At 40.6% G+C, this 60,948-nt stretch overlaps 5 protein-coding genes across 13 annotated transcripts in view; 2 read left to right on the plus strand and 3 right to left on the minus strand.

The window, feature by feature from the left end:
* The window catches only part of LOC131084033 (glycerol-3-phosphate acyltransferase 3), a 22,139-nt gene extending 16,568 nt beyond the window's left edge, over positions 1-5,571 (minus strand). Inside the window, exon 1 of the mRNA XM_058025120.1 lies at positions 5,397-5,571. Coding sequence (XP_057881103.1) covers positions 5,397-5,537 — 141 coding nt within the window. The 5' untranslated portion in view covers positions 5,538-5,571. The remainder of the gene's footprint in view (positions 1-5,396) is intronic.
* A 9,421-nt stretch (positions 5,572-14,992) lies between these two features.
* Positions 14,993-37,126, minus strand: LOC131084047 (glycerol-3-phosphate acyltransferase 3-like). 4 transcript variants are annotated; one of them, XM_058025139.1, is made up of 12 exons: positions 36,957-37,126; positions 23,676-23,748; positions 21,898-22,168; positions 21,441-21,494; positions 21,047-21,136; positions 20,631-20,724; positions 20,229-20,344; positions 19,431-19,486; positions 19,001-19,086; positions 18,222-18,350; positions 17,741-17,820; positions 14,993-17,298 (listed from the first exon to the last, which is right to left on the minus strand). In XM_058025139.1, the coding sequence occupies exons 2-12, from the start codon at positions 23,701-23,703 to the stop codon at positions 17,184-17,186; spliced, it is 1,119 nt and encodes a 372-aa protein (XP_057881122.1). In that variant the 5' UTR covers positions 23,704-23,748; positions 36,957-37,126; the 3' UTR covers positions 14,993-17,183. The 4 variants fall into 4 exon arrangements, with proteins under 4 accessions (XP_057881122.1, XP_057881120.1, XP_057881124.1 ...); XM_058025137.1 differs by having other exon boundaries at positions 21,441-21,515; XM_058025141.1 differs by lacking the exon at positions 36,957-37,126 and adding an exon at positions 30,603-30,758 and having other exon boundaries at positions 21,441-21,515.
* A 507-nt stretch (positions 37,127-37,633) lies between these two features.
* On the plus strand, positions 37,634-43,926 carry ABRAXAS1 (abraxas 1, BRCA1 A complex subunit). Of its 3 annotated transcripts, none has more exons than XM_058024907.1 (9): positions 37,634-37,737; positions 38,779-38,869; positions 39,751-39,787; positions 40,228-40,294; positions 40,944-41,137; positions 41,725-41,844; positions 42,157-42,241; positions 42,711-42,819; positions 42,965-43,926. In XM_058024907.1, exons 1-9 carry the CDS (start codon positions 37,651-37,653, stop codon positions 43,390-43,392), a joined length of 1,218 nt encoding a protein of 405 aa, XP_057880890.1. In that variant the 5' UTR covers positions 37,634-37,650; the 3' UTR covers positions 43,393-43,926. The 3 variants fall into 3 exon arrangements, with proteins under 3 accessions (XP_057880890.1, XP_057880892.1, XP_057880891.1); XM_058024909.1 differs by having other exon boundaries at positions 37,714-37,737; positions 38,783-38,869; XM_058024908.1 differs by lacking the exon at positions 37,634-37,737 and adding an exon at positions 38,050-38,524.
* A 99-nt stretch (positions 43,927-44,025) lies between these two features.
* On the minus strand, positions 44,026-45,678 carry MRPS18C (mitochondrial ribosomal protein S18C). Its single transcript, XM_058024910.1, has 6 exons — positions 45,614-45,678; positions 45,448-45,509; positions 45,107-45,190; positions 44,619-44,676; positions 44,246-44,305; positions 44,026-44,163 (listed from the first exon to the last, which is right to left on the minus strand). Exons 1-6 carry the CDS (start codon positions 45,663-45,665, stop codon positions 44,087-44,089), a joined length of 393 nt encoding a protein of 130 aa, XP_057880893.1. The 5' UTR covers positions 45,666-45,678; the 3' UTR covers positions 44,026-44,086.
* Positions 45,679-45,879: 201 nt separating this feature from the next.
* Positions 45,880-60,344, plus strand: HELQ (helicase, POLQ like). 4 transcript variants are annotated; one of them, XM_058025069.1, is made up of 18 exons: positions 45,880-46,072; positions 46,431-47,169; positions 47,514-47,692; positions 48,237-48,437; positions 49,478-49,550; positions 50,043-50,140; positions 50,695-50,793; positions 51,463-51,608; positions 52,289-52,528; positions 53,195-53,336; positions 53,638-53,742; positions 54,251-54,470; positions 55,196-55,353; positions 55,724-55,822; positions 56,164-56,337; positions 56,865-56,978; positions 58,625-58,759; positions 60,149-60,344. In XM_058025069.1, the coding sequence occupies exons 1-18, from the start codon at positions 45,920-45,922 to the stop codon at positions 60,233-60,235; spliced, it is 3,162 nt and encodes a 1,053-aa protein (XP_057881052.1). In that variant the 5' UTR covers positions 45,880-45,919; the 3' UTR covers positions 60,236-60,344. The 4 variants fall into 4 exon arrangements, with proteins under 4 accessions (XP_057881052.1, XP_057881053.1, XP_057881055.1 ...); XM_058025070.1 differs by having other exon boundaries at positions 45,966-46,072; positions 46,436-47,169; XM_058025072.1 differs by lacking the exon at positions 45,880-46,072 and having other exon boundaries at positions 46,822-46,924.
* The last annotated feature ends 604 nt before the right edge of the window (positions 60,345-60,948 follow it).

Here is a 60,948-nt window from a genome sequence, read left to right on the forward strand (position 1 = left end):
AAGATTGCAGAGCACATCCCACACATTGCCACCTTGTTTAACACAGCAAGGTCTGCATGCCAGTTGTTGAACTGTTCTGTGTGAGGAAAGAACACCAACACCACCAAGAGGAGCAGTCATTTCCGAGTCAGGGCAAAACGTCCTGTCTCACCTCCCATGCACTTCTTATTCTGATGGGACACCCCTGGCACTGCCTCCAAGGAGCTTCCCAAATTCCTCCACACACAGGAGTTGCATAGCAAGTCCTTCCTGGTGGACAGGTATCCAATGAGCAATTACGAGTCCAGCTTTATAGGATAACACCAATGGCATCAGCAAAAGGAATGCCAAGCAGCTTCTTTTACAGCAGCCTCACAAACTCCTACTTCAAGGCAAGCTGCTGTTATTTTTTCAACAGCATTTGATTATTAACAGTGTTCACATGCTGTAAAACAGAGAGCAGTTTCAGACAAGAGCTGTTGATCTGGAATATGGCACATTAATTACTGATGCTATTACGGCAAAGGGCAACCACCAGCTCTGCCAATCTTACTGATGTACAAGGACTCTTGAGTTTTAAATCTGTGGTAAACATATATATATATAGGCCTTCAAAGGACTGGGTCTACATTAATATAGGCCAGGGATTTACTTCAAGATTCTGCACAAAATTCGCTAAAATATTATTCCAAAAGTCAGCATGAGCCCTGTAACAAGGATGCATCGTTCACACCAGGCATGTCTCCAAGACACGCTTCTCATTACCATCTGAGCTGGCAGCTTTCAGAGCTCTCTCGGATTCTCCTCTGCCCAGCAGTCCTTGAAGGATACCAATTACACAGACAGAGGCCTTCACTGACTGTGCGATGACATTAGTCAGCAAAGTTTGCTGCTGAGGCCAGTGAGTTACACAAGCAGCAGTCAAAGCCCACAATGATTCATCTGTTTGTCAGCTTACATCCTCCTCTCCATTCCCTACCCTCATGCCCTGCACCACACAATCCTGATGGTGCCTTATGGGAAGAAGCTGCAGCCTGGCATACCTAGGACAAGAGTATCAGTCCATCCCACCGGCCCTGCACAGCTGCAATCTCCAGTTTGACCAGAGACACTGAGAGGTCCTTTCTCCCTCATACCTAGGTCCATTCATATTGCCAAGGTCATCTGCAACACAAGGAACTTGGGCTTAACCTCCAGCTACAGAATAATACACTCTTGTGCAGCAAAAATACATTCCCTACAGGCAGCACAATACAGTATCAGGAATTGCTTCTGTTACAAGGGGCTGCTCTTAAACCCCATGGGTCAGTTACAGGACTGGAACAACACCTACAAGTGCAGCATCTGCTGTGCATTACAGCCAGCAAAAGCAGCCACACAAGAAGCACTCTCTGCTCACCACAAGCCCCCACAAAAAGCCTCCAGAGACTGGGAAGGGGAGTGCACTAAAAGTGCTTGCAGCCATCAACAAACCATTAGTCCAGAAACAGACAATAATGTGATGTTAGTTAATAGCCAGGTTGTTTGTTTCCTGACTCAAATGTGACCTGAACACCTCACTTCCCTCAGGCTTTCTTGTTTCCTCATGTTTCACAAGCATTATGCACCACACAGTTTTAAAAACACATGAATTTTTCCCATTAGAAAGGGCAAGAAGGGCAGTCTTTACAAAGTGCTGCTGACAACTCTACTGTCTCAGGCAGCAAGGCACACCCAAAAAAAACCCCATCAGACTGGAAAAAAATCCTCAAGTATTTAACAAGCTGAGCTGCAATCCATCCAAGCAGAGATCATCACTGGGAGGGTGCATTGCTACTGCCAAATATATAGACACACTGCCCAAACTAGTCCTACAGACTTTCTACAATCTGATGGAAATAGAGAAACTTATCCTATGGGACAGCGACTGCTCTATGGGCCTCAATGAAAGACCAAGGACTTGCTGAAAGGTTGGATTCTCCAGTGCTTAGCGAGACACCTCCAATGGCATGTTTGCAGGGGCCTCGACAGCCCCAAATCATATTAAGAGTTCACAAGAAGCAATGGATTAAGAAAGAGCATAAATGAGACCAAGAGGTAAAAATGCACTAAATTTAAAATTGGAAGGAATCTGTTGATGTTGAAAAACAAACGGGAGCAATGCAGCAGGCTGTGATGACTGCAAGAGACAGTCCCCAGCATTTCAGCAGTAGAGAATATTTCTGTGGCAAAAGACTTGACAAGCATCAGGACAGCAGCTGCCTAGTCCAGACTAGCTCCTCATAGGGTCAAACAGCTGCTAGAGATGTGTCTGCAGCAGTACTCCCACATTTTAAAAAACTATACTAACATGGTGCCAGAAATCCTTCTATTAACACTGGAAGGAAAGCCACAGACAAAAATGAGCAAACTCCTAAAAGTTTGCTGTGTTTGGTAAGGCAATTCAGGAGCAAGTTCATGCACTTTCAGGAATACCCACATGATGGGGGAAGGAGGCTTCCAAATAGCAAGTGCTGCCTGCTGAGCTTCTGCAGCACAACTTTCTACACATTTTACCTTATCACGTGGAAAAAAATACAATCACATAGGAAAAAATATATCCATACAAGGCTGGTAATCCCTAGTGCAGTACTTAAGGGTCAAATGCAACCTAACAGCAGCACATCCTCATCTGTACACGCTGTGTTTTCTTAGCAGCATGTGTTTGCTGAGGCAGCTCAGCAGAGAGAAAAATCCATTGTGCACCAACTGATGTCCCTTGTCAGAAATGTCAGATGGTCGAAGTACAAAAACACTTTGTTCCTAAAAGGAGCTTCCCACTCCCTTTTCTCAGATCATGCTTGCAGCACCAAGAATAAGCTTCTGCCCTCATGAAACAAGCAGAAAAAGGTGTTTTTTTTAATTGGCAGGAAAAAACTCAAGCACAAGCCCCCATCATCTTAACTTGCTCCATCCCACAGCCTACACAACAATGAACACCACAGACTCATTCTTGGATGTTTTGTTTTGTCTGATACGACCTGAAGAGGTATCACAGCAAACTCTAGAACTGTCCCTGAACTGTGGACAGACTTGGGCCCTCAAAACAGATTGATTTGAATAAAGCAGACTTTGTAACCTGACAACACAGGCCATGTAGGAAACAAACCACAGTCACTGTGCCCTTCCACTACACCAAGACACGGGATACAAACAGGCAAAGCCAGGGTATCACCGGGGATGCACAAACAGCCACCACTTCTCAGACAGCTCCTGTAATCTGGCCTATTAAAGAGGCAACAAAAGCAGCAGCACCTTGACTGAACACTGCGCAGGTGCCTCCTCCTGGAAAAGAGGGGAAAAGGCCTGAGGAGATCCAGGGAGTGGAAAAGGAAGCTTAAGGAAGCTAATAAGTTAACACTGCTGAAAAAGGCCTCAGCCAGCAGAGACTTCAGCATTCTGTGACTTCACAGAGCCAGAAAGCTCTTATCAGGAGAAAATGTGCACACTCTATTTAACATCCCAGGGAGCTGCAGACACTCAGCTAGCAGCACATTTCACTGTTAACACAATAGTATTAATAACTATCCCTTATAAAAGAAATACACCTTCCCAAATTATTTAAATAACCTATGTCTTAAAAGTTTGTCATGGAAGGATACAGTACTTTTCCCAATATTACTCTGATTAATATCCACAGTTTAGATATTACACATCAGGCCCTCCTGCAGGTGCTGCTGGGACCTGGCTGCAGACAGTCGTCCTCTGCCAGGCTTCTAACCAAGACAGACCTGTGAGCAAATGAAGAGGAAACATCCCACAACAAACCACTTCCTTCCAGGGATTATCCCCATGCAAGTATTCTGAGGACTAAGTATTCATAGGCAAAGCAAGGCCAGGTTGAGATAAGCTGAATACCTGGGTGCACTGAGCTTCTTCACTCTCCCATAGCAAGTCAAATTCAGCTGACTCTTCTCAGAATACTTTCCAATTTTTCATTGCCTTTTCTTTATAGATACATTATTTTATATCATATATATGTCCAATATAATTATGCATTAATAACATTTTTAATATATTGAGCAGCATGCAACTCCAGAAAGTATTTAATGCAAAAGTAATGGTAACTCGAGAGGTAAGTCATTACTTCCTCCCTCAGGCAATAGGAGAGCTCTCACAATTAACCACCATCAATATGCTGCCAGATACTTCTCCACAATTTTGCCCAAAACATTTTGAGTCACTTCTTGTTGCAACCTTTGATGACACTAAAAAATAATGATTAATGATCTACGAATAAAGAATGTAAATTGTGGTTATTCAAAGGTGAAGGCAAGTCATCCAAACAAGACTATCTCACTAGGCCATCTGAATTGCTCCCTGAGGCCAGGGTGATTTTTACCTCCTCAGCTCCTGCTATTCAAATCCTTTTTTCCACTAACAATTGCATCTTCTCTCCTCAACATTTATCCTGATACCATTCACAGTCCCAGATATTACTTACAGCAGACTCATTCTCACCCAAAAGCCTAAAAACATTTTGCCTTAAGATGCATTTAACAAATGCTGATTTAATAGGTGGAATTTTTTTAGCCAGGCACTGAAGTACAGGAACAAGGCTTGCCTAAAAACCTCGAAGAACAAGACGAAATTAGACAAAATCTACTTTCCATAGTCATGTAGTGATGCATGTTGCACAGCCACTGAGTGTGCTGTGAGTCATTTAACTTTTCCTCCTTACAGCTGTTTCTGTGGTTTGGGTACCCCTCCTCCTTGGAAAAGGCGTAGTAAAGATTCAAATCTGATCACGTCCAGCAACAATTTCAAAACACCCTTGCTCACCACTACCATAAGCTTCAGAAGGAGGGTTTTCACACACATATTAAATATGCCCCATGCAGAAAGCAGTTCCTCTGCGAGAAACTGTCTATCCCTGAGAATTGAGAGGCAGATGGCAGCTAAGGTAGTGGACATCTGGGGATGGGAGTCCGCGTTTCTGAGCATCAGCACTTCTGGCAGCAGACCTTTACACCCTCCGAGAGCATGACCCGGCATCATTCTCCCCAGGTGGAGCACAGCTGCCACAGCGACAGCCTCGCCCAGGCCATGGTACAGCCTTAGGTAACGAGGTTTGTTCCGCTCTCCTGCGGCTCCGGGGACAGCGCTCCAGAGCCTACACAGCCAGAAATTTAACACAGATCTCCACTTTTACCTGAGGGCTTTAAGCCCGAAGCTACAGCCGGGCAGAGCTGATGCCAGGCAGGACGTGACCCACCCGCTCTCCCCTACAGAAGGACGCGGTAGGACCGGAGCGCACAGACGCCCCTCCGGGATATCCAGCCCCGGCCTGAGGGAGCCGTGCCCGGCCCGCCTGGGCCCGGGGGCAGCGAGCGAGGCGCAGCTCCGCGGGGAACGCAGCGCCAGGGACACCCCCCTTCCCCTTCAGAGCCCCCGCCTACCTCCAGCGTCTTCACCAGCACCCACATATAGGCTTCAGAGATGCCCAGCGAGATGCCCAGAGCCGAGGGCAGTACGATGAGCCCGAGCACCACCGCCATCCACACGGCGCCCACCTGCCCCAAGGCCCACACGACCTCCATGGCGCGCAGGGCCGCGCAGCGCCAGCACCGCCTCCCGCCGGCCCTAAAGGCCCGCGGCCGCCCCGGCCCGGCCCGGCCCGCCTCGCTCCGCCCCGGCCCGCCCCGCCCCGCGGGGCACCGTGCGCCCGGCGGCCGCTCGGGAGCGGCTGGGGTGGTGCAGACAGCTGCCCCTTTTCGGTGGTGCAGATTTGGAAGCCGTGTGCCTCGGGAGAGGGCGCCCGCGGGGCGGGAAGCAGCGGAACCCGGGGCTAGCGGACGGCACGGAAGGCTCCTGCTGTGGGAAAACGGCTCCAACGGGGGCGGGCGGGAGCGCGGCGGCCCTGCCGTGGCCAGCCGGGTGCCTCGAGCAGCGGGGGCTGGAAAGCCCTAGGAAGCCCGAAACGAGTAGGTCGGAGGGCAGAAATGGAAAGGAAAACCGGGGATAGCTCGTGGGTGTGTGAATATCAAAGAGGAGAAGTAAAGAAAGGAAAAGGGGCAAGATCTGCACTCGACCACCTGTGTTTTCCTCCTGATTTGAGCGGGGAAGAGGGATTCGCTGAGGGTCCAGCTCCCACCCCGGCGTTAGGCCCTCTCCAAGAGAAAGGAAACTGTGAAAAACGCCAATCACTTGTTTTTAAAATTTTTAAAAGTTTAATAGTAATAAAATGGTTAAAAAAATAGTAACACAATTAGAGTAATAACAATTTGGACAAATTGAATTAAGACAATATGAGACAATAAAAACAAAGAGTTACGGATGTCCGGGTGCCTTTTTGTGGGCATCACGAGCCCGAAAAAGACCCCTGCTAACAAAGGATTGACCCTTAAAAACAATAGCCCGTTGCATATTCTTACACTTCATACATGATGCATAAAGTCCATTCAAACACAGGATTTTGTCTGGTCATTTTCAACTTCTTCCTTCTAATCCTAACAGCGCCTTCAAGGCGGGAAGAAGTTAGTTTCTTCTGATAAGAAGGCAATAAATTCTTTTCCCTGAAAGATTTAGGTGTCCTGTGGCTGCTATCTGGTGGAGTGCCTCATTCCTTTCTTTAAAAAAACCCCACTAACATAGTTCTTATTTTAAAAATTTTTATAACCTAAAACTATATTTAACACAGTACTTAAGAGAATTAATACAGCATTTCTTTCTAACACAACACATATAACATTCATTTTAATATTTGCAAAAATCCAATCAAAAAATACATGGATTTTTCACAGAAACTTGGTGGCACCTGGCTGGAGGAGGGTTTGCCTGCCCCGGCCTGTGCACAGCCCGTCCTACAGCGCTTGGCATGACACAATCCAGGAAAGCGGTGTTAGCAGAAAAAGGCTGAAGAGGGATGTCAGCCCAAAGCATCCCAGGGAAAGGGAATAACATAGTCCTCCCAGAAAAAGGCAGTCAGCATATTTTTGTGTGCATCTTTCATAACTGTTTCAATAGAAATGGGATGTTTGGTGTGCCTCTCCACATTTGAGTGATCAGAAATATATCTGAGAGCCAAGTGCTTAGGATTCAATGAAAAATTGAATCTGAACTAGAGTCCAAGAAGAGTTCCAAGAGAGTCATGTGGACAAGGGCATTGCTTTCTGGCTCCTGTTTTTGGCTCTGGTGTCTCTCCTCCTACTCTTTGCCTCATCTGGTTAAATAATTTCTCTGAGGCAGAAGCAGGATGATCCCTGGTGAAGCCTCTAGACACAACAGCCACAATTGTCCAGCTAGATCTGACATTGCTAAACAGCACTTCAATGTCTTCATTCTTCTGAGTGTTTAGTTATGATCATGCCCAAAAGGCCCAGTAAGGATCAAGGCAACAACCTGTCAGTGCCATACATAGGATAATAAAGAGTTCTTACTATCTGCACTACAAGTGCTTTTTAAATATTACAAAGATGTGTGGATTCAAGTCAATTAAAAGTGCCCAAAGCCCACAACAGAAACCAATCAAAAGAATATTACTTTCCAGACTGGCTGATATTTATAACACACACATATTTTAATTTTGTATTTTGTCTGTTGCTTCCCAAGCAGAAAGTGATATAGGTTTTTTAGTACTTGCTTGTGAATTTTCATCTTGGGTGCGAATGACAGTGGACAAAGGCTTGGTTAGTTTGCTTTCATCTCATGTTAAGGTACAAAATGCTTCATCCAAATGACAGATGCAGCCCAAGCAGCAACAGTAGATGATGTCTAGATCCTGAGGAAAACAACACAATTCACAGTAATAGATCATACAGTTTTCTATCTCCCTGACATTTCAGTACCTTATTTAGACAGCAACTAATGGCATCTAATATTGCCATCTGAAGCAGGAATTGCAATACAGATAATCCTGTGCAAGGCGAAGTGTTGCCTTGTGGGTTTGTTGAGAAAACAAACCTTCAAAACTGAAAATAGTTTGGCTTAGTCTATGTGCTTGTTAACCTCTGCTTTAGTGAAATGGCACACCTTATGTCAAATTCCTGAGTCTCAGAAGGCTGGAATCCATCAGTGTATCTGGAGAAACAAAATAAGATTCTGGAGACCTCTCCTTGTAATATTCATCACATGGAATTAAGGCATTGCTTTTTTTGGCTGCAATGCCTGGCTATTGGACCTGCTGGCACTGTTCTCAGGCTCCATAAACAAAGAGTGGGAAGGGAGCAGTCTCTACCAACATTTGTGTTTTATGAGCAGGGGAAGGTGGCTGGGTTGACCCCTGCTCTCACTATGTAACAGTGGGGTAAAACACTGTGAAAACGTATCATGACAGCAGGCAGTTTTAGGCACAGGCAGCCATCCTGTGTGAGCTAAACAGACCAAGACAGGTGACACTTACACATAAACACATACTCTTATTTATTGCATTCAGGCTTCCCCTCCATGCTTGCATGAATAATTCACAAAATCATTAATGTTAAATGAGAAGAAAAAAAAATCAATTCTGTTATTGAGTTGCTTGAAAAATGACCTTCTCTGCCTGGGACAACAGGAAGGAAACCTGCCTGCTCATCCAATCGCCTCCTGATGACGGTGCTGCTACCAAAGTCCTGTCATAACCATGCTGAAGTTTGGCCTTTGCACAAATCTTGCACTCCCATTGAAGAACAGTTGGCTGCTAACTGCAAACACTGTTGACTTTTTTAAAATAAGAAACAAACCTACTTGCTGTCTTTACTAAGTGTCCTTTGCCTTTTAAAGATAAAGCTGCTAAAAACTGCTGATCACCTATCTACTGACAATTTCGTTTCAAATTGATTACATCATTACATTTTATTTGTTTGCACTGTAATCTGTGAGGGCATAAAATTTCTCTGCCTCACTTTTACAGTGACCCTGTTTTCCTAAGCAAGAAGGGATTTTTTTTGTTCTAGCACTATGACCATACTTTCAGTATGGGTGAAACAGTATGATATACATTGAAGACACAGAAAAAGTGCCAGTTTTAAAAACTTTCCATGCTTTAATTTTTTTCAAGGCCTATTTCACGTAGAAAGGCTATATTTAGCCATGTTTCTAATGGAGTATTTTTCAAAAAGAAACATCCCATGAGAATATACCAGTGTTGCTATACTTGGAAGAAAATATTTTCATATATCCTTATTTTTCAATTTATTTCACCAAGTACAGTGCATACCAAAAAAGTTGTGGTTGAAGCAATATGCTTCAAGTTTACCTAAATCAGGTGCTCCAAATGGATGCAAAAATTTTTGTTGGTTTTTTTCCTTTAATTTTGTGAGAAGTTTCTGAGATTCTTAATTTTTGTCCTTTTAATACTAGCAATAGTGTATTTTTATGTCTGTAGCAAAAGTATGTTCATTGTCCAAATAAACATCACCCTCTGATGTAACACATGCTTTTAATGGGGATTGGATTGAATCAAAGACAGAGGAAAAGGATCAGACTTACCGCAATGCTTTCCTGAATTTTTTTGTATTTTTTTGTTTTTGTTGTTGTTGTTTGTTTGTTTGGCCACACTTATTTTATCCCCGCTAATTATGAGCACCTCTCAAGTTTTGGTGGTATGGAACATGGCTACAAACTTGGTTTCCAAGGTGGGGGAAATCTTGTTAACCAAGCTGGGAAGAGAGCCTGTACCTCATGAGACAGTCTCAGGCTCCCTTTGCTAAGTTATTGCATGTGTTACTGGCTTCTGGTGGGTCAGATCTAATAAAAAGTAGCATTTCATTTGTCTCTTGTCACTGGAGCTGGGCAGCTTCAGAATATCAAACAGTTTCATCTCATGTAAATATCAGTGTTTTATTGCAAGTAAATAGGGTCAGGGTGGTTATCCCAGGGCTTGTTTTTATCTTGTGCTGTTGAGGAATGGCAGGTAGCCAGCAAACCACTCGGGGGAATTCTGCACTTTCTCGTCTGCCTTCTGGCTGCAGGCAAGGCATGCTTTCTCTCTACCTCCGTATTTGCTATAACTCACTGTAAAAATTGATAACTTTTATAAAAGGAGTCAGATCTTTTCAGCTTCACTTTGTATCCTAAGTGGAATTTTACTTGCTGCTGTCATGGACTACCAATTCTTATTACACTGAAAATAAATAGAAGTAGTTTGGCTTCTACACAGCCCTTGAGCCTGGCAATGTGCACTGATGGAGCTGCAGCCTTGTGTGTTGTCTCCAGCAACAGCAAGGGCTTATAAGCACTGTGTGCTTCATGAACACAGTACCCAGGTGTGCCCCATAGTTTAGAAATTTAGATTTATAGGAATTAATCAATCCAACCCAATTAAAACCAACTGACCCAGCAGGCATGATAGAATTCGTGACACCAATACAAGGAGCAGGCCGCAAGGATAGCACCTCGGGTGGCTGTTGAGCATGACCTAGCAGCCTGGATTTCCACTGCACTGGGAGAGAGGAAACAGTGAATGAAAAAACATGGAAGTATTAGTCCAGAACTCCATGATCTCCTTAAGGACCAAAACTTCCAGGGCAATAAAATTAACCACTTAAAAATAATTTTTTTCCATTCACAGCAGGATTTTAAGGAAGGACAAAACATGCTGATAGCCAGTAAATTATCTTTACATCTTGGTTTGTTTGCTTTCCTGTTTGTTTTGTTTTTTTTTTTTTTTCCCTGAGTAATATTGAAGCTTGCACTTCCCAAAGGAGCATTAATAAGGCTGTAGTCCTCATGGCAGCTCAGACACACACACAGGGGTGCCACTTCCTAGGGCTGCTGCACAGTGTAATCCTTGAGCTCGATGCAACCACCAGATCCTTGTGTCACATGGACACTGCAACATGCAAAGAATAACTTAAAAGCCCAAATGTCTTAAGACAGCATCTGGATAAAAATCAGCCTCAGCTCAAATCTAATCCTTCTGTTAATCCTTCCAATCCCTTGTAGGTGGATTTCAGAAAATTATATTATTAAAACACTGGACAGAGTGCTTATTTGAAGTGTAACAAACTTCAATTATTATTTCATTGAATGGATGTATATACATCTTATTAAAAGTCATAAATTATATGAGAAAAAGAGACTGTCCATAGCCACATACAATGAGCATTTTAGAAAAAAAAATCAATTATCTAATTGATAAATGCAGTATTTAATGTATGAACTAATGAATGCTTACAAAAAAGGCTGTTTAACAGATGTCTGTATAAACTTAAAAGATAGTTATTAGTAGCTATCCCTTATAAAAAGAAATATGTCTTTTCAATTTATTTAATAACCTACTTTTTAAAAGCTTGATATGCAAGGATATAGTACTTTTCCCAATTATACTCTAATTAATAGCCACAGTTTAGATATTGCACGTCTTTCATCACACGCATCTTTCATAATGTCAAATAGCAATACTAGGGGACATCAACTGATATCAATAATCCACAACTGCACACAGATCATGGCTACTGATTAGTAAAGCAATTATCATATTAAAAGAGTTCAACAGGGCTCAACATACTGTAAAATTAGAAATCAGTCAATACCACAGCCATTATATAGAATAGCATTGATTGGATGTACTAAACGTGAGCCTTGATGACAATTGATCACAATGAACTCTGCTCACTGAGGAGTCTGGTATACTAATTGAGGAGCCATCCTTAAATAGAATAATAAATAGAAGAGGAGGGGAGAGGAGAAATGGCTACAAAGCTAAGGGGCTGCCTGTCTGTGCAATGAAACAATAAAAACCAAAGAACCAGGAGGGCCTCTGGATGTCCTCTAACTTCCATGCCCCCTTTTCAAACACCAAATGAACCTGTGAACTCTCACAGGTCATCTCCACAATATGTGGAGCAGGTGGGAAACCTGCTCAAAAGGGTCTGAACAACACCTCAGAAGGAACATTTCCAAAAGCAAATTCCACAAAGATGCCATAAACCCCAGAAGTCTCATCTGTGACCAGCCTCCATTGATCAGCTTGAAATCAGGCCTCAGACTGCATGTGTAACCAGAATTTGTTCTTTAGAGTGAGGAGCTGCCCAGGCTGCTTTTCTTGGTTTTTTTTCATGGCAAGCTGCACATGGAAGAGTTTGAAACACTGTGTTATTAAATTTGGCACTAACAGTTTGTAGTTCTCACTACAACACAAGGAAATACATGCTGGTAGAAAACAAGTTCTGAACATCTTCATTATCCTGAATACTTATTCTGAAAGTATCCCCAGCCCCAGATCAAGATCAAACAGCATCAAGGTGCTGAAGAAACTCATCTCAGCAAATGCAAATGTTGTACTGCCTCAGGAACATCCCAGGTTTGTTACCTCTACAGAGTGCTAAAATACAAAAAAAAAAAAAAAAGCTCAGGGGTTAGACCCCTACCTGATTTTGAATGAACTAAAGGACAGAAGCAGTTCTGATTTTGGTTTGTGACACGGAAGAGATGGCCTGGAGAAACCCCACACAGCAACGGCTGCTGAAACCTCAAGCAAGCACAAGTTTTGCGGGTAGTAAACACTATCAATGTTTGAAAATGCAGTGTTCGGAGTATTTCGTGCTTTCCTGGAAATGGGAGAGCCGGCTGTGCGAGGCAGTTTGCTGCCAGTGACTGGACGCCACCAGAGGGCCCCCGTTGCATATCTCTGCTAACGCTCAGCCACGCACCTTGAGCGGCCAGCCGACGGGAAAAGTCAGAGATGAGCATTTAAACAATGCTCCCAGATGTAAGACAGCGGTAGAAAAAGACATTTGGAGCCAAGGGAATAAAGGATTTGAGCTACACCAATCAGTTTTGCAGGTATAGTACAGGGAAAGATCATTATAAAAATGAGCACACTGCCCAAGTTTCAGCAAAGGAGAACTTTTTAAAATAGATCTGGTTTTCTATCCACCCAGCTGTTAAAGCAGTGATATTTTCAAGAATTAGAAGCAGCAGCTATTTTTGTTCTCTACCCCACCCACATAGCAGGAGAGAGTTATTTTATTCACTCATTCCAACCTACATTTATTTCCAAGTCATGGCTCATTTCCTTAGGCAGCTCAAGTTTGGGATGAATGCACCCTGGACCACTGTGGTTTGTTTCAGTTTCCTGATGTATTAGTGCCATAGCAACAGTTAGCATCCCTCACATGCTTCATACAGAGGTACCAGCTAGCAACACCAAATTAAAAAGCAAGGCTACCTAGAATGTAGGTCTTCCCTGCACTTATTAGCTGTATCATATTTAATTTGGGGATTAGGTCATCCAGTCAATTAAAAGAACAAGGCTCCTTGGTTAAGGTCAAATATATTAAGTGGTAAACAGCAGAGGAAATTTGTGCTCTGGAGGAAGACAGTATTCACAGGCTTGTCCAAGATGATGATACATCTCATCTATTGTTTGCCCATCTATCAGATAATAAACACATAAACAATATAACAAGCAAAAACATTAATTACACTGACAGGGTTTGTCCTAGGTTGACTATATGATGCTTTTATCCCCAATTGTCTTGTTCTGTTTATGCTGGATAATAAATTTTGCACTTTTAAGAGTGTTCCTGAGAGTGAAGGGGGGAGAGAAGAAGCAGCAGTTTGTTTTCAGACACTGCACTCACTCCTCCACATTCCTGCTCCTGGACTGTGTCGCCTGCAGATGGACAGACAGCGGGATGGAGGTCTCCTTTGCTTTTAGTTAGTTTAACTAGCTGAGGCAAAGAAGTTCCCTGGACTGTAGGGGTTTTTTTTCCTTTTTCCTTTTTCTTTGGACCTGTTCAAACCTGCTCTGGACTGAACACCAGCAGAGCACCGGCAGCTGCACCTGTGGCCCACCGGGGCAGGCCTGGGCCACGACATTTCCAGCATCGGAGGGACTGATCAGAGACTGAGCGAGCTGAGCTGTAACCTGGGGAGGGGACTTTCTCAATTGGTCATCTCTTTTGGAGCAGCCAGGAGTTTTATTGATTAATATTGTTTAGGTTTTATTGTTTAATAAACAGTTTTTTTCCACTTTTCTCCAAGGAGGTATTTTCTCCCAGACCAGTTGGGGAGAGGGGCTGATTGAATCTGCTTTCCTAGAGGAGCCCATTTGGGGGTTCTCTCCAAAATTTGCCCTGAACCAGCACAGGGGTTTTTTGATTTTTTTTTCTTTGATTGGTTTTGTTTTGGGCATTAATTGCCTGGTCCACCCAAATACCCACTTGCTTCCATTTTAGCCTATCATTTCTCACAAATGAGCACAAGACACAAGGGTACATGGTAAAAAAGAGGAGCTCTAATGATATAATATTTCCTCTAGCCAGGTCTTATGAGCTCTCAGAGAAACATCACACCCGAGATAGCCCAGCTGCCTCAGATGGCATAAAAGCAGCAGAATGGCTTCTGAGGTAGTGTTGGAAACAGAATAAAAGGCAAAATAACAAAGCTCTTTACAGAGAAAAACTGAGCCAAGTCCAAGAGGCTCTTGCTCCTGGTATAAACACCCCACAAAAGCAATGACTTCCTTTGCTCTCCTCTTTTTCTGGTGAATTGCTTAAATGGGACCTTTTGGCTTCTGTCCAATTGGGCATCCTTAGGTTTGAGGTGAAGTCCTCAAGGTTCTATGAGGTGTCTTTTACCAAATGGAGGAGAGAAACTTCTGGGCTTTTTTCCTTTTTAAGGAGACAAAGGATCGTTTGTTCACACTGTCAACAGGGGGCACATTCCTACACTCTAATAGTTGAGAAACCTGGTTCCTGCAAGACCAGTGAAAGATAAGAGGAGGAGTAACACAAGTGCAAGATCCTTGATTGTGAAAAATAAGCTGTTTATCAGCTTCCCACTCATGTTGTGATCATAAGAACATGTTCTTTTCTACTGTCACCATGCCCTCCTAGTAGAGGGGGAAAACATACTTATCTGTGGAGACCTTTTGGATAATAATCAATTCCTCCATAACCTTGGCAGTCTAAGGGCAATATACAATTTCAGGTAAAAGCAATTGCCAAAGCCTGTGCTGATATATTCTGTATTTCGTTTGCATTTCAAGAGAAAAGAAAGGAGGAGGTGGAATGTAAGTAGAGAAAATAACACCAAAAATCAGAAACACTTACTTAAAGAAGGGCAAGACAAAGTAGTCTCTATTTCAAGTCAGACTGGCATTTTTACCAATGGGTAATAAAGTACACTACACTTGTAACTGGCAAGTTCTTGGGTTCATCATTTGGTTTTATTTCCCCATTCTATATGTAAGTACCCACTTCACAGAGTTTTCAGCTTGCTTTGTTAAGACAGCCAAAAAATGACTGAGAAAATACTGACAATCCCACCATCCTCTCACAAATGATACATAATACTCATACATTCAGAGGTCTGAGCTTTACTTTTACACAACTTAGACTCATAACCATAATGAGGATCACACATTCCAAGGCTCTGCTTGATGAGGTGGAGAAGGGTTGCAGGACAGGAAAAAAAGGCATATCAATCTCCTAATTTCTGATAGAAGCAGAAAATTTCTCTTCCAGCAGTTGTTCTTTATCTCCCCATATTTTCCTGTGTCTGGCACCTCTTTTTGCCTATTCAGTCTCCCATTTTACCTCTGAGAACAAAGAAAGTACAGAGTAGTGCAGGAAGAATGCTCTCAACATTTCTCTTACTGCAGTCTCTGTTAACAACTCTCAGAAATCAGTCACACAGAAACACAATCTCCCAGTTTAAAACTCTGGCACACTGAAAACATTTGAGAGTTATCAGGATTTTCAATCACATTTCTTCACATTTTTATACCTAGAAAATAAATCAACAGCTTAAACAGCACGGAAGCACATCTTACTATAGTTGGGAGTAAGTAGACCTGTTCCAAATCAGGAGAGCCTGAGGCAATTTTCCTCACTGCCTGGTGGTTTTCCTTTTAGCCTGCATGGCTAAAAGCTGTGCAAAAGGGCAGATTCTCCTACTGCTTACCCGTGACACCAGCACTTAGACTGACTGATTCACCAAAGAAATTCACACAGCTGTAGCAATGCCAGGCCTGGCCAGAGAGGAGGAGAGCTCAGTTCTGTGCTACTGTTAGCCCCTCCATGGGATATTGTTTTTCTAGACTCTCTAGGGCTGGGTAGAGTTGTATCTGTGCATCTGTCCCTCTGTATTTGTGCAAATACAAATGCATGTATATAGCATGTATTTGTGCTCACCAAGATTGATCCTCTGTCTTTTCTGAGACTTCAGCCAATGGGCTGCTGTCATGTAAACATTATTAACTGTTCTTACCAAGGTCTGGCTTTGGCACCTTGGCCAAAACAGCAGCTATTTTGTGTTTCATTAGGGACATTCAGATGGTTAAAGAAGACTGATCCTTTGATATGAGAGCTACTTACCAGGAGAGCAAATATTTTATAGCAATAAATGCTATAGGAGACTATAGAATATTCCCACTGCCTACTCCTTAAGAGCACTTGCTCTGTTCCTGGAGGGTGGGCTTGTCAGAGGCCAAATCCCAGCCTTCACACCCAGTGGTAACACAGGCAAGTAGCTATCTAGAAATAACAGCAGCAGAGGACAGTGGATGTCACATCATAGGCTTTCTTTAATTTGTGTAATGCACACAAACAGACTCAAAAAGGGATCTAACAAAACCACAAGATATGATTTAAAAACACAGGATATTTTCTGTTACACTGTCCTTGGCTGTGTTTAATTTACCTCAGCTTCACACCCCCAGACATCAGGACATGATGCCCTGGACACTGTTCTGCTCTTTGTCATAGCAGAAAATATTCTACAATGCCATCCCTGGTCTTGTGACATGGAGGAGAAAGTCAGCCTCTGCTTTTTCCCTCTGACATAAAACACTTCCTCTCCAACATGCAATTCAGAAAACATATTTTGGTGAAATGCTTCATGTCTTTTGACATCAGGAGATCTATCTCTAGAGCATCATGGTTACTGTGGCTCACAGGAGGGCTAGGCTAAGTCGCTGAGAGAGTCTAGCAGTACAGGGGTGATTTATTATAAGTAACCATTTAAGTCCTCAAGGTATTGCAAATATTTTAAAGTCATACTTTAATGAACATAATTAATTTTACTGTAGATTCTTCTCAGAATCAGGGAGAACTTTATTAGCATATTTTATGTTTTCCTATTTATAAAATTAGAGTACTTTGCTTTAAATAAGGATATTTCTTTATTGTTTCCCTGCTGTGTCACATGCAAAATATCTTATGGGAACAGAAGGAAAACACGTTGGGCTTAATATAAAGCCAGTCTATTTTCTGGTAGAGATAAGTCATGGAAAAATGAGATAAAATAAATAGCATTTAACAAACATTTCCGTTTCCCACAGATCCATTTTCTATTACTATCTGGCAATATTTTTTCTGTTGCTCTTCCTTGAAAGACTCTTTGACCTTTTTCCTTTTCAGTCCTCCATCCCTGAAAGATACAGAAAAGAAACAGCCTTAAACTCACTTCAGGGACAAGGCAGAAAAACATTACTATATTTAGACTATGTAGTCAAAGCAGTTTCCACTCTTAATGTTGACATCTGTAAGACAATGTTAAGTGATTTATACTGCCAAGATTTACAACACCACAATGCCCTTCTTTTAACCCAGCATTTAACAGGCAAGTAATTAATTTTCACCTAATACTGCCTGCTGTCTAAACCCACCTGTCAGCTCTGTTTCTCTCTATCTACTATATTATTCTAATTATTCTAATGTAATTGTTCAAGTAATAAAGTAACATTTTCTGAATCAGAGTCAGTAAGGGTGGTGGACTACAGTGTAAACAAAGCAGGTTTTAAAGGATTCCATGCTAATATTTCAGAATACAGAGCACCTTTAAAAACAATTCCAGAGGTGTTGCTTCTTACCAAGGAAGCACAGACATTCCTGCCCGAGCAGCAATGACAGCCTTGACTCTGTCAGCAAAGTGAACAGCATCTTCTTCTTCCTGAAAAAAAAAAAATATATGCATTAATTGCTTTACAACAGACATTTTCTCTGTGCCTCATTTAAATAGTAGGTTTTGTCAGACAGCAGGCAGTAGGATTTATGAGCCAAATGTAAGCAGTTCCAGCTGATCCTGGTTTGCCAGTCTCATGCCAAAAAGAACTACATGGGAGGCTCTCTGGTTTCTGGGACAGCCTCAAACAACACACAGCCTGAAGTCCCAGGTCTGGCCAGAGCAAGGGATGCATCCTAGATAAATCCAGCACTTGGATTGTAGTGTTGCTTCCTAGCCTCTGTCCATTAAGTTATCAATAAGGATTCAGAGCACCTTGTGTAGTAATGCAGACCTCCTTCCAGACAGCATTTCACAAGCACTTTCAAAACATACAAAAGTGTAAGAACCTCTTTGACCATCGGTGGCAGGTACCACACATTGCAGACAATAGCCCAGCTGGTTAACACATTAAAACCATAGGTCATAATGGAATGCTTTGTGCTGTTCCAGAAGGCATCTCCAAAGCGGGGGTCATACTGAAAGACAAGAAGAATAAGCTGCCTTGGTTTAAATCACATAAATGGCTCCTTTTTTTTTTTTTGGCCACAAAGTCACAATTCAACTTATTAAATAACGGGCAAATCTAATCACACCTCCTGAAAGCACCAGTAAATTCAGAGTAAAGTTCCAACACTTATTACAAGTTTCTAACAGTTAGCATTTACAAGCAATGCATGATGTCAAACTGTAACAGACCTGCAACACAACTGTAGCAAAAGATTTATTCAAAATGTAAAATCTTGTCATCTGCATATATGCTGACTACAAAGGTTTCCTTGACAATGCTCACACCAGTTTTAAGAACTTCCATAAGATCAGGTAACATTATAGTGCCAGAAAAAGTAACTAATATTTCCAGATCTAGAGTGACCTGGCTAAAGCTACTCAGAATGACTTGAAAGTACCAAGAAAACTGCCCTTATCCTCAGAGCACATAAGAGCCAGGATAGAAATTACACGTTTCCCACATTGCTTAAAACCCCAAGTTTCTGTCTCTCAGGGCTTATTCAGTACTTAATGCACACCAAACTTATCCCTTTTCAAGGCTTACACACGAACAGCTTCCCTGATGAGAGAAGCATTTGCAACCAATCCTTCCATGTTCAGAAAAGTGCAGTTACAGTACCTTGATTGCTACTGGATGGATGGTCCCTCCTACCTCAAAGCTCCCCTTCTTAAACATCATTACAGATGTGTTGTTAATGCAGGTGCCTGGTCAGAATTAAAACAGATCAAGGGCTTAATCCACTCTGACAAAAGTATCAGGAAATTAATCCTAAACTGTCTTGAGGAGACTTAGTTCTTAAAGAAGAAAGTAAGCTTTAGTTCTGGAACATAATCCCAGAGCCCTGTATGTCTTCATTCTCTTATATGCTAAAGCAAATAAACTGTCATAAAACTGTTGTAAAATACTAGAACCTGACCTTTAATATCTCGTAAGGACTAATTAATTCTACAGACTAAAAACAACCACAGTTCTAAAGACTGGATATAATAAACTGTACTCAATGGCAAGAAGTGAGATGAGCAAAAAAATCAATACAGTTGATTCTTACCTTCTGGGAAAATTAAAATGGGTAACTTGGCCTTATCTGCAATGTGTTCTCTAAGTCTGTGGGGAGAAAACAAAATTTCAATGTATACTTCATATTTGTTTTGTTCAAGAGTCTAAACATTCATTACCTCTCACATAGGACAAGAAAAGCCCTTGCCCAATTGCCTTTCACTCTGTCAGTTGCCTCATCTGGAATATGTTCTGGTTTCAGGCCTTTATCTCAGTATCTCTTGAATTAAAAAAAGTAGATTTTCTACAAAGCTCTATGAAGTTCCATTTTAACCAGAGAATGGTGGTTCTTGAAGCATGTGAAAATAACTTCCCAGATTCCATCTATGAATGCAGTCAAACTTTTTTTTAGACTGAAAGATGTTCCAAATTTCTAGTTTTCATGCTTTCTAGGTTCCCAACATCAGTTTTACATGTATTTAAGGATTCCCCACGTTTATTTGACAGGTCACTATCTTACTACATTTGCTGCATCACTTAAAACCACAAATATCACCACTAAGCAGATTACTGACACTAGAGATCGGTCATTTTCCAAGACAACTGTCTTTCCTACAACTCAAAAGCATGGAGCTCCTCTTTGGCCTGTATTAAAGGACAAAATAAAACCACCATACATTAAAAAAAAAAACCAACCAAAAAAACCAAAAAAACCAAAACCAAAACAAAGCAAAACAAAACCAAACCAACCCAACCCAACAACAAAAAAAGACGATGACAAAAAATGTCAACACTGATGACAAATTACCACACCTGACCAGACAATGAAGCAAACACCTCACTACCTTACTTTTTCCTCACCAGGTGACGGTCTTTCATTTCCGAGCGTTCAAACAAGACATGCTGAGAGGTTCTCATGCAAGATTTTTGAATAAGTCCCATAAGCCCTCCGTGTACCTGGCCAACCTGCAAGTCCAAAAGAAACTTGTTACAAAGCAAACACACACACACACTTAAATGATTAAATTCTAAACACAAATGCAACCATTTCTAAGCTTATTGACAAATTATACCAATCCCCTTGGTCATGCATGTGCACACACCTGCTTGCATCTAGTTTTTTTCAGTTCAGAATGTGAGTTTGAATGCTGTCAAATCCCAAATATTCTATAAGGAAGTTCACCCTCTTACCCAATGCTCCATCTATGGACATCTCAACATTACTGATATTTACCAACTGTCTTGCTCATACCAAGGAATAGCATCCATCACTGGCCAGGATTAGGACATCCAATGGAGATGTGTGGTTGGCTACACAGATGCCTCCTTTCTGTGGTTTGTTTTCCCTGCAATGACAACCATAAAAGTAATTAATGTTTATTTTCCAGACTACAATCCCAGTCAGGTGGCAAGCACTGAAAAATATCTAAGTGTCTGAAGAGTACTACATCATCTACACACACCCTGCCAATACACAGCAGGAAACACAGGAGGGCATGTGAACATCCTGAGAGAGTCTGGATGATCCAAACAGCTTTTTGGATCAAGTTGTACCATCATCAAGTATCCAGGCAGTAATGGAATAAGAATCCTGCTCCAAAACTTGAGATGTTAAATTCTGCAAGAAACAAACTCCAGACTAATAAAGGGCAAGGTGGCAGCACTCACCTGTTATGGAAATGAACAAGGCCACTCAGACATCGGACACCTAAGGTGGCACATATCATCTGGACCTGGTTGCTCAGCCAGCCTTTAACTCTAAAAGAAATGAAGCCATAGATACATTTCTAGTTCTATGGAGCCACACATGCAATGTAAACTCTCTGAGTTATCCCAAATTGCTGTTACTACAAAGACCATACTAAGGTTCACACTGCATGTCTGCTTCCAGATGCCATTGCCATAACTTTCTCTCACAACACTCTATAATTTTACAAGAGAGAAAAAGTCACCCCGTGATAGTCCACATCAATCCTCTGGACTTCAGCAGACTGTTCCAACTACTAGTTCAAATCCTTAAAGAAATACAGAAGAACTGAAAGAGCCCTCAGCAAATACCTACCTGCCATTCGGAAACTGTCCCACTACAGTAGTGGCCAACACCAGCAACAGGATGCTGAAAACAGACAAGCAGATGCTACAAAGTAAAACAATCTTAATTAAACACCAAGAAGCAAAACTGGAGGAGTAAGCAAGAAGGTTTTCTTACTTGGCTCTTTAATCCATTTCACAATGCTTCCTTCCAGCATTTAATAGCATCTAACTAGCAACAAACTACTTGCTAACCCGCACAAACCCCTTAATCCAGCTTTGCTGGATTTTAAATGCAAATTAATTACTAATAAAACATATGTAACATGAGAAATTTACTTTTTTTTTAAAGGGATATTTGAGTTTAGTTGGCTTCTTGGAAAGGTTATGCCAGATTCTCCTTCCTCCACTAGCCAAGAGTATATTATTTCACACCTTCTGTAAAAAGTACCGTGAAATAGGATCCCAGCAAATCCTGTGTGGCTCACCGGAAAGGCAGCAGGAGGCAATACCGAATTAGGATGCCAGTGACCCACACAGCAGCCAGTTTCCAGCTGACATGATGCAGGTTGGCATTGGTTCTGCTGAGGAGATTCCAGGACAGCAGCTCCTCAGAGGAGAACCGTCGAGTGACTTCATCCTCTGCAACTGCCTCACAGCCCTTCTTGGAGAAGTACATGACATCAGCAAGGCTGAAACATCCTCGGCATCGGCCCACAACCTCCTTCTCCATGGGAGTCTCATCTCTCTGGATGATCCCTGCATGAGGAAATGAGCCCTTCTTCCACAAGGTGAAATGAAAAACATGGATTCCAAAGAGAATATCAAGAAATACATATGCTTTTTAGAAACAGCTCTCCTACTCAAGCACAATAATGCATTGCTATGCCTCAATTATGTACTGACAGTTCATTCCACAAGTTACTTCTCTAATTCTATGCCATATATCGCCCCTAAGTTGCTGAGGAAGAAGAAAAGGATTCTGATCAAGCTGCGAATAAAACCTTGAGCACAGCACCTACTTCATTATTGTTTACCAAATAGCATAGGCACTCGCACATATAAATGTCACAAATACACTGCCAAGACAGCAGATGCCTCCTGGTGCCTTGACTCAAATTCAGGCAGAGTTTACATGATTGTTCTTGCTGATGTTGATTAGCTTTATTGTTTCCCAGCTGTAAAAAACACCTTCCTCTGCATTTTTTTTCTTGGAACCTTCTATCTCCCCCCATCCCTTCTCTGCTTAGAGTCACTTCCCTACCAAAAAACTTGAAAGTGCCTGGGTTTCTCCCCTCCCAGATATATAAAGCATTACACAGACACATTGTGCAGGAAGAATAACAACACATTCTTGCTCTGCTATTTGTAAAATCACACCCCACAGGACAGCAATGCAGCAAGTCTGCTGAGGTCACTCTGAGACCAGATTCTTATCTGGCTGGTTACAGTGACTAAAATTCTGTTGGTTCATACCAGCTAACACTTGGCTTTTTTGTTTGCCTCCCCCACCTCTTTTTTTTTTTTTTTCTTTTTGATGGTGTACATTGGATGACATTAAATATGCATGATAAAAATACATTAATTTATCTTGATCAACCTACCTCCCCCTGAACAGAATCACAAAGTTTTCCTCCATCTGCACTTCAGTAAAACCTTCAACTCCCAGGAAATCATCAGAACAGAAAATTATTAGCTGACAAACCAAGCAGCCTACATGACTAATCACTAAAAATGGCACTACAAGTAAAAAGATAACTATGAGAACTTAGCTCTTTGATCAAAGAAGGAAGGGAAAGTAGTTGGGGAAAAATTATTTGGATTTTATCCTCATGTCTAGAAAAGAGTACAAATTCTATCTGTGATCCATGGGATGCTGTAACTCTTTTATTTGCGAGCTTGGACTTTTTGGGTGCTAGGAGTTACAAGAAGCAAAAGATAACTATGCAGAGCCATGTCAGGCACAAAGAACACTAATTTATCCCAATCCAGTAAAGAGAGAGCTGATGGAGCCCAAAAGCAAAAAACACTTATGAAAACAGGGATGCTTCCCAAATGCTTATCAGCAATGTCTTTCTATATCCACACTAGTCTCTAATTCCTTTTATTTACAAATCTCAGAGATTAGATATTTTATAACATGCTTATGTAGGTTTATAGCTTCAATGGATATTTGCTCATCAAACTCCTTTCTAAGTAAGATTGTTAAATAGCTGCCTTTTTACAAGATAAATAGTGCTGTGTCCCCTTCATCCAGAGATCTTACCAGTGGAGATTAAATTTTCAAGTGCCATCGCCTTCTGCTTTTTTACTCCCTCCTCAATCTGCAGGGTGGCCCACTGTTCCCAAAACAAGAAAAGTAGATGATGATGGTTTTCATTTCATCATTTCCAGACATTCTGCAATTACCTCAGGTGAATTGTCTGAGCCTCTTTTACCCCTGCCAGGTCTAGGATTTTCATTTTTCAAACTCAGCCTGAAGGGTGCCCTGCAGACCTCCTGTTTCATTTGTTACACAGACTACCTTCTGCCATTTCCAGGAAAAATTGTTTGGCTCAAACTTCTTTTCAGGACACAGGCAGTTGTGGTTTTTTTTCTGTAGGTCCAACAAATTACTGAGCTACCTATGAGACTCTATAAGATCCAATAAACCCAAAACTCTATCTTCTCTTGTTAGCTGCAGGCAATAAGATTATACAAAATAATATCAGACATTAGAGGTATGCCAGAAAAATAGAACTGAAAATTTGATTTTAAAGAATAAAAGAGATTAATTCATTTTGAGGGCATTCAAGTGGTTTCTGTTGATAGAAAACAGAGCTGGCAACATTGTGTATGGATAGTATTTCAGAAGAGCAGCTGTGGTAATGAGCTTTCACCCTTCCCTGTATTCATTTTTTTGGGCTAAACCATTTCTTCTCCTTGCATAGAGCATCATAAAACTCTCCATTAGCAAAATCAAATATAAAATTAGGCCTGATTTTTGAAGTTTTCCTAGTTTTGAATGTTTTCATCATACATACATAGAAATATAAATAGTAGCTCCCATGAGTACTAAAATCTGGCTGTATTTCTGTCAAGGTACCTGCCCTAACAAAGGGCATAGGAGGCTTGAAGTGTAGGCTCTGCTCATTATTAAAGGCTCAGTAACCCACTCAGTTTATGCCTTCACCTGCTATTAAGGGTTCCCATCTACAATAGATAAGGATCCATCTGTTTCATATAAACTCTTGCTAAACAGTGTATTTCCCTCTAGCTATGCGCAGCCACACAAGTCACCACAAGGCTGATCTCAAACAGTCTTCACTACATTACAACATGTCTCATGTGCAAACATCAACCAGCTTTTTGCCACCCTTAAGTTTTGCATGCTCTTTCTGTAGCTATCAAAGTTAAGTCAGTAATAAAATCAAAATGGACACTTTGCCTTCACATATCTAGGATATTTTAGTTACCCGTAGCTGACCTTTTTTTTTTTTTACCAGCCATCATAAAAGAAAAGAAAAAAGTGAAGGCAGAATAGGCTTTAATGTAGTATTTTAAACTCCATACAAACCTTCTTTAGTAACACCATAAAGCAAACAACCTCCCCAAAAAAGAAATTAAAAAACCTGCACCACAGAGCATCATCTTGTCTATACTTCCCAATTATTCTCCTGAAAAGGTCAACAGGAACATCATCTCTCAATCTTTTGCAACACAAGGAGAGTCATTCAGAATGGTGGAGCCAGGTGGAACCAGGGGATGTCATGAAAACAGCAGCCCACACACTGAGAAATGAAAGAACATACAGAACAGGTACAGGAACGTTGCAAAAGAGAGTAAGTAATGGCAAATTTAACCTCTTTACAAAATACTGCTGGTCCTCATCTCTTCCCCAACATCCTTTAGGATAGTTGCATGGCATTAGGGAAGAAAAAATATAAAACATAAAATATTTGAGACTGACTGACAAATAAAGCCTTCTGCCTTAGTCTGTGCTTTCCTGTTTCCTGTCTACCACCCTTATCTTGCCTATTATTGTCCTCCTACATAAAAAGCACCTGTCAGCTGGCCAGGACTGCCAGAAATGAGCTTGCTCATACTGTCTTGAAGGATCTGGAATACCTCCAGGAGCCTGGCTTTTCATGCCCAGACAGAAAAAGGGTGACAGTCACTGACCAAGCTGGCTCCAAAAATACATGTCAACTAATCTAAATGAGCAAGACATATCAAAACCCACAAAAATTTACAAAGCTTACTAGTAAATTATAAAATCTTACCTCCTAGCACAGAGAAAGAGTGAGGCAAAAGTGGCAGACTTAAACTAAATAGTCAAGGCTACAAAGGCAGTGTCCCAGAAAGATGAAGAAGAGCTTTCAAAGGCTGAACAGTTACACAGGGCTCATTAGCTTGGGAAAGAGCTGGCTGAGATGGCTGAGACAGGCATCTGCAAAGTCTGGACTGGCACAGAGGAGTTGCTTAAGGAGCACTTATCCATTTTCTCTTCTATACAAGAACTGAGGCTTACCATGGGAAAGCTTTGGGCAGAGTATGTGAGTAAGAAAAAAGGCAATATATTTCCACAAGCCGTCATGGGACATGAAATTCTCCTAACTCATGGCTTGGCATGGGAGACTGAAGAACAAGCAGCGAGGAGGGAATACAGCTGTAGTCACCCAGACCTTAGGCTTTCAGTCCAGCCATTGAATTGACACCTGTCAAAGCCATCTGTCTGGGTCAAACTCTGGACTGACTAACTCTGCAGTGGCTACTGTGCTGTTCTGCCTTTGGTAGCATCTGTATGTAGAATTTGTTTTCCAAAATGAGGTAAGGCTTTGTGATCACCTTTGTATTGCACAGTATTGAGACAGAGCTGTCACGCTGGTCTCTGTTGCAAAACAGTAATGAAAGGATGTTTTAAATACCTTACAAAAAACCCCACAGATGTTGCAACCAACACAGAATTTAAGTATTAAATGTAGCAACTTCATTCCTACACCTGCTGACTGAATGATAACTCAGATGTTGCGCTTTCCCTCACTCCCATTTCTGAGGTGATGAGGATACCAAGTCCAAACACCCAATGGCTGATCCCACCTGAAATACTCATATCTTGCACGATTTTTCCTCCTTTTTTGCTTTTGTATTGAGTACAGCTCAATCCTCCATCTTTCCATACTAAGTAATAATTCAGTTTTGCCACTCTTCCCATATTTTACTACCTCTTCTCCCATATTCTCACAAAAGGTTTTTCTAATCACTCATTACATGAACTTTTCTCAATCTTTTCCTCATGTGTGACAAAAACTCAGGGGCAATTCCTCCATGTAAAGTCTTCCACTACAGTGTCAAAGAGAAGCTTGGTAGGTTTTTAGCATGAACTAAAATCACCATCTAAGATCAAGCACTTGTGACCTCTTCACTCAACAGTGGTTTCTGCCTGGCATTATTTCCCCTTGCCCTTTACAAACATGGACACAGATCAAATAGTGTGAGTGTTACACTCAGTGTCTGAGATGATCTGACTGTCCATCCTCAGGCTGAGAAAAGGACTCACAAATCTCCTGGCTGCTCCATGGGGACTGATGAAATGGGTTGAGAAGGGGTTGTTTGGGATAAAAGCACTGATATAATTTGTTTGGGTTTTGATGGAGAGGCCAGCTAAGGATAGCCATGTATTTAAAAGCACAGCAGTGCAAGTTTTCACCGGCTGAAGCGTCAGCAACATCCGCCATGCTCCAGTAGGAGTTCACAGCATACGAGCTACCTCCATGTACAAGTGAGCTCTCAATGCAAAAACTACTCACAACTTTTAGATGGCTGATTTCTTTTTCTCTAGAAGCAGCAATGCTCCAATTTCACACAGAAGTTCAGATCTTGTAGAACTCCAGAACATTTCTTGGCAAATAGAGCTACAGCTGTTCAACGTGTTTCTTTGACTCTTCACAGGGCGCTGAGAGCATGGCATAGATTTCATCCTAGCAAATGCATCTTCTTTTGCAAACACTAGAGTAACATTCCTGGAACAGCTTTGCTAATATCCTCATTTCCAACAAACCCCAGGATGGACAAAGCTCAGAGAAAAGACATTATTTACAAATAAAAGTTTACAAGCATATGTGAAAGAATAACCCTAACAACACCCAAACCACCTTCACCTTTATAATTTCTATAAATACTTGAAGGATAATTTAAGGATAATAATAAGAAGAATTATGGGCTAATATATATGCAATTGAGAAATTACTGTATTGGAGGTCTTTTGCTATTATATTATCCTTATGTCCTAAAAAATAAAAAACAAAACCCAACAAAATCCAAACAAAAACCCAACCACAAAAGGCACCTGCAAACAAAAACAGTCACCCCAAATTTTCAAACCTTGAATCTTGCTTTTATAAAATGATTTATTTTCTTTCTAAGATAACAAGTATCTAGATTCCTTGATGGAAAAGCAGCAGAAGGTAAAAATTATTTCCATGCATGATTACATTTTCCCCATTTATTCCAATCACCACTCATAGTGCTACAACACTTCAGTGAAGTCAACAAATCAAAGTGACTTATCTCATCATATGCCACCATTACTCATTGCTTAGTGATAGATCTGAAAATCTGAGTTTTATTCTGAAACACCTTTTTTGCTCCCAACAAATTAAGTAAGGTCTAAAGATAAATTTTCTTTGAAAACAAAACTTAAATTTTTTTTTTTTACTTTGAAATCCTTGATTTCAGTCTCCACTCTTCTATTTTTCTCAAGTTGCCAAACATGGAGGAAAATAAAACATAATTTTCCTCTGCTCAGCTGTAAGAAACAGATATAAAAAACTCCTCAGGTGAGAAGGTTTCTATTAATTTTGCTGGTCTACATAACAGACTAAGTCAAATGCAACACAATGGAGTGACCAGCCATAGTGCTCAAGGTTGGATTTTTGCTGAAGCATCACCCAGTTCTTTGGCACTCCCTCGAGCAGTGATATTCCTGCAATATAGACAGCAGTGTGCTAATACATGACTAAGCATCTTCAGCATTTCCAGCTCAGCTCCCTGGGAAGGCATCCTGTTGCACCATTCCAGAGGACAACAGGAACCACAGATGGTCTCTGTGCATTATCCCATGAGCAATATTGCAGGAACACAACATCACAGCTAGAAACCAGCCAATACCTCTCCAGGGTTTCAATGTCAGGTTTTTCGTATCTCAAACAAGCCTGCCATAAAGCTGTCTTATCTCAAGCTGCAATTTTAGCTGTATTCTGGTGAAAAAGCCCCAGGACTCCAAGAATAGGCTCAGCAGTTCCATGCACAAGCTTTAACCCAGAGTTTTCCAGTCCTACCCTTTCTTCCTAAGAGCCTAGTGGGCCACATTACAAGCAAAGGGAACCTAACACCCCCTCCATTCTTTCTCCCTCTCATTTTCCACCAAGATAGCTCTTAACTACTTTTGTGGCTCAATGAGAAGCATTTGACAATACTTCAAAGAAAACCACTGGAATTAACTGTAAGATGAAAACAGCAGAAACTTTTTTTTTTGCCCACAGGACAATTAGGGAACAACTTTGAACAAAAGAACAAAATGAGCCAGCCTAAATAGCAGTGCATGGAGTTGTGCTGCTCCTGTTATTAGCTGCTGTGGCAACAGGGAACGAGACACAAAAGGCTATAGCTGATCACATAACAATTAACTTATTTATTTTTCAGTACATTGATCCTCCACATTGTGAGCACTGAATTATCACTAATAACCTGTTACAAAAACTGTGGAGAGAAAAATACTTCAAGTGCTTTACCAAAGAGAAGTACCTTCCTACATAAAACACACACTGAGTGGGTCAAACATCTCTTGGAGTTGGGAAATGCACAGGGAAAAAAGAAACCTAGAAATTATTTTGACAACTGCAGCAGCGAAGTTGTCTAAAGACAGGTTTGATATTAGAGAAGCTCTTAATTAGGGATTTAATTAGCATACCACTGTCTGATTAAAAAATATTTCACATATAAAGGCCAATATTACATACAGCCACCACAAGCAGTCATTGCCCACTGACACCAGTATCTGAAAAAAATAACTAACCCCTAAATTTTGCAGTCATCTGCACTATGCTAAATGATGTTCATACAGCTGAAGACAGACACTGCTCAAGAGCTCCTAATCAGTATTAAAACAAACAAACAACCCCCCCAAACAACAACAAACAAAAGAGAACATAAAGATAAGACAGAACTGGCAAGGTAAGACGGTCATGATATTAACTGTATCACACTGTTACAGACATGTTCTACTGCAAAATTACTGCAGATTACTCCAAGGGCTTAATAATAATAGCAAAAATAATAGTAACATATTTTCTACCACAAGTAGAAAGTAAATTCACAGAAAGCAGGTTTATGCCAGAAGCACAAAGTCAATCTACTGGAAAATGGAAATGTTTACTGTTCAATATGATGAATTCACAGCACCTACTTCCGGCTAATAATGGATATGAAACACCAAACTTGAAAAACTAAATGAGATTCTGGCTTACAAAAAGCCCCAGAAACCTTTTATTGATAGAAACAGGATCAGAATCTCAGCCATTATCTGTTTATCTCTAGAAAAATTCCACTTTTAGAAGGTTGCACACAGATTCCTTTAAGTCTTGTACAGAACTTGTAACTGCTGGATCCCCCAGATTTATAACTGCGTCAAGCAAACACACAGAATCAGTGTTCATAGCTGGAATATTAATTCCATGCAATTAAAACAATCCAAACAAAACCACTGAAACTTCCATACATCTAAAATACACATTTTTATTACTTACCAACTCCACAAACTAATAGATCTTTTTCTTTATACTTCACTTGTCACGAGTATTCTACTTGCATGAAGCATTCTAACAAGCATGAATTAGGAGAAAATACCATGGAATCTCTACTTTAACCCCAAAAAACCTCAAACCAGAAGCAATGATAAGCCAGCACATAACCAGATACCATTAAAGATACCCCTCAAAAGATTATCATATGAAATAAAGCTGCAAATAACACATGCAAGTTAATGGATTTTGTTCTCTTCTGAGTTTTATGGCATTTGATATAAATGCCATAAAAGTCAGAAGAAAAGGTATGTGTTTGCTACAGAACATGCTTAATAAAAATTTTATTTTTATTTTTTATTAAACATGTCCTGTAGCAAACATACACCTTTTGAACTCACATCTCAACTTACCTCTAACATTTTAATTACAATTTTCACATAGCAATGACAAATCCCCAGTGACACTCGAAATATCGAAGGCAACCAAACGAATGCCACAAACAAAAAAATCCAGACAGACAAAATCTTGCCTTCTGCAAGGCCATGACCTTCTCTATTTTCTTCCATGTTTGCCCCTCCAAAATGACAATCAGCTGCCTTTCTGAGAATATATGCTCATCTGTAGTGGAGAATCTAGCAAGCTTCAAGAGACAGAGGCAAAGAAAAATTACACATTCTAAGAGCCAAAGCTGTCTCTAGGAGAAGGCTGTTGCTCACTGAAGACTGACACTACTGATACTCTCAATGATAAAAGTAATTTCTACCCTTTGTCCCACCCTAACTCCACCCACTTCCTTGTAATTGATAAGCGTTTGCTCACCAGGGGAGAAGAAAGAAAAAAACATGATAAGTAATAATATATGTTAGATAATTAGATGCTGCCAATAAGGAACCTTGTCAATGTGACAACTGGTTTTCACAGGGTGTCCTGCCAATAAATTACAATACAGAACTAGGTGGGTGTGTTTTTCAGACTGCGTAAAATCTTCTCTTATTAATACACATGAAGCATTTCTCCAACTGATGTTTGCACAAATCTGTGACTTATTCACTCAGATTTTCTATTTCATGGTGAGATAACTGGCTTGGTTTGGTATTTGAACAAATGAATGAAAGAGAAGCTTGTCATGCAAGTCGGGTTTTTTCTATTTTATTTTGTTTTTTAATAACACATTTGAAATGAAGATGCAAGTTTCAGCAGGCAAAGACTGACAAGACAATGAACCTGCTCCCTCCACTCTATCAGAAATTCACCAAAAAAGCCTGTATTACAGGTTTACAAAATACACTGTGGTGAAGTAACAAGTCATCTATCTTTGGACATATTCAACTACAGAATTGAAATGCAATAGACAATCCTGTTTCTCCTTCTAGCCTATCAAATTTCAATAATTTAATTCAGTATTTTTTAGAAATACCCAATTCAACCCCTTACAGCCACCCTTCTCTTGCCTTTTTGCATCACAGATGATATAAAGGTGAATAACTCTAGAACCTCAGGGGAGCCCACCAGCTTCTTGTTTATAATCTTCCCACAGAATAAATGAACCAGCCTTGGTGGAAAGAGGATTTAGGGCACAACTTCCAAGACAGTGACGTGCTGGTCCACAAAAGATTTTCCCTTTGCCAATACATTGGTGTGTTTGTCTGAAGCCGGGGCTGTCCCTTTAAAATATTCCCATCCCCAAACACCGTTGCTTGGTTTGTGTTGTGAAGCAGCTAGATTCCTTATAAATGGAAGCAGATGCAAAGGTCCTGTGTAAAATGTGCATCCAACACTGTCCAGGCAGGAAGAGAAGCACAGATGTCAGAGGGGGCTGCACCACCTCTAATTTACTCCACACACCCAGGCACCAGACTCCTGACACTCACAAGCCCATGTGAATCCATGACACACTTCTTGTACCACATAGTGAGTCTAGTAGCTTCTGTACCTCCAGATTTGCTGCTGCATGACATCCCTCAGGTCTTTCAAATCACATTGCAATCTTTTCCAGCAATATAACTTCTCTTTTGCATCTTTTCATTACTTAGCTTCCTCACCTTTCTCTCCCCTTGCTGGCCGCCTTCTGAGCCTTCTGTAACCTCTACAAAACCTCACTGGTTTGTTTTTAAAGTGTTTCTGCCTTCCCAATGCTCTTTCTCCCAGTGACAACGTTAAGCCCCTCACTCTCCACCCTGCTGCTGCCAGGTACACCATTCACCACTATTTCTTACCTGCCCTGCCAAAAGGCTTCTCTAGGAACAAAGCTCCACTGTTAAACAGCTTCGGTCACCCATTTCTCTTTAGCTACTATTCCTTATTCTCCTTTCTGGTCTCTTCCTCAAGTGGCTTGCCCACCTCACACACATTCCCTAGCGGGGCCTGTGGAGAGCTGGAGGAGAGGGCGTTGATCCACCTGGCAGCACTTGTGAACAGCTGCCATCAGCCTCGGCACAGGGGATCGGTATGCACAGAGCCTAGGTGCTAAAAACCCCGTGGGCGGGAGGGTGGAGGTAATTTCTGGGACCTGATTTGAAGCAGGAAAGAGGGGCAAAATGAAGTATTGCAAGCAACAGGAAGATGTGACGACTCACTTGGTGGGATGCCTCAGCAGCAAGTTTAGGCACACACAAGACAGATAATTTCTTATAAGCATAGAGGGAAAGACAGACTTGCCTAGCCTGGGTGGGAGGAAGAAATTTCCTCTCCTGGATAAGATAGAGTTGTTTTTCATTCTGTGAAACCATATAAAGAAAGAACTGAAGAGTTTCTATTTGCCTCTGTTGAGGTGGACAAACCATACAGCCCAAAGGTACTACAAGATCCATATGGCCAAGGCTCTTCTTACAATTACTTTTTGCTTTATCCACTTTGTACCTCCTGAAATAATAAAAACCATTTTGATGTTCTTACTACTCTGTTGCCATTGATGTCACATGGTTTGGAGAGAAAAAGAAGCAAACACACAAACAAAAAAACTGCACCTCAACCACCCAAATTGGGAATGACACCAAAATCAAGGAGATTCTGCACATCTACCTAGTAACAGTATGGAATAAAAATTGTAATTCAATGGAAAATTGTCCCAAAACCCACTACAGAAAAAATCTGAGTACTAGAACTTGTCCAGTCATGACCAAGGAGTTTAATTTTGTTAAATTTCTGCCAAAAATGGCTGCTGAAGGTTCTAAAGCATCCTTCTGCTCTTGAGACCATAAGCATAAAAACAACTGAGACATGATGGTCTAAGCACTGTATGTCTTAATCCAAAACACTTAAGACTGCTATAGAAGTGAATATGGATTTGAATTTTATCTCTGCCCTGAATGAAGGTCATGAACTTGCTCACAATGTGAAGAAGAAAGGAAATTCTTTATTTCTTCAGGCAATTCATAACATAGTTTCCTATTTTTGGTCAGAAATTTTAGCATAGCTTTTTGTACCCCATCACAGTAATTGATGATGATGATGATGACATTATTGATATTATTATTATTGTTGTTGTTGTTGTTGTTAATTCAGAAGAGCCATGGAATGTCATTTTTATCAAACTCCAATGTGAATAGATATGCATCCAACACTAAGCTGAGTAACCACAGTTTGTAATGTGGCTACATAAATTTCCTCAGCAAAATAATTTCTTTCAGAATTAGTTCTGCCATCCACTGACTAAACAGAGATTCTGCATGTCATTCTTCTGCCCTTTTTATCCCTCTTCCCAAGAGCTAGCCTGCTGCAATCACATCAGTTTAGAAGCTGTGAGAGAGGCTTTATCCAGAAGAGGGAAAGCATTGCAAATAATGAAATAAACATGCAGCAACAGAATGTAGCACTGATTTGTAAGGTCCAGTAAATAACAGGTGATGAATTTATACCAAATAATCACAAGGACTTTTTTATGATGAAGTACTCCATATGTTAGGAAAAGCCACCAGAAAACATGCTGTCCATTTGGAAGAATGGAACCCAACTTAGAAAAAAGTAATGTGAGTGACACAGGAAGAATCCAAGAGCAAAGCTCCCTTTAATTTAATGCATCTCGAATTGACACCCACAAGCATAACAAATTCACTTGAAACAATTTCTGGTCTCCTAGGGAAATGACAAGGATATGGAATGGGCATCAGCTGACTACTCCAGGTTCTAGATCCCTTGAGGTCATCCTACTAATTTCATATTGCAAAACATTGCCTATTGCCTAACTGCCAATTGTAGTCAGGGGAACTGGAATTATGACCCATTTATTTTTCCAGTGCAAGAAGAAGCAAACACAGCACTGAACTCTGTCTATTTGTAGTGCCTCACATGGAAGGGTTAAATCAGGTATAGACAGACCTTTCCTGCACAGCAGTCAGCTTTTAAGCAGGTTCAAATATACTGTGAACAGATTAAAAACTGCAGTGGGAAGTGATAGCTTTCAAGGAGTGCTACTATGGTTTTGCCTTTCCTCTGATACACAAGGGGAACACAGCCTGGAAATAACACTTGCCATGGTCTTCAAAAAGAAGGAATCACATAGTCTCATAAATTTTGGCAACCATTCTTTCCACTTCCTTCCTGTCCAACACTAACCATTGCAGTGACTCCAAAGGGATGTCAGGGGAGAGTTTTCAGCCTGCCTTTCTTGTAATGCCTTTCTTATCAGAGCAGCCAAACATCACATGTCCCCAGCAGATACTGCTCCAAAGCAGCACTGGCACATTAGCTCCAGCCAGGTGCTGCTTCAGATGCTGAAGTAACACACTCCTTAAAGATTAACAAAGAGGTATTTGTACCTGAGGCAAGTGACAATGATCATGACTGTCAATCAAGGTCAACCTTCTATCACTTGATCCTTTTTTTAGGAAATATGCAGGGTATAATTTTTACCGTTTGGAGTAGCAACATTGTCCAAAGCTGCCTGCAGCCAGTATACAGAAGTACATCCTGACATTGCCATTAGGCACGGAAAGTTGGCATTATTGCTAAAATTACTCTTCTGACACCAGTTGTAGGGCTCCCTGGCATTTCTCTGTGAGTTTTGCCATGCTACAAAGCAGACTGATCTATTTAGAAAAGCCTTGTAAGTCAATGACACAGAGTCAGACAGCAAACTTGGGCTGATTTACCAGCATCACTTAACATCCAAGGATACCAGGATCATGTTTTTCAGGATAAGAAAGTGTTCAAACAGGACTGATCAGAACATTCTACACCCCAGTAATTCTGCTGAATGTACTCAGAATGAAAACTACTAAGAACATCTATTTTTTCAACTAAACTTTAACCAGCTATAACAACAACAAAAAGCCTTTATTAGTTTTGCTTATGTCTTCTCAATGTTTCAACCCCACATTCATCAAACTCCTTACCTGATTGCTACTCAAGGGTGAAATAATCTCTGGTAGTTTTGTTTTGATATTTATCATGACTGAAGTTCATGCTTTACATGTGGAAAATTCTCCAAAAGGCCAGAATAACCTTAGAGGTAACTATTGCATAGCAAGCAGTGTCAGGTGCAATATTTATTAATGGAAAACACACTGTCTTCATGCACTGAAGTGAAAATATGTGCTCTTCTGCATTCTCACTCTGAGCTATGTCTGCTACTCTTTAGATCTCTGTAGATTCCATCTATGCCACTAAACAGGAGTATGTTTATATCTGACCACAGTAATGCTAGTTATGCTTTACCTTAGGCCATCAACAGATTAATTATGAAAACACTGAAGAAGTATCTTTAAGTACTGTATCACTCACACTAGGATGACTGTAACAAATTTAGCTCTGACTACAGAAGCATTATTGTTTTCATACAAGATAAATTCAACAATTACAGAAAGCAATTGTATCCTGTGGCTTACAACAGGCTTGAGTCTTTGCATCTCAAAACAGGGAAATCCACTACTGTTATGGTTACATTTGTATGCCTCAGCAATGTATAAATACCCACAGATGTGTAGGCACTGCATGGCTGTCAATACCTACCTCATGTATTGTCCGTATTAATCTTGTATGTGGTTTGTGTTTAATTGACACTGAATGCAATAAACTAATTTGTCAATGCCTAAAACTTATTGCACTGATTAAATACATACAATTTTCTCCCAGCTCTGGCTTAGGAGTGACAGCAAGCACAACACAGGGTCATTTGGGAGAATTCCTGAACTGAGTGAGCATTTTTTGTCCACTTTCAACATTTTCTCCCCAAACAGCTCTAGAAGTTTGTCATATCATCTGTTCTTGTTGCCTCTACTACAGCAACATGGTCTATAATGGAATCTTTTGCTGTAATATATCCCTTTAGATGTGTTGTACTTGTTACCCATTTGTTTAACACCACATGGTTTGCATTGCAAGAAATGCATGCTAGCTCTTCCCCATCAACCTTGCCCATCATTCTGTACTATCTAGAGACTTGTCATCCCCTTATTCAGAGATCCAGATCATTTATGACTGTGCTGAGAAATGAAAGTCTTACCTGGTCCCTCTCTCTACTGTAACAATAGTTCAAAATCATAACAGTTTTCCCTTCTAAACACTAGCATGATTCACATATATTTCAAATAATACTTAAAGAATGTTATTTAAATATAAATATGCCAGAACCCCTTCTAAATCTTGCCAAAAAAAATTAAGGGAAAAGAAACCACACTGAAAATATTAATTTTATAGGCAACAACAAAAAAAAAAAAAAGTGTGAGACCTAAAAAGCATGGAAATACCTCTTGAAAGACCAGAAGGTCCATACATCCTATTTCAAGAGTCAGGAAACTAACGTCTAAGGCTAAGATTGTGCTTACCTATAGTCCTGATGAGTGATGAAATCAAACACTTGCTCTCCTGAAGGAGTAAAACCCCTGCAGCCTTTAGACCAGACTTCTGATCACATTTCAAAGAATGTTGTCACTTGTAACTCTCTCTTCCTGAAATTGTTTTCTAGGACTTTCTTCTGGCTGATATGTCAGGAACACCTGCTATAATGGGGGGAAAAATGTTAGTACGAGTATTAAAATAAGTAAAATGTGACAACTCAAAATACAAAACATGCATTCTGCAAACAGTCTACATCTGAGAAAGAAGTGGTACAATTTGCTGCTGTCAGAGCATTATTTAGCATTATCATTTTATTACCTCTTTATCACATTTTATTAGGTCATTAACTCAGAAGACTCTCCCCACATTCTCAAAGAGCGCAGTGCATAGACATACAGCTGTATGTCCTGTTTCGAAAAGCACAGCCTTGGTATTAAATCTACCTTCTTGCTGACTAGCCTTGAAAGCAGACAAAGACCAAACCTCAGGGAATATCTTCTCTCAAGAACCTTTTCCCAACTCGGCATTTTGCAGCAGAGGAGCGATGCCGGGCCCTGCCGCGGGGCCGCGCTCCCTGAGGCTCGGGCTGAGGCAGTCGGGCCCGGGCCCGGCGCTGCCGCCGGCCGCCGCTGGGGGCTCCCGTCCCCCCGCCCGCCCGCGGCCCGTCCCGCCATTGCTGGCATGGAAGGCGAGAGCACCTCGGCCCTGCTCTCGGGCTTCGTGTTCGGCGCCCTCACCTTCCAGCACCTCAGCACCGACTCGGACACGGTGGGTGCCGAGGGAGGGCCGGTCCGGGTCGGTGGGAGAGGAGGGAGGGGCGGGCCGCCCCCGCCGCGCTGCCGCCGGGCCTCCCCGCCCGGCCCTGCCGGGAGAGCGCCCGGCGGTCTTTTTGTGTGCGAGCGGCGGAGAAACGCGGGTGTTCCGTGCTCGAACGGGGCGAGGAGCGGCTGCAGCGCCATGTCCGCCCCGGCTGGGGCCGAGCGCAGCGCTGGCCGGGCCCGCCCGGCCCCAGCTCGGCGGGCAGCACCGCCCGGCAGCACCGCAAACCGACCGGGACACAGGACTGCCTCGCTGAGGATTCCTTCCTAACTGCGGGCCAGTACTGAAAAATGAGCCAGAACCCACTCTGTTAAAATTAAAAAATGGAAAAAAGTTCGTTTTGACAGCATTTTTCCTCTCCTGAAGACAGCGCTCACACTTGCTATTAAAGAAAATCATGATAGAATATGCAGAGTTGGAAGGGACCTACAAAGACCATGTAGTCCAACTTTTGGCCCCGCACAGGACACTAAGAATCCCACCACATGTCTGTGAGAGTGCTGTCCAAATGCTTCTGGAACTCTGCTAGGCTTTGGTACTGTGATCATTTCCCTTGGGAGCCTGTTCCACTGCTCTAACACCTTCTGGGGGAAAAGCCTTATTCTGATATCCAACCTCAACCTCCCCCAACTCAGTTTCATATCGTTGCCTCGGGTCCTGTCACCGCCGACAGAGGGAAGAAATCGGTGTCTGAAGCTCCACGTCTCCTCTTGAGGCAGCTGTAGAATGCAATGAGGTCTGCCCCCACTCTCCTCCAGGCTGAACAGACGAGGTGACCTCGGCCACTCCTGCTCTGGCTTCCAATCTAGACCCTCCACTATCTTTGCAGCCCTCCCTTGGACACGTTCTAATAGCTTTGCAATTTTCTTACATTGTGGCACCCAAAACTGCACACAGGACAGGGGGTGAGGCCACACCAGCACCACGAGCAAGAGTGTCTGTTCAATGTTACTGTTAATGAGGTTTTTTTTCCTCTCTTCCCCTCTAAAGGAAGGTTTTCTCCTTGGAGATGTGAAAGGTGAAGCCAAGAACAGCATCACAGACTCACAAATGGATGATGTTGAAGTTGTTTATACAATCGGTTAGTGTGTCCACATTTTTATAGCCTGCTTGGTTTTGGGCAGTAAATGACAGCTTTCAGTTTTGAGGGACAGCAATCTACAGCAAGATCAAAGCTCCAAGATCCTATATGGTTTGCTGATATATAAAAAAAAAAAACCAAAAAAAACCCCCAAACCGAAAACACACGGAAGGGTTATTTTGTAACATTTTAACTACTAAAAAGATTACAATTTTACTGCAGAAAACATAGTAATTTAAAAGAAATAATAGTTCCTAGTTCCTTGGATGGCTACTCTTTGCCAAATATCTTGTTACATTAAACATAACTTAGGGTTTACACCCTTGTCTTGGCTACATCACAAACTCTTCTGGACGACTGTTGCCCTGGAAAAGCTTTGTCTATCAGTAGTGTGAACTGAAATGTATTAGCATCTATTACCTCATTTGGAGCTTATAAAATTATGTGTGTGAAGGCTGCAAGCTCTTTAGTAATTTCACTAAGCAGATGCCAGATGTATTTTTTATCATCTTGATGTGATTGGTGTTGATGTGCATTGAATAACTCAGGTGAAATCACTCATACTACATATTTCTCCTTCACTCAGCAGGAGAAAAATACAAAGCACCCAGCTTGATTTTTCAGTTGATATAATAGAAAAGTATACAAAAAATACAGTTTATACGAGTGGGTCCCTATACTTTTGACAAAATTAATTAGAATATATTTTTAAAATATTTTCTTTCTTCACCTTATTTAATTTTATGTTAATACATTCAATTTTAAGAAATTATGTAAAATTATTTCTTGGTCCTTCTATGAGTTTCATGCTGATCATAGCATGCAGAAGAATATACATCTTGAGCTGATGAACCCAGAGTAATGTTACTTTCTCTTTCCAGACATACAGAAGCATATTCCATGCTACCAGTTGTTCAGGTAAGAATCTCAAGGAAACAGATATTGAAAAGTTAAAATTAACCCTAACCTGAACTCTTCAAGTGTTCAACTTACATTGTCTAAGAAAATCACCCAGCTGTAACTATAGTAGCCATATCAACCTCTTGGAATTACAGATGCAAAATGCCTTATGCTATTCCTATTTTGGTTCTTTATGTCTTTTTTTTTTTTTTTTAATGTTTGTCTATGCATATAGAAATAGAGATAAAGCATATTGCACCTTCTGGTGATCTATGATACCATATAATCTACAGAACAATGTCAACACACTGAAAAAAAAAAAACATTCCATACATTCTAACCCCTCACCCTTAATAGTATTAATTTAATTTTTTTTTAAAGTGAGATGATTCTCAGCATGCTAAAGTTATTTTTCCAGTCTAATTTCTTCCCCTCTAATTGTCTTAATTTTCTTATAGCTTTTATAATTCTGCAGGAGAACTGAATGAACTTGCCCTGAAGAAAATATTATCAGGCTGTAAGAAGGTATTTCATTCTTAAATTTAAACCATACTGAGGAGCTCACTCAAATTTTGGAGGCTGCTCTGGATACCTCTTGCATCAAGGTTTTTTCTTTTCTCATTTTAAACCTTTTATAGTCCCACATGCTGCTGGTCAAGGCAGCTACATCCTTTTCCTCCATAAAAAACCAGTTTTGCTTGTCTTTGACTAGGATTTGCCTACGTATGTGTCACAACTTTATTTTGAATTATTAATTTCTCAAGTGAACATTTCAAGGATCCTAAAGGAATTGCACCAGTTTCCACCTTAAGATCAGTTGAGGTCAGCTCACAAGTGGTTAAGGACCACTACATCAAAAAGAACTAAACTTTTTTCCACAGAACAGTTTTACAAGGGGAAAGTAGAAGCTGAAAACAAACAGCGAAACAGAAGAAAGCTTGCAGTTTCACCTTGAACTTAGGCTATGAAACAGACAAATTCAACACGTGGTTTTGAAGGAAAGAAGATGGGAAATAAGCTTAGAAGTTTTAAAGGTTTCAAGTTAACTAATTGCTTGACTATGCACCTACTAGCGAACAATTCAGACATGACTTTGCACTGGATAAAACTTGCTTCAGTGACACACAGGGACATCATGATTCAAAAGTAACTGTGAATTTTCTTCTGCCTGCAGAGTGTAATAGGATGGTACAAATTCAGACGTAACACAGACCAGACCATGACATTCCGGGAAAGAGTTCTTCATAAAAACCTGCAGTCACACCTATCAAACCAGGGGCTTGTATTCCTCCTTTTAACCTCTAGTGTGATGACAGAAAGTTGTTCTACGTACAGACTGGAACATGCTCTGCATCGGCCTCAGGAAGGGTAATGTCTATAGCATGTGCTAAAACTTGAAAGTTTCTCTACTTTGTTGCAATTGACTCAGTAACACTGTTATTTACCTTTGAAACTTACACTTTTAATAAGATTGTTCCTTATGTTGCCACGGCTCAGTTGAAAGTTTACCCTGGAATTCTATTCTGGGATTGCCCTTTTTATCTACAGTGCCAGCATCACCAAGCAGACACTGTTAGTTTATTTACACACATAAGCTACACCTGATCAAATTGCTTTGTGTACAGGACCTCAACCATACATGGTGTTCATCAAAACATTTAAATTGGTGTTAACTTTATCTTCAGAGAGATTCTGCTCGCAGGCTAGGCTTAGCAAGCAAATGTTGAATTAGTGTATGCTGTAGTCAGAAAGAGGGGGAATTATGGGCATTGCTGAGCTTCTGATTGCTCTTGGAGTTTGCCTTTAGCCTTATCTGTACATGATGTAATACATTTAGCAAGGATTAACCATACTGTAACCCTTCCATTGGGTCCTGAATGGCCAAAAATATTTAACTTTCAATGAAACATCTCTGGATATTAATAGATCATGTTTTCATACTTATGCATTTTAAGACTTTTCCAGAAAGTTCCTTTGGTGGTCACCAACCTGGGCATGGCAGAACAGCAAGGTTACAGAACAGTGTCCGGTTCCTGTGTATCCTCTGGTTTTGTGAGAGCCATGAGACAACACAGGTACAATACATGTTGTATTTACTGACACCTGTAGCTTCCCACTACCAAAACTGCACTTTTTTTTATAAAAGCATTTAAGTGCTTTGCAAATGTTATAGTCATACTCTGTTTCACTTGACCTGTTTTCTACAATTACTTACCATTCCAGCATACTGGGAAATTAATTCAGTCACATATTTTGCCAGGAGCTGTCTGTCTCAACACAGGCATCTGGCATTGAAACACAAAATGCTTCTTTACTCACTAAAGCTCCTACTAAGCAAGCACTGGAATCACTAGCTTGCAATTGTACTGTTCTACTCCTGGTCACAGGTCAGAATTTTTCCATGAAGATGGGTCCCTACAGGAGGTTCATAAGATAAATGAGATGTACGCCACCTTGCAGGAGGAACTGAAGGTAAGCCAGGCAGGCCTGCCTACCTTCATCAGTTCTACAAAACCAAGGCAGCCAAGGGCTACACATTTTGCACTGCATGAGAAAACAAAGCCATAATCTGAAAGGTCAGCAAGTTCTACTTACTGCACTGCACACTACATTCTCAAAGCTGAGTATTTAATTTCCCATTTGAGTAGAGTACAACGTTTAATCTTCAAGTCCATGAATAAATTCTCACAAGAGGATTATTTTGAAGGAGTACTCTCTGTAGTTTGTTAGATCTCCTTTGCCTAGATGGGATCAAATAAAACATCTTGCACCTGGTTCAACACAAGGTTTAAGTTATCTGATAGATCCACCTCTAAATCATTACTTAAGCTTTTTACTCTATGTCCAACTTAACCATGAGTACCTTCAAGGATGTTGAACAATTTTAAAGTCAGCTACTGTGAATACTGTTAATCTGATCAACATGCTCTTCTCCTTGCAGAAAATATGCATTACAGTAGAAGTCAGTGAACGATCTGTAGAGAAACTCTTAGCAGAGGTGAGCCAATTAAAAGAAGAAATAAAGAGGAAAAAGCAACAAAATTGTTCAGGTAAGTCAACCAAATATGATGCAAGCCTTGCCCTTCCAAGTTGACTCAAGTGGCAGAAGCAGAAAACATCTCTGAACCTGAGGCAGCCAAAACAGCAGAGGTGCAAGATGTTCTGCAACTCTGACTTTGATTTTTTTTTCCTCAGGAGAAGACAAAAACCACCCAGTGGAGCCAAAGGAGAATGTTCTCCTTTGCCAGGCACTACAAACATTTTTCCCCAATTCCAGACTTCAGACATGCATTGTTTCTTTCAAAGGCCAACAGATATCCAAGAACTGCTGTAACACAGACCATCACATTAATGTCATGGACAAACTGACTCTCATGGTAGAGGAAAGAGACTTCACTGAAGCTGAAACAAGGCACCTAAACAAGCGTAAGGGCAGGGAGACCACATCAGTTTCAAAGTCATTCAAGAAGTCCAGATCATTGCAACTTCACCAAGAACCACTTCAAGACCAAGAGGACAGTGACCAGGAAAGGAAGCTTACACTGAGTAGCACTGAAACAGACGAGGATGTGTTTGAAAAAAACAGAGATGCAAAGGAATACCCACACTCTCCTACTTTCTGATCTGTCAGATGACTTCATGCCAAAAGCTACTGCTGGTGTACTCCAGTGATGCATCAATCTCTAGCACTGCAAGGATGGATGTAACAGGGCATTTTTGCAGTTTTTTTTTGTTGTTGTTTTTTTTTTTTTTTCCCAGTGCACGAATTCTGTTCAGCATAAAGATAAATCCAAGATGATATTCCAGAGTTCTGTGTGTCTTCTCTCTCTCAGGGTTCAAAGCCTATGCTACAGGATGCTATCAGTGAGATAAGCATGTCATATGCTGCCTCAAAGTGATACAGCTTCAAGCTGCTGGTGAAGAAACAGTGCTACCTACCCTCCTGATGCAGGGAGCATCAAATGAATACATTACAATATCAGCTGTCTACATGAACTGCCACCATTTAAATACATTATCCTCAGGAAACTAGTGCTTGTTTACTTCTCCACATCTTACAACCCAGCAAGGGGAAAAACAGCCACCTGAGCTTCAGCAAGACTGGTGAGCAGAGGAAGGGGTCCACAGAGCTGCCAGTTTCTATTATTGCTTTAATCTTCCTTCAGACAATAACTTTCAGAGACTTCATGAAGAAAAATAAAAGAATGACTGACATCCACCCCTCAGTCAACCACACATTATGCTAGCAAACCATATTTCCAGCAAACAATACATAAACATGAAAAACAGTTTTATTGTTTATTTCTGTACAGTATATCACTCTGGATACTTGATGTTACATAGCTTGGGGTCTGTGAGAAACTGGGGGTTCTTAAACATAACTGGCATAAATCCTGTTAAAAAAAAAAAGATGGAGGTGTTCTTAGTAGAAAAGTAGTCTTGAGTTAGAAAACTCAAAAGCAAAATCATACTTACCTAATACATGAGCTCTTTTAATGGCTTTTGTAATTTCCTTCTGCTTCTTGTTGCACAAGCCTAAAGAGATGAATTATTTTCAACACTAAGCAAGTCATTAGAGCGTAAAAGGCATGTTAGTGACAATTCCCTCTAGCTTTGATTAAGTCCTTCTAGAAAAATGCATGTGTGCTTTTACTGTTAAATACAAAATGCATACAATTAAAGGATATTTTAATTCCTTGATGCAGGCTACTAAGTCAGGGAAATACTCTTAAAAAATGTATGGAGGTGGGACTGGTTACTTTCAGAAAGACTGCTGATGCACAGTTACTTAAACTCACAAAATTATTATTATTGCCCTGTATATGATTTAAATTAATACTTCACATACCTGTGATATGCCTGCCATAAATGGAACCAGTATATGGAGAAACAAACTGGGAAAGAAGCTAGTTAAATCAAGAAAAATCGAAGTCAGTTAAAGAACTTTTTTTTGGAGCTTTATATTACTACTTGTACTCTATTTTTCATTTTTTCATCTGTTTTTTTCAAAATTCAGTTCTGCCTGAAGAAAAAAGTACAGCTTGGAGGTAGACAGTATTTTCTATGCTTCCATGCTTTGTGGCAGCTGAATTGTAACCAAGGACTCCATTTGTTAAACAGCAAAGTTGTCACACACAGTGAGTAGATTAAGCTTCTTAGCATAACTACATTATTTGGCCCTTGACCTACACACATTCTTACTCATAAGTTTTAAACCCCTCCACATATGAATGGATTTTATAATTATTTTTCTTAATCACTTTGGACTTACTATACACACATTTAAAAACAGTAAACCAGTTCCCTTCATCCAAGGACAGCAATTTTAAAACTCACCTGCACATTCTTATAGTCCACATTTATTCCACATAAGACACATCTCTTTGGAGGGTCTTTGTAGGGGTTCTCCATTTGTATGGGCTGAAATCAGAGAATGATTAACTTCTGTAAGCTATCAGGTTTAACAGGCTCTCATTAAGATACTGAAATACACATTCGTGGGGCCTGAACTCCCAGCGCCTGCTGACCTCCCCTGCGCTGCGCTCCCCACAATGCACTCGGGATCTGATGAGCCCCGAGCTACTCAGCGACCAGAGCAAAGCGTTCCCAGCACCGCTGGTGTCATGCAGAGGGGGAGCAGCGGGATAGCAGGGCGGAACAGGTCGAGGAAGCCTCACCTGGTCCGAGCGCTCAGGCTGCCCTTCATGCTGCAGGCGGCGCGGTCGCACCCACAGCTCCGCTGCAAGGGAGAGCGACAAGGTTAGTGACTGCACGGCGCGACAGCCCGCACACGCGAACGGCCCCGCGGCCGCCCGACACAGAAGGGGAGCGGGAGGGACGCACCGAGAGCCAGGCGCGGCCAGCGCCTCCGCGCCGCCACGGCCTGCGCCGCCATGACACCCGCACCGCGCCGCCGCTTCCGCCCGCGCGTCACCGCCGCCGGCCCCCGCTGGCCAATAGCAGCGCCGTCTGCTCGACTCGGGGCAGGCGATTGGCGGCAGACCGGCCACGTGCTCCCCGCGGCGGGTTGTTACCCGCGGTCCCCGCTCCCGCCATGGTGGCTGTGCCTCCGTGGGGCGGCCCCGCGGTCCCGCTCCGTGCCCTGCCGGGGCCGTGAGGGTCCCACGCGGCCCCCGCGCAGCCCCGGTCATGGCGGAGCCCAGGCTCGCCGTGCGCAGGAAGAGCCGCTCCAGCTCGGAGCGCAAGCGGAGCCGGGCCCCGGCGCAGCCCGTTGCCGCTAGCTCGCCGGTGGCTCGCAAGAGACCGAGCTCCGATGGCGAGGGACCCCCGGCGGAGGCGCTGGTAGGGGATGGCGGGATCCTGGGGCTGGTGGCGGGGCGGGACAGCCCCTCTGGGAGGATGGTGTGCGTCGGGAAAGGTCGTATTTTGTGTGAGAGGATATGATGCCGCCTGGCTTTTGCTTTAAAAATTCATCTCTGTGCACGTATTCTCCTACTTGTAGGTTAGCTGTTTCACTTAGTCAAGGCTTTTCTTCAGAACCTAAGCTGGGTTTTCCTCACAGACGACATCACATAAAATGCTCTTGTGTTAACCTGGGGCAGACTTAAGCGCCTTGGCTCCGATGTTTGCGCTCTGCGTGTTATTCTGCCTTCTGTGGCGTGGCCTCAGGGTGTCAGTAACTCCTGTTTGGTTTTTGCAGTGCAGCAATGACAGCGAGGAGGATATGTTTGGTGACTACGACAGCTTCTATGGAAACGATTCCTTGATCGCTCAAGTGGACGATGTTGAACACAAATACCTGCAGGATGAAAACATGGATGTGAAAGCAGCTGGAGAGGTTGTACCTGGGAACCTTCAGTCAGGAGTTCACCAGAAAGAGCAGGATAACTTCTCTGCTTTGCAAAATGTGGTTGTCCTTAAAAGTGACAAAGAGGGTGCCTGCCAAATGCAGGACAGTGACCCAGCTGATGGCAATCAAAAATTAACTGAGTCTATTTTAGATGACTTGCCATTGTCACAACTCCTGTATTTTGAAAAAATGGATGAACTTTCTTCTGCTTCCAGAACATCTCCACTCCCAAAAGGGAGAGATGAACGTGTGGATTCTTTCTCGGACAAAATCAGAGACCCATTGTCTTTTTGTGCTGGTGCTGAACACAGGAACAGACCTATCGATTCTTCCTCACACTCCAAGTGTGTTTTATTTAAATCTGAGAGTCTCAAAGATCACCTGAAAAGTGCTATGACTGGAAATGCTAGAGCCCAGACTCTGCAGGTCTCCAAGACCAAGCAGCTCAAAGAAGCTGTTTTATCTGAAGAGATTTTTGTGGCTAGGAAAGCTATTGAATCTTCTTCTCTTGATATAGGCCCTTTTTATGGATTGCCTAGCAAGGTTAAAGATTTATTCAGACAACTTCGAGGGATTGAAACACTTTATGGTAGTGTAACCATTGGTCTGTTGGAAAAAAAAAAACGAACTGCTAGTGGAGTATTGTCAGTTTCACCCATTATACTGTAAAAATATTTAAGGTAATGCTTAACATAAACCACATTAGAAAGTAGTTGTCCTGTTTTAGGAAGTGGCTGTTTTGGTGTTTTGGATGGATGGTATCCGTCTGGATTACAGAATAGTTTAGAAGTGACCATCACTGAAAGCTTTAAGTGCTTTTTTGAGGAAAAGCTCTCAAGGGCTGAGCTCAGAGTGTTCTGAATGAAACACAGGCATTTTCATGTTAACTAACATTCCCCTGGGGTTGCTGATAGTTCCATTTTCATTTTGCAGAGTGGCAGCATGATTGCCTAATGTTAGAATCCCTACAGCAAAGGAAGAACTTGATATACTCATTGCCAACTGGTGGTGGAAAAACTCTTGTAGCTGAAATAATAATTCTCCAGGAATTGCTCTGCAGGCAGAAGGATGTTCTGATGATCCTGCCATATGTTGCCATTGTCCAAGAAAAGGTCTGGATACAGTGTTTCTGACACTGCATTTTTTGATATAAGTCTTTCGTGATAGCTTTGTTTACTTGCTTACGTGTCTGGTTTGCAGTAAGGTTTTTATGAATGTATGGTGGGAAGTGAGTGACCTTCTAAATGCTACTCTGAGGGTCATTAATTTTGGAATGGAACAGACACAAATTATGAAGTGAAGGTACTGAGTTATGAAGTAAAGGGTGCTGAATTTTGAAATAATGGCTTTTTGGGATGTTTTCTTTAGTTTGTGCAGCCTAAGAACTGTGCTGCCCAGCTTGCTGAAGAAGTGATCTTGAAATAAAAATGTATTTTGGTATAAAGGGAAAGTTAGTTTTAGAGAACAGATGAAACCCAGCTATAATATGTGTAGACAGTTCAATTTTGTAGCTGGAGTAGATAATCTTAGCTAATATGTTTCACTAATTCAAGCAGCTGATTGTGGTATGGCTTGGCTTTTCTGTTGAGTTGTTGAGGCGGATCTGCAATCCAAAATGAGCATGAATTTGTTCTCTAATTGATTTTTCTTTTGTAGGTTAGGGGTTTGTCGAGTTTTGGGATAGAATTGGGTTTCCTGGTTGAAGAATATGCAGGAAGTAAAGGAAGATTTCCACCAATCAAAAGGAGAGTAAAGAAATCTCTTTATATTGCTACAATAGAAAAAGGACATGCTCTGGTGAACTCCTTAATTGAAACAGAAAGAATCGATGACCTCGGCCTGGTTGTGGTGGATGAGGTAGGCCACAAGATGTGCTCCAGTTTATCAGGTGCAAGTTCTTTCAGGGTTCTAAGCAGCAATTATTTAGGAAGGAGCAGTTCTTTGCCTGTTTGGTTTTGCTTAGAGTATTCATCATGAAAATTACTTTTATTTTCTGTGTTCTGAATTGGCCCATAATTCTATTATTTTGAAAATTGTTGTTTGCTCTTTTCTTAATGAAGCATTTATTGCTTTTTCAGAGTAATAGATTTATATTGAGTAATCCACTGTGGTAGTGGTTGATGGTGAATTCCTGCATAACTACTTGTCATTTAGAAGTCTCCAATAGGTTGAAATAAAGCATAAATAATTTTAATTTTATGGAATGTACTTTATGAAGCCTAGACCTTAACTCATAGATGTGAAGCCGTGCAACTTTGTGTCTGGTAGTAATGACCCAGTGAAACACTGACAAAAATGAAAAATACCAAGTAACATTTGGCTTTGAGATTTGCCTTATGCCGTGCTGGGGCTGAGTTGCACTACCCAGGACTTATTGTGGGGTCGAGTAACGTGTATAACGTCTAATGGGGATTTTAATTCCTGGAGTTCTTCAGCCTGACTGGCCATACTTTAGCACTGTAGCTTCTAAACAGAGGGCAGCTGAAGCACTAACTTCTGTTTTTTCTAGAAGCTGGCTGCTAGGAATGTTTTTACTTTAAGTGTTGCTTAAACCACATTTTGTTTAAAATTGCCTCAGTCTGGTGAATACAAAGATCTCCACACTGACTGTTTACTGTCAGGAGTTAACTGTGTCAGTTGTGGTCTAATAAAATGGAAGGTAAATCTTGTTGTCTATATTTCCCCATGAGTCTCTTGTTCTGTGATCCTTAAATGCTTTTTAAGTGAGGTAATACATCTGAACCTAACAATCCAAATTTAAACAAGGGATATCTTTAGGAAGTCCAACAAAAACAGTTCTGTAGTATTTCTTTATATATTGCTATTTTGGTGGTTTTTTAAGGAATACTCTCTACTCATTAGCATTCTTGCCTTTTCTTTTTCCCTTCTGTCCACAGCTGCATATGCTCGGGGCGGGAAGTCGAGGAGCAGTACTGGAAATTACTCTGGCGAAAATTCTTTACACCAGTAGTAAGCCATGGCTACAGTTAATGTCATCAACGTTTTGTAGTTGTGGCCTCCTAGAGAAGTGACTCTCACTTTCTGGATTTGTGCTGTTTTGGCTGCTTTTGAAAAACATGGCATGACTCCATGTATTAACAGCATTTACTCATTGACGTGTTAATTGACCCTCTAAAGATGTTAGGGTGTTTTTGAAGCTCTTTTGATACTTCTTTGTGAAATCGTGGTTGTTGTCAAATGTCTTCCATTTATTTGTAGGAGTCCTTTAGGCATCCAATTAAATGCTTCTTTTTTTACATTTAAGTCTCAGTTACTATTTTGTAACTTTAATATTATTTCTTAGTTAGTTAGTATTTCTTTAGTAGTGGCCTTTCCCTTCAAACCTGCTACTTTGGCATTTTGGAAAGATTGATGGTGAAGGAGTCTCATGACTTAGATACTGAACAGAAGTGATAAAATTGGCAATGTGACAATAAATTCATTTCAACTTCTGTTTTACAGAAAAGACACAGATCATTGGCATGAGTGCAACGTTAAATAATGTTGGAGACCTGCAGAAGTTCCTGCAAGCAGAGTACTACACAAATAATTTTAGACCGGTCAGTATACAAGATACCAGGAACTAGTAAAGAAGATATTTGCCTTTAAAATCATAGTAAATCTGTTTAGAGTTGTATCACACCTTTTGTGCTTAATTGTACAGTATAATATAAGGCCTGCTATTGCTCTCTAATTGCTAACAATGCAGTAAATAGCACCATGCACTTCTAAATACACAAATGCAATAACCTTTATAATGCTGTGCTAAGGCTTCTTTTTAACTTAAGCAATTCCTAAATTACAGCTACTGTGCTGAGTCCATTTGGTATAACTAGAATATGTAGTGCTGGTTCTTGTATGCTGTCAGGACAACATGGTTTATAAATAGTTCATGGGATACAATTGTGACATTCTTCAATATGATTCCATGGTTTATCAAGGCAAATAATCAAAACAATTAAGTTCTCTTAAAAATTCTAAAGTGTATGCTTATGTGCAAGTATGTGTATGACATGTGATGCTTAGAGAAATCTGTATCTGTGCATCAGTAATAGCTTTAGAGAAAACTGAGTAATTTAACTAAAGTTTCTCTTTGTGGTTTCTACCTTGCTAGGTAGAATTAAAGGAGTACATAAAGATACGAGACACCATTTATGCAGTTGACAGCAAAACAGAAAATGGCTTTACTTTTTCACATCTCCTTAATTTCAAGGTAAAAACAAAGTGCTTATAGTTTCTTAGAACTGTTGTGAAATGCATTCTTTACACTGATTTGCTTACAGGGCTTTTTCTAGAGAAATTACTTAAACATGATAATTCAGTAGTGGTACCCATGAGAAAGAAGGGGTAGGCTTTGGGAATGAAAAAAACCAGCCTTAAAATACTGAATGCTTAACTTGATTTGCACTTCTTTTTGACTCTTCAAGGCAGAGGTTTCTTCAGTATTTTGGCCTGCAAAAAGTAATGTGTTTGAGTATTCCAGATACTCAATGTTTTTTGTTTGGGGGTACAGTTGATCACTCTTGGACAAAACTGAAGGAAGATACCTTTTAGGGTTTTGCCAGCTTACTACTGCCTTGTAGGGATTCTTTCAACCTTTACAAAGGAAAATGTGTCTAATGGTAGACTGTATCTCAAGCGCTGCTAAAAGAAAATGAAGTATTAAGGGAAAAAGCAAAGAATTTGATATGTATATCCATGCATCCCTCAAGTTAGATGTCTTTCAAGTGAGAATTGGGAGAAAAGCTTATCCTACAACTTCTTGGAATTATGTTACATTAAATCCAATGGGAGTATTCAAGCAATGGTTGAGAACAAGTATTGAATATTTAGATTACTTAATTCCTAGGTTTAAATATTTGTCAATCTGTGCTTATTACAGTATTCTAGTAATCTGGAGAAAGCAGATCCTGACCACATCATTGCACTCGTTACTGAAGTTATTCCTAAATATTCCTGTCTAATCTTTTGTCCCACTAAAAAGAATTGTGAAAATGTGGCTTCAATGGTGTGCAAGTACCTCAAGAAGTAAGTTTCTATTTTTTTTTTTAAATTATATGTGAAATAATTGCTTACAACTTAGGGTTTATTGTCATCTAGCTTGCAAGTGTTTTTCCCTGGTGATTAGAACTAAATGCTTTGAACATGGAGTCATAAAGTTGCTGACTGCATAAGTGATAGCAAACTGCAAAAGACTTATTAAATAAATTTTTTAAAAGTTCTTACTTTTGTACCAAAACAGTTGAAAAAGGTGATTGCCAGAGGGAAAAAAAAAAAAACTAAAGAAAAGAAGGAAAAACATACTAAATTAGTCTAACTTTATGTCCCTTTGGCACTGGTTTCTGGAAGCTTAGAAAACAAACATTTTTCTCTTAGAAAACAAACATTTGGTTTTTGGTCATGTACTTTGGTAGTCAGTTGAATATCTCTGTTCCCATACCCACTTTGGAAATCTGAGTTGTAAAATCTAAAGCATCCAGTATTTGATCTCTTCTGTGTCTGTGTTTCCAAACAAGGAAGGCTCTATTGCAACTAAATCAGCCTCCTGTGTATTGCTGGAAAGTTACTGGAAATAACTATTTCTTCAACTTAGATGTTAGAGAAATGAATGATGAACAGAATGAGGCAGTAAGCATGTCTCTTGGTTTTTATTTTCTTTTTGATTAATGATTGGTCAAAGTCTAAAGAAATGCTTTTCCTCCTCCAAGAGAATTTAGAGCTCACAAGGAGAAAGAAAAACAAGATCTCATCAAGAACCTGAAGAGTATTGGAAATGGATCTGTCTGTCCTATTTTGAAGCAAACAATCCCTTTTGGTATTGCCTATCACCATAGTGGCCTTACAAATGATGAAAGAAAAAGCATAGAGGAAGCTTATTCTGCAGGTGTCCTGTGTCTGCTTGCTTGCACAGCCACTCTAGCTGCTGGAGTGAACCTACCAGCTAGGAGGTTAGTAGCCAAAAGTTTTGCATTGATTTTTGCTTTGTAAAAAAAAATTCTTTACTAAGTTGGAAATCTTAGCACTATTTAAAGTGCGTTTGTGCTTTTACCAGCAAATTGGAAATATAAAGGATGTCGTGTTCAATTTGGGGCACAAGACTGCAGCATTCATGTAGGAACTGTGAATCAGTAGGAAGTACCTCAGAGTATATCACTGAAGAGCACTTGTGTAAATGGATTAAGGAAGTTTTAATAAACTGAAAAATGTTTTAATACTTTTAATAATGTTATTCAAAAGAACAGTGATTTCTTTAGATACTCTCCCAGGAGCAGTGTTTAAATGGTAAAATAAACCTTTTCTGAGGATTTGCAGTTGGAATGTGTTTTAAAACAAAAATGTGTTATCTTTTCATGCAAGTTCTGATGATAGGGCTGCTGTACTCTGTGTGACCAAAGATTGCTTGCTAAGAATCCACTTCTGTGTGCACATTTAATGCACCTTCAATAGTTTAAGGCTTTACAATTGATTTACACGTCTGTCCAAAGAGCTGCATTTGATTTTTATTAGTTATGAGGTAAGGGGCCTATATAAACAATGAATTTGAATTTATAACATTTTATTGCTGCTTTAGTAATTTGAATGTAAAGCATAACTTATTCAAGATGTCTTTGCAGGGTGATTCTCAGAGCTCCTTATGTTGGCAATGACTTCCTGAAGAAGAGCCAGTATAAGCAAATGATTGGCAGGGCTGGTCGAGCTGGTATTGACAGTGCTGGAGAAAGCATTCTCATAGTGCAAGAAAAAGACAAACACTTGGTAATTTTTACAAAGCTGTTGGTAATTGAAATTGTTGAGTTAAGATGGTGGAATAAACAGGAGGAGCCAAGCTGCCTAGCTTAATTTTTGTTCACCTCTTAAAACTTTAAGTATTTGATTTATGCAATAATACCTTTAAACTTCCTTTATGTGGCTTGTTTTCAGATGGGAACTGTAAACTTTTGATGTTTACCCTTATTTTCTTTATAAGGTGAATCATGCATGTCAGTTTGATTTTTTGAAAGTATAAAATTAATGCATGACTATTCCTCTGTACTAATGTATTCCTTGCCCCTTTTAGGTTCAGGATTTAGTTCACAGTCCTTTGGAGAGCTGCTACAGCAATCTTCTGCTGGAGCTGACCAAGGGAATCCAGAGCCTATTGTTGTCTTTGGTTGGACTGAAGGTATCAGTTAACTCTTCTCTGTGAGTAACTTAAGTGCTTGGAAAAGCTAAGAAAATGTTACCTGTTGATCCTAGGAAAAGACAGACAGCTTAAACATTCAGGCTTGCAAGTTCAGAAAAGCTTTAATCAAATTTTTGTGCTAATCTGATTAGATCTTCTCATTTAACTCAATAAGTAATCATCTAACACAATGATTACCTTGTGTGTAAAAGTAAAAATTATATCTGTCTTATTATACAATAGAATATTAATATTTCTATTTCTGATACTTGGTTCAAAATACAAATAGAAACAGTGGGAACAAGTTAACATGATGCAGTTGCTAGAATAATAGAACAAATGGAGAGCAGTCCATCAGATCCGCCACTGTGAATCTATCATTCTATTTGTTGGGATATATTCCATAGAAACACAAGCTCTTTCTTTATTCAGTAATTTTTTCTTATGTCTTATTAAACATGTGAAATTATACCTTTAAATATGCTAATCATTTCCCAAACTGCTGCAGATAGCAGTTACCTGTGAAGAAGTGGACAATTTTGTGTGCTGTACATTGCTGGGTGTTCAGCAGCAGCTGCTGTCTAAAGAGAAGAGCCTCTCAGAGATAATTCAAGATGGGCTGGAAAATCTAATAGAAAAAGGACTCCTAAAAGGAAGAATATCTGAGAAAGACCACAATTCCAAATCTACACTGACAATCACACCCTTGGGTAAAGCTGTATATAAGGGTATGGTTTTTTTTTATTCTTATTATTAAACTGCAATGAAAAATAAGTTGTCAAGAAAGAGTTTTACTACATGATGTAGACTGAAAATGGGAGTGAAGTATCATATAACTGAAAGTGATGTGAATGAAGTGTGATAATATTGATCCCACTGGGAACAAAACCAGAACTATACCCCTAAAAAAAAATCACTTAAATAATTGATTTAGTGTTATAATCGAAGTGGCTCAGGACCTCGTTTTACAATTAATTGTTATGAACAGGTTATTGTAAACAGAAGGATTTCTTGGAAAGCTTAAGAGGGAAAGGGAGCATATGACATGTAGACCAATTGTAACAAAAATAAATGTATCAGGAAATTGTTTTCCTATCGTATCATAAATATTTTGGGGTGTGGAATGTAGTTGAAATAGGAGGAGTCTGAAGGGTTCCTTCAATGTACAAAATTATTGTAGGATTTCAGTAAAGCCAAGACACTTCACAAGCACTCCAAAACCACACAGAATGAACATACATGGAAATAGGTGATTGCCTTTCCTCAGCTTTGCTTCACTACTCATGTTAGGTTAGAACAGTAATTCAGGTTACAGATATTTCTCTCCAGTTCAGATGGCATAACAAGCTTTTGTGGAAGGTAAAGACAATACTGATTCTATGTTAAAATGTACTTTATAAATTGTGTGCCTGTTTATAAATGTGCTTATTCTTACCCTGTGTGCTTATTCTAGGCTCAATAGACTTGGCATACTGCAATATTCTGTACCGAGACTTGAAAAAGGGTTTGCAGGGGCTGGTTCTCGAGAGCAATCTTCATCTCCTGTATCTGTCAACTCCCTATGATATGACTTCTACTTGTAGCCCAGATTGGATGATATACCTGAGACAGGTGAGAAATTGCTAGCAAACATCCATTGGGGCATTCAGTAATCCTGTGTATTAAATTTTCAGGGGGTTTGTACGCATAGGACATGAAGTGAGGTAACAATCTGATAGCAAATATGCTGGTTTTTTTTACTGGGGGTGCACTAAAATCTGTTTAATTCTGTTAAAATGAGGCATTCAGAGGTGGACAGTTACAGATAAATCAGACAAGTAGGCAAAGAAGCTTCAGAGCTGCCTGTGACTGGTGACTGTAGTACTACTCTACGGATTCTATAGAGATATTGAAAAACGTTGCACTGTGAACAATGTACTTGTGTTTTCTATGATATTAAACAACTAAATATCTGAAAATTCTTTATAAAATTTTATTTTAGTTTACCCAGCTAAGTGCAGCAGAGCAAAAAGTAGCAGATATTGTGGGAGTACCTGAAAGCTTTATTACAAAAAAGGCTTCTGGTCAAGCCGTCAGAAAGGTAGGTTGGCAATTTCTCATACCTAAGATGACAGTTTAGTAATTTCATTTGATTATTTGCAAATTCCAGATTATTTTTCTGTTAGTGTTATTTATTGCAGTTCTGATTATTAAAAGCTTTTTTAACCATTTCCTAAAAACCCTCTAACCTTATGGATTCCAACATTAAAGTTCTTTTAATCTCATTGGTTGGTTTCCTTAATGTTTTTAATGTCTTTATGCATAGTATAGAAATGTTTTAAAGCTGTGAAGGGAGTAGAGATGAAGTGATTTGCCTTGTAGTACTAACAGAACATCTGCAGTGTGATACTGGCTCTGAATTCTAGCTTGTCTTATTCCTAGAATGTGGACCATGCTGTGGTGAACAGGTTCTACCTGACATTTGTCCTTTATTCACTACTGAAAGAGACCAATGTATGGAGTGTTTCAGAGAAATTTAACCTATCCCGGGGATATGTGCAAAATCTCCTCAGTTCTGCAGCCTCCTTTGCATCCTGCCTTCTACATTTCTGTGAGGTACTGTGTTAAAAGAATTTAAATAAATTCTCTGTGGCTTGGTTTTGCAAAATCTGGAGTTTTGTTATCTTACTTTAGAACTGAATACAGGTGTGGTATTTCACCTTTCCTGTGCAAAAATGTTTCTTCACCTTTCCTATTCTATGTTATTTTTTCTGTTATTTTTTCTGTTGAGCAAAGCTTAACATTGTCATACAACGACATTTCTGATAGTAAAAGCAAGCTTTATGCACTGCGAATGTGAAAATATACAAATTGTACAGGTCATTGATCACTGCTAGTGCTGTTGGTGAAATAACTGAAATAATTTATTGCTTAGCCTTCAGAATTGTCCCACCTTTGGGATGTTCAGCTGAAGGATGCTGAATACACCTCTGCAGCTCTCTGAAAGGATGACTTAGAGAGATAATAGTGCTTCCCTCATCTAAAAGACAAATATTTACTTTTTGCATTAGTAGAGTTTTGTCAGTCATATTTCCCAAATACAGAACTTAGGAGCTGATTTTTAGCAATCTTTGTCTCTTCAGGAATTGGAAGAATTCTGGGTTTATAAAGCCCTGCTGACAGAGCTTACCAAGCAGTTGACATACTGTGTTAAGACAGAACTCATCCCTCTGATGGAGGTAGCAGGGGTTCTAGAGGTCAGTAAACTTGGCTCGATTAAACTTTTCAAGTTAACTTGTGTGCTAAATGTTACTGTGCCTTTCAAGTGTATCTGGAAAACAAAGTAATTTGTTACTGGGAATTCAGCATAATGCAGGTATTCCACAACAGTCTAGAGGTTGGGGGAAAAGTGATCTGTTTAGGAAATGAGAGCTGGGACCTAAGGTTTTCTTCTGGCTTCTGCCACAGCAACTATGAAAATACTGTATTTGGACAATAATTTAGCTGTACACTCAGTTGAAAGCTGGAGTCCTGCGTTTTGGCCACAATAACCCCCTGCACTGTTATAGGCTGGGGACAGTGTGGCTGGACAGTGCCCAGGCAGAAAGGGACCTGGGAGTAATGGTCCACAACAGACTGAACGTGAGCCAGCTCTGAGGGCCAAGGGCATTCTGGCCTGTGTCAGGAACAGTGTGGCCAGCAGGAGCAAGGAGATCATTCTTCCTCTGCACTTGGCACTGGTGAGGCCACACCTTGAGTGCTGTGTCCAGTTCTGGGCCCTCAGTTTGGGAAGGGCGCTGACTCGCTTGAGTGTGTCCCGAGGAGGCAATGAGGCTGGAGAGGGGCTGGGAACACAAACCCTGTGAGGAACGACTGAGGGAGCTGAGGGTGTTTAGCCTGGAAAAAAAGAGACTCAGAGGTGATCTTATCGCTCTCTACAACTTCAGAAAGGTGGCTGTTCTTGGGTGGGGTTGGTCTCTTTTTCCAGGCAGCAACTGACAGAACGAGAGGATGCAGTCTCAAGCTGCATCAAGGGAAATACAGGCTGGATATTAGGAAGAAGTTTTTTACAGAAAGGGTGATATAGTTCTGGAATGGTCTCTCCAGGGAGTTGGTGGAGTCACCATCCCTGGATATGTTTAAGAAAAGACTGGATGTGGCACTCAGTGCCATGGTTTAATTGAGGTGTTAGGGCATGGGCTGGATTTGATGATCTTTAAGGTGTCTTCCAACCCAGTCATTCTGTGGAAAACAGAGTCCAGGTTTCTCTTGTGGTAAGGATTCTTCAGTTCCTGGGAGTAAGGAGGAATAAGAATTTACATATTTAAGTTAGAAGATCCTTACAGAAATATGCAAAGTCATGTTGGGACTGCATGTATTTTAAATAAGAAATTTAACTAGTCTCTGAATCAAAGACTCCTATTAAAACAAAAGCTCTTTTGGGACTTCAGCCCAAGGTTCCACTCCTAGCAAAATGATCTAACTTACTTATCCAGCATGTTGTAGAATCAGTTTGTCAGAAAACCATTGAATTTAGTGGCAGTGAGGTTTTAATCTGACAAGCCAAACAAGACAGATGCCTCCAAAGAATGCGGGACTGTCGCTCCTGTCAGTGACAGTGAATGCAGAAAACATGGCCACAAGAGAAGCATTGGTATCATCTAGGCTCAGAGGAAATAAAGGCAAATGGATTCATAAGAGGTGGATAAGATTGTTAGGGTGGTAAATCTTAGTGGCAAACCTGTGCTTTTAGGCTATAAAGATTCTCAGTGAGTATTCAGGTTAGAAAAAGAGAATTGGATTGATATGCAGAATGAAATGTTGGAGATTGGTGCAGAGATTGGCACTTACCAGTAATTCCTATTTCCTGTGCTGATAATCTAACACAATTTTGTACTTTCAGGCACGAGCAAAACAGCTTTACAACGCGGGGTACAAAACTTTAGCACACTTGGCTAATGCAAATCCAGAAACTTTGGTGAGGATGATTGAGCACTTGTCACGACGTCAAGCCAAACAAATAATTTCATCTGCAAAGGTGAGTTAGAAACAAAGCTATAAAAACCTGCTTCAGAACTCCAGTATGTCAAAAATGGATTTTGAACGTCATTAAAAGGGAAGGATTCAGTTTAGTAGTAAAGGCATTAGTGGACATTTGTGATCCAAATGCTGATATGTACTAAGAACAATCTGTTGTGTACAGCCAAGTGCTGCTTTTCAGAGGGGAAGCAAAGGGCAAGAATGTGTGACAGATTATCTGATACTTGAAATGCTCTGTTCTGCCAGTATCTCAGGACTTACCTTACAGAAGTTCTAGTGGTAATTGTGACAAAAGAATAGGATTTGTAGGGTTGTAGAAATGGAAACCAACGAGGTGCAGGATTAACTTCACCTATTTAGGTTGCTTTTGTCATGCCCTTTTATTCTTTCCTGTCTTTTCCATTTTGAATATGCAAGTTCTGTAACAAACACTGAGTTGTGTCTAAACAAAAACTGCAGGAAGTACTTTATCAAGGGATGGTGTTCTCTCTCTATCTCCATTCATCATTTGCTGTTGCAATAGTATTGGCTTCATGTTTGATTCTACTAAAAGAGCAAGCTCATGGTGAAGTAAGGGAATGTCCAGAATAAAAGGATGAGTGATTGGTGTAAAAATAAGGCAGTCAATTAGAAAGTTTTGGTTTGCACATTCTCATGAAGTAAATGTACCAGCTTTGAGGGTTATGTACTTTAAAAGTCATGTTCAGATAATGTTGTAGGCTCCTTGCTGCTTTTTTTATTTGCTGCTATGGGAGCCAAAAGAAAGGGATATATGCAGATTGCTTATCTACATCAAGGACAAATCTAGCAATCTACCCTACTCTCCTGCTCAGATACTAAATTCATGGAGTTTTCTCTAACTGGGAAGTTAGAAGAGTGCTTGAATGGGGTCCTGTTCTTCTCCATGCCAGCAACAAACAGTCCAGGGCAGTGGATTAAACAACTGCTAATATTGGGAGTCCTGTATGTCTGGTGTAAAATGCTGTAGTAAGAAATTTCAAATCAAGGAAGCTCGGCAGGCACAACTTAAAAATGTTTATTCTAACATGGAAAATGAATGTCTAAGGTAAAAAATGTTCCTTAACAGTTCCAGACAAAACTGTTCATATTCTGTAAAACTGGTGTATTATGTGGTGGCAGAATCCAGAAAACCATCTGTGTGCTGTATGAATTTTTGTGTGACTGCTCTCTATATGGGTGTCAACTAATTGACAAAAAAATGCTGGCTCCTTGAGGCAAAGCTGCTGTCCTGGGAGCAGCAGCAGCAGTCTTTTACAGACCCAGGTACAAGTTTGGAAGGAATTGTTGGTGTTTTAATCTAAGAGCTATAGCTAATACTTGTATTTGTTTTCTAATTTTTGTTTTTCTCTGTGTTTTCCTGCTGTAGATGCTGCTGAGTGAAAAAGCTGAGGCTTTACAGGAAGAAGTTGAAGAACTCTTAAAAGTGCCAACGGATATCCCAGGGACCCACTGATTGTCATGGAAAAACTAACTAATCCAAAATTCAGATATTTTTATAGTTTTTAACTCTCCTGTTTAAAGCTGCTGTAATTTAATAAATATTTAATATCTTTTGTATACCACAATTTTGAGTGATTTCTGAATTCAGAAGTTGACTGTTGTAAACAAGGAGTCCTGACAAGGGCAGGAATGATGCATCTGACTCCATCTTATCAGAAGGCTAATTTATTACTTTATTCTACTATATTATATTAAAGAATATGATATTATACTAAAGATTACAGAAAGGATACTTACTGAATGCAAAAACAATAATAATAAAAACTCATGACTCTTTCCAGAGTCCCAACACAGCTTGGCCCTGATTGGCCAAAGAGTCAAAACAACTCACACCAGAGTCTAATCAGGCAATCACCTTTGGGTAAACCATCTCCAGACACATTCCACAGAGCACAACACAGGAGAAGCAAATGAAATAAGAATTGTTTTCCTTTTCTCTGAGGCCTCTTAGCTGCCTTTCAGCTTCCCAGGAGAAAAACCCTGGGCGAAGGAATTTTTTCAGAGAATGTGAATGGCACAGTTGGCTTCATTTGAAGGTTTTGATTGTGAACTTCTTGAGCAATAGGACAGAATCATCTTCATTCCTGGTTTTAGATATAGCCCTAGGAGTGCTTTGGGAATTGGACTGACTGCTTTGTGTGTACTTCTGCTGGGAGCTTATGCTCA

Source organism: Melospiza georgiana, chromosome 5 (genome assembly GCF_028018845.1).
Source record: "Melospiza georgiana isolate bMelGeo1 chromosome 5, bMelGeo1.pri, whole genome shotgun sequence".
NCBI lineage: Eukaryota > Metazoa > Chordata > Aves > Passeriformes > Passerellidae > Melospiza > Melospiza georgiana.

Bases quoted from the DNA above. Each gene is read 5' to 3' on its own strand.
- MRPS18C (XM_058024910.1), bottom strand. From the start codon at position 45,665: ATGGCGGCGCAGGCCGTGGCGGCGCGGAGGCGCTGGCCGCGCCTGGCT. The intron at 45,510-45,613 runs GTGCGTCCCTCC...TCTCCCTTGCAG, and splicing joins CTGGCCGCGCCTGGCTCTCG to CGGAGCTGTGGGTGCGACCG. The intron at 44,164-44,245 runs GTAAGTATGATT...TTTTTTTAACAG, and splicing joins TAAAAGAGCTCATGTATTAG to GATTTATGCCAGTTATGTTT.
- HELQ (XM_058025069.1), top strand. From the start codon at position 45,920: ATGGCGGAGCCCAGGCTCGCCGTGCGCAGGAAGAGCCGCTCCAGCTCG. The intron at 53,743-54,250 runs GTATCAGTTAAC...AAACTGCTGCAG, and splicing joins TGTCTTTGGTTGGACTGAAG to ATAGCAGTTACCTGTGAAGA. The intron at 55,823-56,163 runs GTAGGTTGGCAA...TCTTATTCCTAG, and splicing joins CTGGTCAAGCCGTCAGAAAG to AATGTGGACCATGCTGTGGT.
- LOC131084047 (XM_058025141.1), bottom strand. From the start codon at position 30,758: ATGGAAGAAAATAGAGAAGGTCATGGCCTTGCAGAAGGCAAGATTTTG. The intron at 19,087-19,430 runs GTAAGAATCAAC...AATTCTGACCAG, and splicing joins CATTTTAATTTTCCCAGAAG to GCACCTGCATTAACAACACA. The intron at 18,351-19,000 runs GTACTGTAACTG...CTTGTCTTTCAG, and splicing joins TCCATCCAGTAGCAATCAAG to TATGACCCCCGCTTTGGAGA.
- ABRAXAS1 (XM_058024907.1), top strand. From the start codon at position 37,651: ATGGAAGGCGAGAGCACCTCGGCCCTGCTCTCGGGCTTCGTGTTCGGC. The intron at 40,295-40,943 runs GTATTTCATTCT...TTCTGCCTGCAG, and splicing joins TATTATCAGGCTGTAAGAAG to AGTGTAATAGGATGGTACAA. The intron at 42,242-42,710 runs GTAAGCCAGGCA...TTCTCCTTGCAG, and splicing joins CCTTGCAGGAGGAACTGAAG to AAAATATGCATTACAGTAGA.